The 72089-nt window shown below is 41.1% G+C and overlaps 1 protein-coding gene across 2 annotated transcripts; it reads right to left on the reverse strand.

Annotated features, from left to right (window-relative positions):
• Positions 1-9226: 9226 nt before the first annotated feature.
• Positions 9227-39862, reverse strand: LOC134487410 (acyl-CoA (8-3)-desaturase-like). Of its 2 annotated transcripts, XM_063289199.1 has the most exons (12): positions 39593-39858; positions 29171-29281; positions 27001-27198; positions 26222-26323; positions 24233-24361; positions 21875-21935; positions 19961-20034; positions 16326-16423; positions 14679-14775; positions 13780-13859; positions 13529-13654; positions 9227-10952 (listed from the first exon to the last, which is right to left on the reverse strand). In XM_063289199.1, the coding sequence occupies exons 1-12, from the start codon at positions 39833-39835 to the stop codon at positions 10868-10870; spliced, it is 1404 nt and encodes a 467-aa protein (XP_063145269.1). In that variant the 5' UTR covers positions 39836-39858; the 3' UTR covers positions 9227-10867. The 2 variants fall into 2 exon arrangements, 1 of the variants encoding a protein (XP_063145269.1); XR_010066850.1 differs by lacking the exon at positions 13780-13859 and having other exon boundaries at positions 39593-39862.
• Between the last annotated feature and the right edge of the window lie 32227 nt (positions 39863-72089).

Below are 72089 nucleotides of genomic sequence, written 5' to 3' on the forward strand. Positions count from 1 at the left end.
GGTTGCACATTGGACCAGCCACGCAGGTCTCCGCTTTACAGCGAATCGCCACTGATCTATGTACTGAAACTGATCCCAATGTCCATCTTCACTCACTTTCTGATGGACTTTACTAATAACATTAGAATTGAATGTCCCTTCTTCCGGCCAGCCGACCCCGAAGGTGGGCCACTCATTTTTACAAAAAAATCTTCAGAGTGTCTGGGTCAGCCAGGGGAGCTCCATAATCTCCACTAAAAGCGTCAGAAAAGTTTCTCACCATACACTTTAATGGGGTGTCGGGGGTGCTGTTTCCTCCCCCCATTTTCTTCTTTTTTTTTTTTCTTCTTCTTCTACAATCTTAGGTTCGGGGCAATCTAGTCACCCCCCTTTTCTCCACAAACTTCACCGCCCTTTGGAACTGGTCTCCCAGCAGACACTGGCTCTCTTTAAAGACCACTAACTTCCCGTCCAGTCTCCCAGCAATCGCTGGCTTTCTTTAAAGACTAAGGATGACGGTGTTTGTGTGAAAAGGGTTTCTCGGACCTATCTCTTTCTCCTAGGGTTCCCTCCCTGGGTTCCTCACACACTACAGCCAACCTGTGGCACCAGACTCTCAACGGCTACCACCAGGAACTGCGACTGTTTAACCACCCACACAACCTACACAGACTTCATTGGGCACGCTGGCCCTATCTGTTTCTCTTAGTGTGCCCTCCCTGGGTTCTGCACACACTACAGCCGACCTGTGGCACCGGACTCTCAACGGCTACCACCAGGAACTGCAACTGTTTAACCACCCACACAACCTACATGGACTTCATTAGGCATGCCGGCCCGAGCCCAGGGGGGTGTACGGGCCCCCTCTTCTATCCTCAAGTGGGATAGGCACTCCTATCCTCAAGCAGGATAGGTACCCCTTAGTTTAAGTATATACTCGCCTCAGTTATCTTGGTTCCACGTTCACTCAGCCCATCATTCGCACCACACCGGCCGGCTCTCCATTCAGACTTCTCTTTTCCTTGTCATGAAGGGTCCTTGGAATCAGGAGGAGGTATCCCTGGGACCAAACCGTCGACTCAGTCGAGACCTTCAGGAGAACTCTCCCGCAGCGCCTAGGCGTCGACTCCAGGCGGCGGCTCCGTGCCTTAGGGTTCCTCCCATTCCAGCGAAAAATCGCCCTCGAGCTGTCCCATCTGGGTCGCCAAAATTGTTGTAGGAATGAAGACTAGGACGCTCGGGTCTTCATCCAGGAAAAGAGTTTATTGTGCACAGGTTCAGACAAGCTCAAGCTTCAAGTTCTGAACCCCGAAGGTTCGGGGTCCTACACCTTTTATACCCCCCCCCCCTTAATGATTATACAGCCTAAACTAAGTGTCAACTTCAGAACATATGAAACAACTTTAAAAGCAAGCCGTGTGAAACAAGCCCGGGGGCAGCTGGTGAGCTCCCTTCCCGTCCTTATCTTTTCTCACGTAGCTGCTACAGAATACACAAACATTCTTGTTTCCTATCTGCCCATTTGGTTCTTCCCCACATTCCACACTTGCAACAGATAGCTTACTTGCAATAAACAAAAGCCTGATGAAAGGGCTTTAGTTCTTCTTTGTTGTTTCCTTGACCCTAATTTCCACCTCAATGTGATGCTTATATCTGAGCCACAGTGCTATCTCTTCAGATGGCAAATTTGTTGTATCATGATTAAAATATTTGTTTTTAACCCAAATTACAGATTTGGGAAGTGCGGCAGGGTAAGACACCCTGATGGATGAGGGTGTTACAATCAGGCCAAGTTAAGGGTTTTTTTGTATATTTGCCAGCTCCATGCAAAGACTCGCATAGAAACGTAACAGTAGAAGCTTCTCAGGACTGAAGACATTTGTGAGCAGGCACATCTGCCATACAGAGAAAATATATAAGGGGAAGATCAGTTAGGCAGTGAAGGAAGTTGTTGGTGATGTGCTTGTGGATTGGGGGTATTGTGTCTATTAAGGAGCTATTGAAGGAAAACAGATGCAGCTGGAGGGAGGATTTCTGGAGGAAGGAGGAATCTGCAATTGAGGGGCATCAGAAAGGGAGATATGAGGAGCAGACTGACATGTTTTAAAAGGCTGAAGCCTTTAGAAGGAACAGACCAGGAACCAATGAATAAATCTTGACTATGGTGCTGGAATCCCAAGAAACTCAGAAAATAATTATTTTTCCCTCTTTCTTTCTTTCTTTAGGCTAAAAGCAAGCCCCAAAGTGAAACTGCTCTTTTACTGAGAGCACAATAAAGTAGTGATATGTAACACCTATGTGAAGAAGGAAGGGAGCAAATGAGTCAGATAAGAAACTGTAAAAAGCTCCATATATGTATATAAATATATCAAATAATTTATTAAGATAAGGCCATGGTATAGTAGGAATAAACACAAATTATTTACTTAAAAGCACTGTAACAATGACCACTTTAATTTGTAGAAGTAATTGTGTGTGTATGTGTATAAGTTCTTGTTCATTTTCTATTCCCCAGCAAGGACCTGTATGCCAGTTCATTGTTGTGGCCTCTAAGTCCCATAAATAAATAAACTCTATAAATGAATGAAAAAACAGCTTCGTCTGGCGCAGAGTGGTAGGTGACAGCATTGCTGCCAAAACTCTCCCCACGACCTGAGTTCGATCCCAGCGGAAGCTGGATTCTCGGGCAGCCGGCTCAGGTCGACTCAGCCTTCCATCCTTCCGAGGTCGGTGAAATGAGCACCCAGCTTGCTGGGGAAGGTGACGACTGGGGAAGGCAATGGCAAACCACCCCATTCTATAGTCTGCCAAGAAAACGTCACGAAAGCGGCGTCCCCCCAAAGGGCCAGACATGACTTGGTGCTTACACAGGGGACCTTTCACCTTTCACATAAATGAATGAATTGCAGTTTCCCCAGTCTATTTACCTATGTGCATAATTCATTTCCTCTCCTACTGTCAAAGACAAACTCAGATAACCACAGATTTTTTCCACAATGCCCAACAATGAAAAGGAGAAGGATGAACCAGGTTAATGTAACATAACAGTTATTTGTTTGAGTAAATTGCACCTATAGTGTTTCTCTTTCTTGTTATTCAAGTGTTATTCATCTTTTTAATCTGTCAATGTGTTTGTCACTTCCCACCTAGTTCCCACAAAAGTTATGTAAATATAATGTTGCAATAAATAGAGTGGGATTGCTATGCTAAGAGTGTGGACATTTGCATATCTCTGTGTGTGTTACCTGTAGCTTCAGATACCTGAGTTCTTAGTGGGCAAAATACAGTGCAAATCTTCTTCTGAGAAGTGCTGTTTGAAGGGTATCCCAGCATGTTTGACTATGAATAATATATCAGAAACCATTGATCATTAATTCAGTTTAGGAACTTAATAGTTCCTTCAGTTATATTACCCTTATGCTGAAAGCTACCGTCAACAAATGGAACAGTTGTGGCTTAACTGGGTATATATCCCTTCTCTTAGTTCCCCAAAATTATCAACTTTTAGCAGATGTTGTCTCAGATCTGTCAAATGTTGGTAGGGGCTAGAGTGACTCTATTCATCTCCATCCAGACTTGAGAAGATTGCAGCATCTACAGGTAGTCCCTGTTTACTGACCATTTGTAGTTACAATGGTGATGAAAAAGTAACTTTGCGACCAATCCTTGTATTTACAGCCTTTGCAGGTCTGTAAAGCAAAGGGAAGCTGAAGTAAGATTGTAAGTGGTCACTAAATAAGGCCTATCTGTAGAGTGATTTCTGCAGTCCACTCTTACTCTGTCTAGAGATACCTAAAAGGATTAGCTATTTCTGGTCATGTCTGAAGCCCTGAATTCATTTCTAGTTCTCTCTATGAACTGGACGTGGGGCTTTATGTGTGCTAGGTATTTATTCTGTCCATTAAAAGATTTTAAAATATGGCGCTATTTAGGATGTGCCATAAAAATCAGAGCCTTACAGTAACTCTCTGTGAACCCTGAACTCAGAGTAGATTGGGGCATTTAGGTAAAATCAAACTCAAGGCAGAATGAGTGGCTCTGTCAGGCTTCAAGTAGCAGGCAAGACTGGAATCATCTATGGAAGTTCACAAGAAACCAGGACCTTTTAATAGTTTTTACTAAAGAAAAATCAGAAAGCTATAATAAATGTATTTATTTATTAGATTTATATACAGTACTGCCTTCCAGTGACCCTAATATTTCAAGAACAAGTTGTATTTCTATTCTCATACCCTTTTGCCCCTCCTGCTCACCTTAAGTAATGGGCTGCCTAACCCCCTCTATCTGTTCTTGGTTTTGGTAAAAATCAGATGTGATACTGTTTTCCTCTGGCTGTGTGAGAAATAACTTTTACTGGCTCTAACCTGCCCCGTTCCCAGCTTAGAATCATCACTGAAATTATCTGATACATGGTTTGGGAACACCACTATGCACCAAAAAGTCTAGGTAATGCCTTTGGAATTATCCTGATCCACATCCTTTCTCACTTACTTGAAATTATGCCATTCTTTCAGGAAGGGGAACTCATCTACAAATATTGTCAAATAGACAGATAGTTGTTTGTGTTTTGCTTTCCTTTATTAAATATAGAACAAAAATGCAAAAATCAATGTCACTACAGTTGTGAATAACTGATATAGCTTAAATTAATTGAACAAAAACCAAGAAGCCAAATCTCTCTATTTCATAATCATTTTTTTAGTTTCTGGGTCAAGAGAGACAATCTGCATGATTTTTGGCTTCAGCTTCAGCTTTCAGAATTTAAATAAAATTGATAAACATTTTAATTAATGATCGTAAGATTCAAATTAGCTCCAAATTATATCATTTGGAAAACAGCTTGATTCCCCTTGGACCAATATGAAGGCAACCTATTGAATTTAGTGTCCATGTTAAAACTGACTGCAGGTTTAACTGTTCTGGCATTAGTACCTTTAGAAAGAGCCAGAAACCAAATAAAAGGAAGCATTTATCTAACAATTCCTGCATCTTCTATTGCCCTTACACAATCTTCCCAGATCTTGGGAAAAGGCATCTCTGCAAGTCCAGTGCCTTTGGAGTTACTAGTTGGCATAAATGCAGCTGTTACCATGCCTGTGTTCCTAAACATATTTCCTAGACATTGTGGTGGGATTTGCTTTCTAGTAATCATGCATAGAGCTCAGCAGTGCATAGATCATTTGCTGAATTGGGCTTAGTCTCAGCAGGTTGCAACCCCTGGCTGACCTTGTTCTAGGTTCAAAAACAAAGCAGTGTCAGGCCTGATTAGTATTTGGGGGGGGGGGGGGGGTATCACGGAATATCAAGGCTATAGGCTGGATAGAGAAATATGGAAAAATCTTGCAAGAAAACAGTGCAAACCAACTGTGCATTATTGCCAAGAAAACTATTTGAAATCATGAAATCCATGAAATCAGCAGGATTTGAGCTCAACTTGAAAGAGTCTACATTCATCTTTAGCGCAGGAGGCAAATGTGTTACTAAACATTCACCATCAAGCAAGTTGGAGGACACAGAGGAAATGGAATGAAAGCTGTCTTTAGTAGCCAAAGCCTGAAGGACTGGATCCTGTTTAGCCTGCTGGGGGAAAGAGGCAGAATCAGAATACAGGTACAGATACTTGAACATAACATAGCTATTGTGATGAGCTGGATGAAATTCACTATATTGAAGGTTTTATGGACTAGTAGCTTCTCAGCCTGGGAATCTGACACATAACTTGCTCTGGAGGATGTTGCACTTCCATGGAAAAAGAAGGCATGCATGTTAGGAATATTCTTTGATTTATTCTTCTCATTGGAGGCTCGGTAACTTTGGTGGCTTGAAGTGGTTTTGGTTAGCTTCAATTGAAATATTTAATAGACAGAAAACTTGACTACATAGTCCATGCTCTGGTAACTTCCTGTTTGGGATATTGCAATGAAGTCTGTATGGAATTGGCCTTGAGATTTATTTATGCATTATTTTTAAAAATGTGTATTCAGAATCAAGTTTTCATAGGGTGCAGCTTACAATAAAGTACATTAAAATAATGATATAAACATTTTGAATAGTAATTGAAGTATGCAGTGAAATAAACAACAAAAGCAGCATCCAGAGTAGGTTAAAAACTATGTAGGATATAAATTTTAAATGAACATTTCCCTTTCGAATTTGGATTGCTGCTTACTAATAAATAAGCACTTGTAGGCACTCCTTAAATAAAATGTATCTTGTCTTCAGAGCCCAGGAAAAGACATTGCTTCTCTAAAAAAGTTTCAACAAGTGCTATGTGTGCATTCTTATGCTCCTGAGTAGTCACTCATGGCACCTGAAGCTGGAGTTCTGATGATCTTAGTGTAGGAATAGGAAAATATATCAAGAAGCATTGGATGTTTTCATTCGAAGCTGGGAAGAACTTTATAGTTTACTACCAGCACCTCAGACTAAGTCCTGACATGAACTGGTATAACCCTGCATGTATAATGCCCAGTTCCAGTCAGTACTCATGAAACTGATTTTTTGTATTAACTGTAGTTTCTAAACCATCTTTAAAGGCAGCCCCACATATAGTACAATGCAGTACTTTAAATAAGAAGTTGCAATGCCATAAATTTCAGTAGCAAGGCTATCTATATCCAGCTATGGCCAGAGTTGGCACACTTCAGTTATTTAAGAATGTTTCACACCCCAGAAGTCATAAATATATTTAGGGTCAGAGGTGGATCTGGAAGCCACCTCCCTCTAAGATACAAACGTAACCTTCAGAGGGCTGCATCTCCTTCCCAAACAGGTTAAACAACCATTCTCTACATCAGATAATCATGCACTAGCAACACCTCTAGTCTTGACTGAGTTTCAGTTTCTTGGCCTTGATCCCATCTATTATTGCAGGCAGACAGTGATTAAGCACTACCCTGAATTTGATGAAGAGGCAAGATAAAATTGTGTGCCATCGGCATAGTGATGACTCTGCTCTAAAACTCTGAATGATCTCATGCAGTAGTATCATGTAGCTGTTAAAACTAGATGGGGGATGGTTGGTAGGCCTTTGGGTTCAAAGAAGACACACTGTTGTGCAGTCCAGGTGGATGGCCTATTGAATAGGTTGGAAAAGTGTCCAGCCCAGTGCTTTTTCAGTCCTTCCTGGTTTTTGATCAGGCTCAGCCCATCAGATGATAGCAAGGGGGAGCATCCTGATTTAGAAGGACCATAAACCGACTTTACGGCACTGAAGGACTCTCTGGTGGCATGCATGTCTGCACAGCATTCTACCTGCTCAGCCTTTCTCTACCACCTCTTGTCCTGCATTTCTTGCAGTTCTGTCTGCACTTGCTTAAACTTGCCTTTCTTTTGAGACAGGTGATGGATTGTTCTGCCAGTTTGCATAGCCCTTTCTCTGGGCCTGGAGGGCTGCTGAAATGGTCTTGTGGTTTTCATCAAACCAGTCTTGATGTGCCCAGGTTTTCAGTCTGAATACAGTTGTTTCAGTCTTCGTGATGACATCTTTAAACTGTGTCCACTTTTCAGAACAGGTTCCTACAAGTGGTAAATTGCTGGAGAGTTTTTCATTAAGTACATCTTGGAAGCGTTGGACTTGGCTTGGGTTTTGCAGTCTGCCAATGCTGAATGACTTTCTGACAGTCTTTGGTTGTTTACAATGTAAAGGGGCTATGTGCAGGTTGAGGACCTACCGGATCAGCCTGTGACCTGTCCAGCACTCAGTACGTCACATGGCATGGGTGATGGTGACTTCTTTGAGGTCGCTCTGACATACTATGACATAGTCAAGTAGGTGCCAGTGTTTGGACGTGGGATGCATCCAGGTAGTTTTGTACTTGTTTGCAAGTCTGAACATCATGTTAGTGATGCAAGCAAAAGTCCCTCAGCATCACCTTCTGGAGAAAGCCTATAAAGTTGCTATGAGCAAAATACAATATGAGCAAAACAAGGACAAATCTGTTCACCTACACTTAATTCAGACCTGCCCAGAAAAATGTGATATTAAAAGCCACTGAAACGTCCAGGAGAATCAATAAGGTTGTGTTCCTCTGTTTCTGAATGACAGAGAGTTTCAGTATTAAAACCAGGCATAAATCCTGATTGAAATGGATTTAGAAAATCTATTTCATCAAGAGTATCTAGATTTGCCATCACTTGCTTTAGCATCTTAACCAAGCACAAGAGGCTTAGTTATTTATGTATTATCTGTGTTTTGTTTTTCTCTTGTGTTCAAATGGCTGTTGTTTTGTTGATTGTATCCTGCTTCAAGATTTATGATACAACACAATAAGGCATATTTTAAAAAAATGAATAAATCAGAATTGTGAGGAACTGGGACTATTTTTTGTAAGGAACATGCATGGGTTAGAAAAGTGAATTCTCCTTCCTTGCATATGAATCAACACCAGTTCTTCCTATCCATTGCCTGAAAATATCAGTTAGAGGGAGTGGGCCTTGCTCTCAGTTTATATACCGTGGCTTGCCATGCTTGTGTTGGTAGGGAGAACAAGGAGAGAACAGCACCTCCACCAACATAAGCAGGGCAAGCCACGGTATATAAACTGAGAGCAAGGCCCACTCCCTCTTTGCACTGAAGATGTTGCCTAGTCTGGCGATGAAACGTCTGCAAGAAAACAACACGGCTCAGAGAGCACCAAGGACTCCACAGTTCAACCCTGAGCTACAAATATTTGCTTCAAATCTCAACATGCTTTGACAGATAGCCAAGATAAATCAGAGTAGGCCATGGTGCATGGATTGGATTTAGGAGAATAAACCAAGGTCTGATTATTGGGGAGACCTGGGACTAATATAAAGCAACAGCTTATTAAATGAATAGGCATTTGCCTTTAAGTTGTCACAATACTCTTTCTCCCGGAATCTTCTTGCAATAAAATCTTGCAAGATTAAGATGGCAAACCCTCTGGAAATTACATCAATAAAAACCTCTCTGTCTGCACTTCCTTGCTTGTCCTACATGTTCAATAGTAGATTTAAAAATCTGAAAAGAGATAATGCTTAAAACTGTCAATAGCAGTTCTCTAACTCTTTGCTGACCTCTTGTGTTCACTATGAGGATTTGATGAGAAAAAAGAGCTAAACTGCTACTGCAATTCTAAAAATAAACCTCATATTTTTAAACTCTTAAAAAAGAGTCATTTAGATTAAAAAACACAGATCAGATTTCAAAAATGTTACATGGCATTTTTGCAAATGAAGGGTCATATTTCAAAAGCATCCAGTTTTGCTAACATTGCAGAGTTTGTTTCATTTGATTTTCAAATTATTATTATTATTATTGACATTAATACACAATGCATGCAAACTACATCAGTACATATATTTCCATGTATTCTGATATCTTGGTGGTATAATGCATTGTGCAGAATTCTAAATAACAAATTATGAATAACTTAAGAGTGTTTAAAGAAGAACTAAGTAAAGGTAAAGGTAAAGGTAAAGGTAAAGGTTTCCCTTGACGTAAAGTCCAGTCGAATCCAACTCTAGGGGGCAGTGCTCATCTCCGTTTCTAAGCCTTGGAGCCGGCGTTGTCATAGACACTTCCGGGTCATGTGGCCAGCATGACGACTCGGAACGCCGTTACCTTCCCGCCGAAGCGGTACCTATTGATCTACTCACATTTGCATGTTTTCGAACTGCTAGGTGAGCAGGAGCTGGGATTAACAACGGGAGCTCACCCCGCTGCGCGGTTTCGGATTGCCATCTTATCTAGGAGTAAGCTTCATTGAATTGTGCTACTTTTGCATAAATGCACAGGATTCTGCTTTCAACTCTTTCCTGTTGCCCATTTTAATAACTGTATTATTTAATTTCAAAAAAGTGTTCCAGATGGATACACAAAATACAAATTCTCTGTCTCTGGTCTCTTAGTGGTTTACTCTTAATCCAAAGTGAATTATTCACCCTGCTACTACTTTTCAGATTAGCTTGATTTCAGGTTTTTCTTACTTCCAATATACCATTTATTCTCATTCTGGATGGACATTAAAAAAAAACACACCCACAAACAAGCCTGTGTTTATAACGAGCCTTACACCACCAGGATTATACCTTGTATCTGCTGCTGGACATGCCCCTGGCCATATCATGAGGCCGGCTTGAAGCCGTTCTGGCATGTCAGCATGCTGTAAACACTGAAAAATGCCACTTCCTCTGCGCTCTCATAAAACCAGGTTCTTTTTCTGTTTGTCATTTCAGCACTGACTTGATCACGCATTTCTCCTGTGCTCTGGGTTTCCATCGGCAAGACTGCCTGCCATACCCCCTGTTTCTCAGCTTGTATTTCCATCACCCTGCCCAGCACAGGGAGAAGCCCCTAGAATGGAGAATCACAGAGAAATACAGGCATGCATGGACATCTTAGCGAGATACATAATTTGTTTGGTGGTTTTTCTCTTTTTTATTAACGAGGGAGGAGGAAACAGTACTATTTCTACTAGTATTGGAAGCTCTGGGTGAGATAGGCATTAGGTAAATAATATGGAATCTCCAAATGGTGAAGACGAAGTGGGAGAAATGTGGATTGGTTTCCTAGCATCTGAGGTATGTTTTACACCTGCTAATGTGGCCTAATCTCATTCCCTAATCTAGGATCCACTGTAAAAGCTATTAAGTTTATTTTCATGACCCTTGCGAAAGGGGTATTAACTGTAACAACAGCAGCAACAACAACAACAAAGCAATTCTATGAAAATTTTTGAGATGCGCCCAAGATCCAGAAGCAGAAAAGAGAAGATGTGCTGCTTGCAGTGCTTATATTCATTAGGAAACATGCAAAAAGTCTCTCCAGCAGTCTGTTTCATACACAAATTACTTTAGGTTTCCAATGCCAGAAGCCTATGCCAGGTCCTTCTCAGATCCACCATGTCTCTTCACCTTTCTTCCCTTATTGAAGGCAGATTTTAGGATTTTGTATTTTCTGTTCATGATGATATGCTTTGAACCAGATTTCACCCGCAACCTTCAAGGAACTGAAAAGAACAGAAAATAAGATCCTGCTTCGTTGCTATGAAAGTAGAGTCCTATTCAGAAAGAGCCTGCATCTGATTCGAGCAGGAGTGAATTCAGAGCCAGTGCAATAAATTGAGAACAGGGTGAACAGCACAAAGGTCTCTGAGTAATTGCTATTTCTCCTTTTAGGCGTGCAGCCCACAACAGTCCCAAGTGTGCCCTGAATCAGATTAAAATGCAATTGGGTAATATTTTAGAAAGTAAAATAAAAATACAACAAAACAGATAACATCACATTTTAAAACTAAATAATACAGGTAGTCCTCATTTAGCAACTGCCCTGGATAGCAACCAGTTGCAAATACGATGGTAATAAACAGTAGCAAACAGTAGTAAAAAATCATTTTCTGACCAATGTCCACACTTATGCCCAAATTTCTTCACCTGGCAACAATGCACGCCGGAGTGAGAGTAAAACTGGCATTGCTGTGCGAGAGAATTTTATCTGAATGAGATGGCAGCAACCAGCAATCTTAGCAGTATCTCTCTCTCTCTCTGTCACATGGTTCACTTAGCGACCATCTTGCTTAGCAACCATTTTGTTTAGCGACCATTTTGCTGCAACCAATTTCGGTTGCTAAACAAGGACTATCCGTGATAAATTTAGTCACCGATCATCAAAACTCTGGCCTCGCAATTTGTGAGAAGTCCTGCAGAAGCTCACTGGCTCAGCTGAATTGCAGCAGCAAAGATTGCTTGGTGGTGCCATGGCACTGGATGAGCAGGAGCACCACGTGACCAGAGTTCCCCCTCAGTGTCAGCTGCAGCAGCACCAAGCGCCAGGGGCTGCTGCAGTTAAGTCGAGGCAGCGAGCTTGTGCCTTTTCCCCAGATGGCAGGTCTGCTTCAGACCTCAGAGCTTCCAGGGCACGAAGGAACACCTCTCTTCAGAACAGGTTGAATAACTTCTCTCCTCCCTCCAAAAGAAGTTTAATTCCTTCCTCACTCCAAAACAGGTTTAATTTCCATCCTCCCTCCCTCCAAAAGAGGGTGAATTCATTTCTTTCCCTGCTTCCAAAAAGGTTTAATAAATATTCGTTGAGTTTCAGGCTGCACAAGGTCCATCATCATTGTTAACTTGATAAAAATTTCAAGTTTTAAATTAATAATAATTAAACTTTAAATAAGTTCAGAATACACCCAGAGAAGAAGGAAGAATGGGGGGGGGGATGAAAGAGAGGGGGCAATTCAAATGCTTTTTGTATAATGCTTTTCTTTATTTTTATTGCATTTATCGGTGACTAGTGAGATGTTTGGTGCAGAGGTTATGGTGTGAAATTAGAAACCAGGAGATGGTGAATTCTAGCCCTGCCTTGGGCACAATGCCAGCTGGGTGACCCTGGGCCTGTCACTTTTCTCACCCCTAGGGAGAAAGAACTGCCAAGTCACTTCTGAAAAATGCTGCCAAGAAAAGGGCAGGGGGCACTTTTCAGGAGTCCAGAATGCCTTCTTGAAAGGCACAACTTTCAAGCAGATATGTGACATACTATTATACTTCCTACTTTCTGCACTTTAACTAAGAAATATGTAGATATTTTAACATGTCACTATTACATGTATTTGCAATTTACTCATATTCTTGAACTGTGGCACACAAATTTGTACTTGGTTTGGGAAAAGCCCCACAAAACTTTTTTTCCACACGTGGAACGTGAGAAATTAGAGGGAACAGTTGCAGGGAGTTGATAAGTGGGAGTAGATGAGGAGGGGGTTTGCACAATCATTTTGGGGTGGGCTGGGAGGAAGCTCAGAGTGAGGAGGGGAGAAATGTGTGTGTGTATACTGTATACACACAAATATGTATAAATACACATATCTATTGAAACAATTCATCAAATTCGTAATAATAATATCTTTGCTACTTAGTAGTTATATCTAGTTTCCATCTGATTGTTGTGTTGGGGTGTGTGTGTGTGTGTGTGTATAAATAAAACATGTGGCTTTCTAAGTCAATATGCGACCCACAGGGATTCTTATGTACTCCATTTCTATTTGAGTGTGACACCACTGGTCTATCTTACATCCCTGAGATTTCTTGATGACTCCTATCCAAATACTACCAACCTGGACCCTGCTTATTATCTTTTTTTAAGATCACACAAGTATTGCTGGGTGCTGCCGCCTGCGGCAGGCTCTTTGATATTAACTGATAAGTAAGTCTCTAGTAATAACTAATGTTATGAAAGGAAAATGGGATAGAGCACATGCTCAGTGACTGGCATCTCTCTCTTTCTGCTTGGTTATTTCTTAAAGGATCTACACCTAAAATCTTTGTCCTCGTTAATACTATGTTTCTTTTCATACCAGGTCCCTTTTGAAGCCTCTACCCAACGGACTGAGTGTTTAGTTGCCATTTTCACACCCAGAAATATGTCTATATCATGGCATGTTCTCCTTTCCCATACCCTCAAGAGCAAAACAGTGCAGATTCTTTGTTTGATTTGCTATTCAGCTGGTCTTAGTATATTAGATATCTCCTAGATCCCCATTTTTCAACTCCTCTTCTGACCTGATACTCTTTGCAGTCTGAGACTTACCGCACAATGTCAGCAAAGCCAGTGAAGAGGGGCTTTGACTGATATTCAATATCATGTTTGGCACACATGGCCTTCACCAAAGGAGCCACCTTCCAAAAGTTGTGTCGAGGCATTGTAGGGAAGAGACTACAGGCAGAAAGAAAGGCAAAGAAGCTGTGATCCCTCTGCTGTCTTTTTCTCTTACTCAGACTATGGAACAGTTTCTCACTGATGCCTTAAAGTCTCTCTTACTGCCCTAAATCTGTACTCACTGGTGCTCAATCTGAAAATTCAGGTGCCCTGTTACCCAGTCATTGAAAAAAGATTGATTCACATTGCATGTTGCCTGAAGCTGGGAGAAAAGAGAAAGAGAGCTGTTAGTCCGGACATACTGTGAATGATGGAAGAACAATTATCAAGCAAATGTCCATGATTTATATTCATGTATGTTTGTGTATAATTTGTATTTTTAGAAAAAATATATTGTTTTTCGGAAAGCTTCAATCATATTGCTTAAATATTCATTCAGTATCAAATCTGATATTCTCCATTGTACAGTTTTGAAAACGTGGAGAATTAAAATGGAATTCTAGAAATATGTTTATTTTTCATTTTCTGAAACATTTCTTTTCAACGGTTACTTTCAAATTCTCTCCCTATGTATTCCAGACTGAACCAAGTTGTCCGATAAGATTGGAACTCACAGGCCTCCTTTTCTAAAAAGAATCTGCTGATCCTGGTGAAAACCTGATGCTGGGAATGGAAAACTGGCCAGTGTAGAAAAATGATTTCTGCACTGGCCAGTTTCTCTTTCAGCTAGTGCTATTATCTTAAAATGAGGCCAAAGGATATTTGTTCTGCTCATCTCATTTCCATTTTTATAAAGTCCAAGCAAAAGCGAGGGCAATCATAATCTATTAGAAAAGGCATGGTGTTTCTAAACACAGTTCAAAACTTTCCATTACATAAGAAAAGCACTGTCAAAAAAATAACAGGTAAAAATAACTTACAAAAATGAATTCAGCTTTCTCACATGCAAATTATAGTTTGACACTGTCAAACTATAGATAATTATGGATCTTTGAATTACTGTGCATATCACAAAATTACACAAACCGGGTAGAGTTTAATCGTCCGTGGCCCTCAATTTTATCTGTGGGATCTCTCTTACCTGTGTAGAGAACCAGTCCTTGTTTTTATCACGATCAATGTGCATAGGAATATGACTCATCTGTGTTATCCATATAAATAGGATACCCTCAAGAATACTGAGAGACAGAAATGAGGCAAAGTCAAGAAATGAAACCATATTTCCACAAATCAACCATTAAGTAAAAGAGTGGGACAATTTATTGGTTTGCTTACTAGGTTTAGAATGCAAGTCATTCACAAGATATAATCATGCCTTTCTGAGAAAACCAGTATCCGTCATCTGAAACCCCCCCCCAACTACAGTGAGATCCAAACTAAGCTCTGCTTTCATCCAGGCCCCCCCCCCAATCTTTCTGAGTCAATGGACATACTTGGAATGCTGACCCATACCATGGAAACTGACACAGAATGGCTGCTAGAGAGTGGCTTGGCTATGTCTTAGATAGATATATAATGGCAAATGGGTGACATTTCACCCACTTAGAGGAAGGCAAATTGGCGAGGTTGTCCTTGCTACTTCCTCCAGCCCCTCAGGATGCTCTTTGTCACTCTCAAATGGCATTTGCCTACTTTTACAGGCAGATGGACAATATTCAGAGAAAATCATCTACCATTTGCTTTCTTGGAAAGCCAATGTGGCCTAAGGCGTGCTTGTGAATAAACAGTGAGCTAGCATGCACACATTCTGTTTTAAATTAAAATAATTGGTATGGAAAGAAGTGCATTTGGAGTGGCATCAGACAATGGCACTGTGTGAAGCAGCACCACTGGGCTTTGTGGAACATTCTTGACTCCAATCATTATGGTGATACCCTTTGAGACAGCAGCTTGATGCTGAAAAATGGGACATTTCAGCCTGACACATTGCAAAGAGGTGGACCACTTTATTCCACCTGGCTACTTCACTTTGGTGAAAATATATTTTCGTCCCTGCACTTCATCTGCAGAGAGAATGCCAGAGGACTGTGAAGCAGGCAATTCAATATAGCACCTAGAATTCAGGACTGCTTCCCTTTATGGAGCTGCATCAAAGTGGTACTTCATCTAAGGTTCAGTCAAACTGAAGGACCTCTTTGATGCTTTGGCCCCATGAGGGTGCCAAGGTTAAGATCGTCCCATCTGGAATTTTACGTTTTATATTTCATATTGTATATTTCGTATTTGTATTTGTATTTTTAGGTATTTATATGGAACTGTTTTAGTGATTTGCTATTGTTATTTTTGTAAGTCACCTAGAGTCGTCGTGTGCAAGATGGGCGGCAAAGAAATTTAATAAATAAATAAATAAAATATACATGATGGCTGATTCACATATGCAAACTGTAACGTGGTGCATGCTGCTGTCAGTAAGTGGTGAATGCATGTGCACCAGTCCTCAGCAGGAAGGAAATTAGTATGTGTGTCCTAAATATAATGTCATGGAATTTTGGATAAATCCAGAACAGCCTTCCCCAGCCTAGGAACCCCCCAGGTGTACAGACTTGAACTCCCCGAATTCCCCAGGCAGCATAGCCATTACTGGCAATGGTAGAGTTGAAGCCCACACATATGGAGGTGGGCAAGGTTGTAGAAGGTTGATCTAGAGAATGGCCAGTCTGTAATTACAGACTGTCTCTATGAAGGAACGGTGAAAAACAAAGAAAACAGGAAATATGATGAGCAGTACCTCAGAAGAAGGAGGAGTCCCACAACACCCTTGAATCCCAATATGGGGGTGAAGGCAATAAAGGTTCGGACAAAATATGCCATACACCATGCTAATTCCTATGGAAGAGAAGAAAAGGAATGGACATTAGAATAGCACCTTCCCTTGCTCCAAGTAGGCACCCTTCTCAAACCAGGATCAACAAAATTTCCTCATTCCTTATAATGTATTGCGTGTGTGGGCAACCCATGGTCAGTAACCAGAATGCAGACTTCTGAGCACCTGAGGAGCACCTGAGGAGTTGCAGAACCCAACACCACCAAAATGACCAATCAGGATCAGGCACAAACAATGAACCAATCAGAGATCAGTCCTCACCAACCTGCACCAATTGGAAGCCAGCTCAGCTAAGGCCAATCAGAAGTCTGGGCACCTGGCTATAAAGACAGGAGCCCAGTCAGTCCCTGCTCAGTTGCCTGTGATCTGCATAATGGACCACCTTGTCTCTGAAGATGCCAGCCACGGTTGCCAGTGAAACATCAGGAAAACTTTTGTCTAGACCACAGTCACTAAACCCTGAAGCCCAATACTGCACAACAGATGACAACTGTGAAAGCCTACGCTAGTATAGAGTTGCAGAAAGTTCGTCCAATTTTCCCCACCCTCATCCCCCACAAGAGGGAATAACATGAATGGTTGGCCAGTGGAAAAAAGATCACCAGTTTCGGATTGCCATTAGTAGCAGGAAAACCACATTCTGCTCCCTGAGAGCCAGGTGGCTGGTCAGACGTTAGGGAGATGGAAATGTGTGAATAGATGTGCAGAAAGGTGTGAGGCCTGTGTCTATAGGTGTATGCATATAGAAGAGAGAGAGAGACAATGATGTGCAGTTGTGCATGAGAGAGAGACAGAGAGCTGTGTGTGCTACTGTTGTTTGTAAATAGAGATATATGCTTATATATACTTGTAACTTGTGTAGCTCTTACTATGTACAGTCATAATCTTTCCACTTCTGAGGGGAAGATGTTTCCCCTTTAGTCGTTTTAGGATGAAAACATTTTAAAATCAAAATATTTTTATCGATTAGAAAAATGCAATTGTTTCCTCCCATCTCCTATTTAATACTGCACAGATTATGATTGCCAGTCACAGAATCCTTCAAATTACAATTTTATTGTTCAGTCACAGGCTCCATTCATGGAATCTTACAGAGATCCAGATATACATCTTCTCAAAAATCTGCTTTGTTTATCGCCCACTTTGACAAAGTGGTTTTCCAGCCCGGCTGCTCTTTTAATGGATCAAAAGAAATTCGTAGAAAAATTCACTGGACAGGATAGGATATGATTGCTTTTTTAAAATGTGCAACGTTATGATGATTCGCATCATTCCAGAAAATGATGAAGAAGGAGAGAGGCTTCTTTGCATGTTGCTATAAGGGCTGGTTTTTAAAAATTAATCAGGGGGGACAAACTTTTTGTGTAGTGGGGAACAATACAACAGACCTTGAGTGGTTGTTAAGTACCAATGCTTGTGTGCTTGTAGGTCTGTGTGAGCTCACTAAATAAGTACATTATTTTCAGTGGTTGACACCTCATGTGGTGTCAGGTGAGAACACAGAGATTTTGCTAGCTTTGCTTACCCCACAAAATTTCAGCCATTTTAATTAGGGTGCTTGTCAACAGTGCATGGCGGATCCTCACTTTAAACAAGGTTAGAAAAGTCTCTTCTGCCATATTCTCCATTAGAAAAAATAAGCCCGACCCCATTTCCAATCCTTGTAGATGTTTTTAAAAGAGAAAGATGAACCATAACTTCATTTATGTTTGTGTTCAACCCACCATAAATCATTCCTGAATCAAAGCCCTGAGTTATTCCTTCAGAAAACTGGGTCAGAATTCTTTTATATTCTTAGTCCAACTGATGTCACTGTCCATTTGTATGCCTCCAACTTTTCCCATCATGTCTTCTATCTCTTTGTTTTGCCAAACAACAATCCATGAAGATGGAAAAAACTGCCATCCTCATAAAAGGCCTTTTGATGAGTAGCAATAGGAACTGTCTGTTGGTATATTGTTTTCTGCTACAGAAATTAAGGTTACTATGGTAACAAATCATTCTGGCTGGGTGAAGAGGTTGAATTTAATTGTCCTCAGTTTAGGTGTTAATAGTTGCATTGCCTGAGGGGAAGGCAGCTTGCAGGACTTTTGTTTTAGTTTTCTTTTAGCCTTGCAGCCAGTAAGCAGCTCTCTGAGAGAACTCTCTCCTCTCTCTGAGCGTGTGTGAATGCACAAGCCTGTAAATATGTTCTTGTGCTTTCTGTAAATCAATTTATTTTTATAGAAATGCCTGGTGTGTGATTTGTCTGATCTCTCCTGGGCCAAATGCTTTCCAGCACTCTGCAAGACTGTCAGTCTCAAAGCACTTTAGAATTGGATAGCAATGGCATTCCTATTAACAATTCCACCATGCCAATTTTTTGTTGTTTATTTGTTTAGTCGCTTCCGACTCTTCGTGACTTCATGGACCAGCCCATGCCAGAGCTTCCTGTCAGTTGTCAACCCCCCTCCCAGCTCCCCCAGGGACGAGTCCGTCACCTCTAGAATATCATCCATCCACCTTGCCCTTGGTCGGCCCCTCTTCCTTTTGCCCTCCACTCTCCCTAGCATCAGCATCTTCTCCAGGGTGTCCTGTCTTCTCATTATGTGGCCAAAGTATTTCAGTTTTGCCTTGAATATCATTCCCTCAAGTGAGCAGTCTGGCTTTATTTCCTGGAGGATGGACTGGTTTGATCTTCTGGCAGTCCAAGGCTCTCTCAGAATTTTCCTCCAACACCACAGTTCAAAAGCATCGATCTTCCTTCTCTCAGCCTTCCTTATGGTCCAGCTCTCGCAGCCATATGTTACTACGGGGAACACCATTGCTTTAACTATGCGGACCTTTGTTGTCAGTGTGATGTCTCTGCTCTTAACTATTTTATCGAGATTTCTCATTGCTCTTCTCCCAAGGATTAAGCGTCTTCTGATTTCCTGACTGCAGTCAGCATCTGCAGTAATCTTTGCACCTAGAAATACAAAGTGTTTCACTGCTTCTACATTTTCTCCCTCTATTTGCCAGTTATCAATCAAGCTGGTTGCCATAATCTTGGTTTTTTTGAGGTTTAGCTGCAAGCCAGCTTTTGCACTTTCTTCTTTCACCTTCATCATAAGGCTCTTCAGTTCCTCTTCGCTTTCAGCCATCAAAGTGGTATCATCTGCATATCTGAGATTGTTAATGTTTCTTCCAGCGACTTTAACTCCAGCCTTGGATTCCTCAAGCCCAGCATGTCACATGATGTGTTCTGCGTACAAGTTGAATAGGTAGGGTGAGAGTATACAGCCCTGCCGTACTCCTTTCCCAGTGTTAAACCAGTGGTCTGTTCTTACTGTTGCTACTTGGTCGTTATACAGATTCTTCAGGAGGCATACAAGATGACTTGGTATCCCCATACCACTAAGAACTTGCCACAATTATGTTGCCAATTTTTTATGTGCTCCTAAAAATGGTCTATCCTTTTCATACCCTCTTAAGTAAGTAAAATTCTAAACCTAGAAACTTACCATACGGGGGAAAGGCTCAGCATTTTAATATTTGGTATGGATTATTTGTATACTCACCCTCCAGAGTTTGCGTTGGAGTATAAAGTAGAATGAGTAAGCTTGAAAAACTAGGGTTACAATTAGTGGCAATGCTGTAGAAGGAAACAAGATGATATAGCTATTAATTGTTCTTTCTAAACACAAAGGGATATAGAGACAGGAAGCATCAACCACACCCCCCAGACGGTTTGTATTTAACATTTTGGAAACATTGTAGTTGTGCTTGGGAAGCCCACTGTCCTAACAGTCAGGAATCACGCTGAGACGAGGAGTAGGTCTCTAGTGTTTATTACTGCTACATAAGACAGAAAATTCTAACAAACTGAAGAAGCATGGGAAAGCCCAGACAGATAAACCCCAAAAGTCAAGGCGGGTCTGTTCTGTGTCTCTTTGAATGGCTGCTTAACTCCTCAGTACTACACATGCGTTTTCCCCTTTGGATAGAGGCCCCCTCCTGCTCGCCATCAGTACTCATGACACCCACCATCAAAAATAAATCAAACCCCAAAACTTCTACATGGCAGACACTGCCTGAATTGTGCCACTCAGACTTTGTGTTGGCTCTATTAGGACCAATTGCTTGACTAAAATACACCTGAATGAGTTAGAAGAAGCTCTCTTATTCCTGGCAGTAAGTGGGCAACAACCATCTTAATCTACTCATGTTCATTTAGAAGGAAGTCCTGGAAAATCCAGCGAGGCCTACTTTCAAGAGTTTATTTATTCATTTATAAGACACACGGCTGCCCATCTTGTAAAGCACAACTCTGGGCGACCTACAATCATAATAAAAGCAAAAAGAAGAAAACACTCTTGGATGGGAGTGTGACTGCTTCTGAAGGCCATCTGCTGGGAGACTAGTGGGCTCTCTGTGCAGTTGGTTGGCCACTGTGAGAACAGACCGCTGGACTTGAGGGGCCAGCAGGCACCACTTACGTTCTTATGTATCAAGTGGTTTCAAGAAGAAAAGCAACTGCTGGTGAAGAGGGTGGGCTGTCTTTTCCATTACTTTCCTGTCCCTCTTCCCCTGGCAATTTTCTTCTGGTCTGATTTGATTATGGGTGGTCCTCAGCCCTGCCTATAGAGCACGAAACAATTGAGCAATCGCAGGAGAAAAGTGCAGTCCCTCTCCTGCTTGCCATTTCTCTCTCTGCGCTGTTCAAGCACAGCCTGCTTTTGAAGATGTGGACTTAGAATCAGGACACCTCCATCCACTTTAAATATGTCTGTTAAACTCATGGGAATCTGTTCTGAGAAAGAAAAAGAGAAAATTCTCTGCAATGTTCTGATATGTTACTACTACAGTTGTTGCCATGCTCTTGATCTTCCCCTCCTTTTCTTTGTATTATTACTAATAGTACAGTTGTTTAACTATTAATCATCACTGTGCTGGGTATTATGTAGAATGCAAATACAGGTAGTCCTCACTTAACGACCACAATTAGGACTGGTCTTCCAGTTGCTAAGTGAAGCAGTCATTAAGCAAATCTGACCTAATTTTATGACCTTTATTGCGGAATTTGTTAAGTGAATCATAGCGAGCATTAAGCGAATCATGTGGTCGTTAAGTGAATCACACAGTTCCCCATTGATTTTGCTTGCCAGAAGCTAGCTGGGAAGGTCAAAAATGGCGATCACATGACCACAGGACGCTGCAACGGTTGTAAGTGTGAGAACTGGTTATATAAGTCAGTTTTTAGCACTGTCGTAAGTCTGAACCATCACTAAATGAATGGTTGTTAAGCGAGGACTACCTGTATAATTTGTTAAGCCTCCAAAGAGGTCATGGCAGAAAAGTTAAAGTCCAAAGGTGAACCAGAGCTTTCTCATGAAGGGTTGTTGGTTTCTTTTGCACAAGAGAAAGTTAATTCACAGCTTAACAGGAGGTATTTGTTGTCATTCAGAAAGATAGGAAAAAAATTAGATACTCACTGAAGAAAAAATACTTGTGCTGGTAGTTATAAGGCATGTATTTCTTCTTCTGCAAACCCAGCTGTAAAAGAAACAAAATCATGAAAAACAAATATCTTTCACTAGATAATTATATTTTGTCAGGACTCCATTTCTATAAACACCCTTTCCTGCTATTCCGTGAAATAAGTTCTTGGGCAAGAAAAAGGCAAGAAAAGTGAGATGCATCAGGCTGTCGCTATAATAGTTGCAGTTGCAGCAGTTATAGTAGATTGCAGCCTTTGTTTTTAAAGGTTCCAGATACAAGAACACATGGCGGGTGAGGTAGCTTTTGAGCTAAGCCCAGCAATACAACTACGGAAAGAGTGTCCTTAAACTTAGATCTGCTAGCCAGGAGAGGAAGAGGTGCCTTTTGCTAGCAGACACACAAGATAAACTTTCACTAATGTTTCCATTGGTAGGAGGCCCCAAAGGAAAGCATTACAGCTGGCCCTGGATCCGCTGGGTTCCAAGGCCTCCATTGTCCCAATATGAGCTCTTCAGCTAAGTTATCCTATCGCTGGCACAACTGACATGCTCGTTGGTTTCAGGAAGGGGGAATGATCAACAACACAAAAGGGTGTCCAAAATCTCAGCTAAAGAGGCAGCTCCTTCATCCCGAGATTTTTACCGACTGCCACATCCTCATCCACCGGAGATGAAACTTTTTCTGTTTCCGCTTGTGAGGCATAGTTAATTCTACATTTTCTTTGTTTTAAAAAAGAGCCGAGGCAGAATATGCTTATCAAATCTGAAACACTCCAGTGAGATAATTCCCCTGATAGTCAGTCCAATTCATAATGTTAACCAGAGGAGGAGCAAAGGGGAGTGAAAAGGTAGGTGCTTAGCCGCCATGGCACCCTCCATCTTCGGCCCTACCTGAGCTGCCAGGGTTTTGGGCAGGGGAGACAATCTGCTACTTTGCTTCCCCAGAAAACCCACTGAGGATTGCACGAATGGCCATGGGTGCTTGTTGCTTTCCCCAGAATCCTTTTGCAAAGTCGCAACACATGTGCAAAAGGGGCAGGGCTAGCATTGCAATGCTGCTTTCACTATTCTGCCCCCCCCAGCCCCACAAAGCTACTGCTGACTACACTGTAAATTTCAAGTTAACTATACCAGATTTAACTATAGCTAACAGCTGCAATGAGACAGCCAGTCTGGTGTAGGGGTGAAGGCACCAGGCTAGAAAGCAAGGGACCATGAGTTCTAGTTCTGCCTTAGGCCTGAAGCCAACTGGGTGAGCTTGGGCCAGTCACTCTCAGCCTTGGAAAGGGGCAATGGCAAACCACTTCCAAAAAACCTTGCCAAGAAAACTGCAGGGACTAGTCCAGGCAGTTGCCAGGAGTTGAGACTGACTCGAAGGCACTAATTAAAAAAACAAACACAAAAAAACAGCTCAACACACATCTACAGCAGGTGGCAGCCTCTGGCAACCTTGGCTGATCTCTTTAGAAGTGCTGAACAGCATCAGGCATCAACTTAATTCAACCCAAGAAAGCCTTTACCTCTTTAGCAGCCTTGACTCATGTTGTCCTCTGTTTATTTCAATATATTGGATAAAGTTGCCATATTTCAGATCAATTACTTATTTTATCAACTTGAATGTGCCTGAAATGCATTTGATTTATGCACTTGGATCAGCACAACTCATTTAGTTCATCCAAGTGAGGAGGTTATTATCAGTAATGGTAAATTAATAAGAGTAAATAATATTCACTAGTAATCATCCCTAAATGGTTTACTAATCATTATAGATAGTAAATTGATGGGGGGGGGGGTTGTTGATATTTTTCAAGTGTTCATTCAGACTCTGAACTGCAGTTCCTGGATTGGATGTAAAGGAAGAACAGAACTGGTTGCCATCAGCACACTAAGATACCTCCCTGTGAACTGCCGTCTCTGTCGCTATTCTGAGATAGCAGCCACCACCTAGCCCTTTAGCCTCTAATAGCAGCCATCAGAGAGATGCAAAACAGGCATTTGGGAATGTGAGTGAATCTTAAAGCAAGCCTGCATGGGACTGCATGTGAAGACAGCCAGAAACAACTTTCAGAATAGCCCATGAGACTCATAAAGGTGGTGCCCATGTTTGATTCTCGTGGAGATACACTTCTGTTATGGGCACCTTGGCTGAACATTTTGCCCAGCCCTACTAACGTACTGTCTCGACTAGATCTGTTTTATCAGACACTGCCTAAAAAAAAATCCAGATTAATTGTGTCCAACTCTAAACACTCACCATCAGTCCTTAAAGCAGTTTCTGTTCTGAACTCTGATCTGAAGGGAGAGTGGCCTGGGTTCAGTAAAATCTGTGTCACCTAAGCAGGTGCTTCTTACCTCCAAAGAGAGAGGCTCCCCTAACGAAAAAGCGGTGGGATGAAATGAAATATCTGGGTCCTTCTGGAAACAGTTGGGTTTCGCATGATGCTGGGAATGGTGCAAAGACCACCAATTAGCTGAAAGGCCCTGCAGAGGAAGGATGAAAAAAAGCAGTCAGGCTCTTTTAAAAAGTTCTTTGACTATTTACTGTGGCGCTATCCTGCTTTGAAGAGGTGATAGAGAGGAGATCCCACTGAACCTTTGAATCAGATTTTCAGATCAGTTTGAGGGGTTGAATCAACTGACTCTGAATTATCTTGGAGAGGTTCAAAGGCCATTAAAGATTCAGTGCACTTTCTAGCTTTGAAGCACCTCGAGCACTATTGCAACTTTCATTCCATATATGGACAAAGCTGGGGAGACACTGAGTGTTGTAATGGTTCTCTGATATTCACACGAATAGCTGGCAAATGAGTTCTGCCACCTTTTCAAACCCTGACTGTTAGAGCATTGGGATGGGCATGGCTCTGCTGATTGTGTCTCACCCTTCTCCTGTTTAGAGAGATTCACTTGGAGGGAGGAAGAAAGAGCAAAATAGAGGCCTAGGTTTATTCTGCGCTCGCTCGCTCTCTCTCTCTCTTTAATAAGCCTTGCTCTTTCTTGCCTCCACACCATTTTATCCTTATCCTTCTTTCACTCCAAATCTATTTGACTCACCTTTTGTATAGTCCCAGTTAGCGTCTGTGTCCAGGCTTTCTTCCTTTCCCCTTCCTTCCCCCATTCTCTCTCAAAATAAAAGAAAAGACTGTCTTCCGTTCTTTCTTTCTTTCTTTCTTTCTTTCTTTCTTTCTTTCTTTCTTTCTTTCTTTCTTCTGCTTGTTTATCTCTATCTTGTGCTTAACGTATCTTGACTGGATCTGAGAGAGTGTGCTTGCTGTTGGAATACTAGGTGCTTACTGTGTGTATATACAGACTGATTTTTATACCATAGTGTATAATATATGCAGTAGTAGTAACAAACATTTTTCAGCCTTTTTAAAAAACCTGTCACAGTAGCACAGAACCTGCTTTTTCTAGAGAGGTCCATACCAACTCGTCTGTCAATCCTATTATTTCTGCCTTAAAAGCAGTAGAAGGGGAATGTTTCAAAATTTATAACAGTGACCTCTTTCAACCTATTCGCCTGAAACTTTGCAGTGTAGACATCCTCAAAAGTGTCTACTAGCTCTGTCATTTTCATTCCATTCTGCCCCCTCCCAATGAAACAGCTATAGGCATTTTGATGCTTTCCCATTCAAGTCTAAAGCACAACTTCTTATCAATTCTTGATATGCCTTCTCTGCAGTGGCGCCCGCCCTTTGGAACATCTTGCCCCCGGAATTGAGATGGGTTTCCTCGTTCCCGGCCTTCCGGAAGAATCTGAAGACCTGGTTCTGCCGCCTTGCTTGGGATGGGAAAGGTAACAGCTCCACCTGGGGATGGTTGGCACCATAGCACCCCCTACTGATTAGGATTCCAGCTCCTCTTGGGTTTTATATCTATTTATTCTGTTTATATTCTTAGATTGTAATTTTAGGTTTATACATTTTTATTATATTTTATTGTAAACCTATTATAAACCTAAACTTATTATATAAATTAAATATATATAAATAAATAAATTGATTTGACTTGGATCTTGATCTCAGTATACAAATCAAGTCTTGCCACCTTCAGATCTTAAATTTGGATTGGCTCTTGGTTAATTTGCACATTCCATTGAAATCCCATTCCTGGTATGCAGTTAATAATGAGATAGATGAACAATAGCTTGATTTAATATAAGAGAGCTTTCTAGGTTCTTGGAGTGGGCATGGGAAAATGAGAATCCCACTTGCCACCTCTGTTAGAAATAACACAACACATTTGATATTTACTGATGAAACTTTTTCAAGTATATTTACAATATCCCATATTCCCTTCCCTTTGATTCTATGGAACCCTCTCAGAATAATATACCTTACTTACCTTTAGATGGCACATCACAAATTCGTGAAGAAGGTGGTTCCATTTTGGACTGCTGAAGACCGAAAGATGTCCCAAATCATGTTGTAGCCAACCTGCTTGAGACTAAAAAGAGAGGGTGATCCACAATAGAACGGCCACCTTTTGTGTCACTCCAGAGCTACTAGACTGGAGCTTCCCCAGCATATCCAGTGCTACTGTATTTGTAATAGCTATACAAGAATTGCTAGGATAGATAAAAATAAAAGTACATTCACTCTAGGATTTTTTATTCTGTCAAGAGGCAGCCACCCAGAGAAACTTTCCAAAGAGGACTGTCATACGTTCTTCCTTACCAGGAACTGCACAAGAAAACAGTTCTACAACATAGCCATTGATACAACTATCTTCCACAAATTTATCTGATATTTTGTGATAGACGGTAGGAAGACATGGTTGCCTTTTAATGCTCTATTCCAGTTCCATTACTTACTGTCCTTCAGAATGGGAGTTTTGAGATCTAAGATGAACGTGGCATCCAGTATCCTTCTTTTCTATGGAACCATTTGTTGGGCAAAGTAGAGGCGGCTTTTTCTCTAACTGAATTGTGTTTAGTTTTCCTCAACCCTTGTTCCTCCAAAAAATTCAGAGCAATCCTCTGAAGGTCCCATGACAGCTGAATATGTGATATTTTTCTTATAGAGAAATTATTTTCTTTTAATTTGGTCGATAGGCTTTTTCCCATTGGATCCCTATCTAATGGGAAATGTAATTTTGCCTAAAAAGAAACTCAAGAAAATTACCTGAGCAAAGGTCAGCAACACTGTGGCAAGAAGAAAAGGCATTACAGATGTCCCAAAATACCACAAGACAAACCAGCCAGCAGCATCCAGCAGTAAAATATGCAGAAGGGTCAGGAAAAAGAAGACTTGGTCTGCCTTGAAGAGTCCCATCTTTTTAACAGTGGACAGCAACTCCCGAAAATCTTCTACTAACAATTTCTGTGGAAGAAACCAACTTTGCAGGAGTTTTGACTCTAAGGATACAACATAGCTAACCTGTGGCATCAACAGTTAACATCAAGAACACCTGGTGGAATTGCCCTCCAAACTACCTTTTTCCTCCCAACATTTTACAGGGGAAGGAAGCTGGAAACCATGTGACCCCAAAATTTGATAAATACTCTTAACAGTATTAAGCATGGAAGAAAGCAAATGAAAAATTGTTTGTTGTTGTTTATTCGTTTAGTCGCTTCCGACTCTTCGTGACTTCATGGACCAGCCCACGCCAGAGCTTCCTGTCGGTCGTCAACACCCCCAGCTCCCCCAGGGACGAGTCCGTCACCTCTAGAATATCATCCATCCACCTTGCCCTTGGTCGGCCCCTCTCCCTTTTGCCCTCCACTCTCCCTAGCATCAGCATCTTCTCCAGGGTGTCCTGTCTTCTCATTATGTGGCCAGAGTATTTCAGTTTTGCCTTTAATATCATTCCCTCAAGTGAGCAGTCTGGCTTTATTTCCTGGAGGATGGACTGGTTTGATCTTCTTGCAGTCCAAGGCACTCTCAGAATTTTCCTCCAACACCACAGTTCAAAAGCATCGATCTTCCTTCATTCAGTCTTCCTTATGGTCCAACTCTCGCAGCCATATGTTACTACGGGGAACACCATTGCTTTAACTATGCGGACCTTTGTTGTCAGTGTGATGTCTCTGCTCTTAGAAAAATTGTTGCATACATAAATTATAATATTTTTCTTAGTGACTCCTAGACAGCTTACAACCCATGTTTGGGACACACGGAATCATCATTCAGTGTCTTTCTGGATTCAATAATCTTGGCAAATAGCACTAATGGAGAAACTGACCAAGAGAGAGAGAGAGAGAGAGAAAGAGAGAAAATAGCTGGTATAACTGAACATGATTTTCTGACAGTTTGGTATAGCTTTATTGAGTGTGCACAAGGTGGCACCAATTTATATACTCCTCCAATGCACATACTAATCTATGGTCAGATAGCTATTAGTTTAAACAGAACCACTGAGCGTTGTGTTATTCAGTACTATTTTTATTCATATATTTAATGTATTTAATGTATTTGTACATTAAATTCATTTATATAATGCATTTGTAATGTATTCCAAATGCATTGAGTAGTACGCACTTAAATGTAGTATTTTATTACTGTTATGAAATATTTAATAAATATTTAATAAATATTAATTATGAATTGGTGTTAATATTAAATGTTATTTAATATTAAATATTATTTCTTATTATTAAATGTTTATGGATCTATTATTGGTAGATAGTGCCATCTATCTATCTACCCATCTTATTCATTTAATTTAATCAATTTATATAGCAGTCCACTCAATGACTTACGTCATCGTACATCATTAAATACCCCTTGCCCAGAAGTCCCACCGCAGGTCATCCACAAGCACGATCAGTGCCTTCTCAGTGCTGTCCCCAGGCCTGAAACCTGACTGAAAAGGATCCAGGTAATCCATTTCCTCCAGCGCCCTCTGAAGCTGCACCGCAACCACCTTCCTAACAACCTTGAGAAGACAGGCTGGGATGGATTAGGTGGAGGCTGAGGGGCAGCATGGAAGAACTGAAGAATGGGCTGGGTTACATTTAGGGAGGATCAAGTGGGGCTTCATGGCAATCAGGTGAAGAATGGATGGGAATGGAGTGGCAGATACCAAGATCACTTCATAATTAAAAGTCTGGTGAAAGAGATGGGCCTTTACTGTTTTTCTGAATGTTGAGAGATTGGGGGGAAGGGGGATGCAGAAAGAGTGAGGAGCACCTTCGCAAAAGCTTCTCTTGCTGACCTTACAGTGGATCAGTTTTAATGGCAAAGGCAATCACTGAGTCAAGCCCTATCATGTTTAAGGCTTTGAAGGTTAATACCATAAGCCACTACTGTATCTCAGTTTGATTTTTATTTGGAGATTTGATAAGAAACTTACATTTTTGCTAGGTTCAAAGCTGGGCTGATCAAGTGCCAATTCCCCAATCAAAAGTGGTGCCATATGCTTCCTTACTAGAGTCTTGTCAACATGAAATGCTGTGAAAGGATCCTAAAGCCAAAACATAAATAAGAAAGAAAAGATAATGAAATATTACAATAGGGAATCACCTTAAAGGCAATCTGAAAGAAAAATGTTTAAGATGGTTAATTAATCTGATTCTTGCCTTTCTTCTGTCCAATTCAAGGCAGCACAGACATAATTCCTAGGAGGTATTTGACCCAGGGAGAAATTATTTTCCTTCAAGGAAACAATTAAAACTAAGGCCACTTGAATGCAGCTGCTTTGCCCTCCCATCCTGGATCTGGCTGTCATGGTTCCTGTTCCAATGTTCCTGGAAAACATCGTAACGGGTTCCCATGCCATGGGGCTGACACGAGTTGCTGTACGGGAGGGGGCTGCTCCTGTTCCTTGTACCAGGCTGCGATGCGAGGAGTGAAGAATGAGGAATGCATGTTTGGGTTATCTCGCCTTGTCAAGGACGTTTCCCGCAGACCGGCAGGAACCGTTAGGGGCACCTGCAGGGCATGGAATTGTGTTGACTTTGGGGGAAGGGACTGGGAGCCATTTGGGGTTTTATTGGGAGACATCCCATGCTTTTACTATTATCAGCTTTGCTTGTGATCCTGCATACTATTCATTATTAAATCAGATATCCATGAAAGCCTTGTGTGAGTCTGATAGAGATTTTGAATAGGCAATCATTACACTGGCAAGTAATCACACCATTTGTCAGTCCCACTAGATGGATCAGACCAAGAAATCAACTCCACAGGAAGGCTAGAACTACTTTGATTGAGATTGGCTATAATAACAGAATCTTGCAATCTGATTGTGCTATCCCTCCTTCCCCACCTTATGCTCCAGTGAATTAGAGAGGTGTCTGCCTGAGCTGCTTCCAAATGTTATCTCATCGCTCTGGACTGAAAAAAATGCTTCAGCCCTTTTTGCTTAGGTAATAGCACTTGCATATTTCTATCACAATCACTGTCTTCATAGTGATTTCCCTGAGCTGAGAAGGAGGGAGAAAAGAAGCTTGTGGGCTTCTCAGTGTTTCAGGAGATTGCTGCTGCTGGTTGGCCATGGGTAGATTTTTTTTGGTAAGGCTATCATTTAACATCCTTTCAATGGTTGCAGGGGAGAAGAACTGTGACTCCTTTTTTGCTGGTATGTCAGTTGTTGTTTGGGTAACCATTTAGGGGGGTATTGAGTTCTCATAAGCAGAGGTGCTCAGAAGCATTTTTTTAAAAAAAATTGGGAGAGATGTTTTTCTCTCCGTTTTCCATGCTGATTTTGAAAAGGATTTTGTGACAGTAGAAATCACAGCCTGTGAGCAATGATCTCAGCTTGTTCCTGTGGAGAAGAGTAACAATGGATACCATACAGCTTTCATCCTCATTTCATCTTGCCCATATTTTTCTCTGCCTTTTCCTCTCTATTCTTTAATATGTTGGGCTTTTCTGCAACAGTTTTTCCTGCCTTTGTTTTGTCAGAAACAAGTCCTTGAGAGTGCCTTGACCAGAGTACCTTTTAAAAAAATGAATAAAAATGAACAATTAAGTCAAGAAATCCTTTGAGTTCTTTAACTTCATTACAGTATTTCAAATACTGTATTCATTTGCTCTAAGATGGAAAAAATGGTCTGTGCTGATGAGAGATACCACTTAATTCAGGGTTCCCCAAAGTGGTCAATATTGACCCCCAAGGGGGCTATCCAAGGGGTTGCTGCTGTTGTTGTTATAAGTAGTACTGTTAACATTTATTAAATTATTTTCATATAATACATGTTTGGGGCTTGATGAACAATCTGAAACTTCATGAAGGGGTTGACGAGCTGAAGAGTTTGGGGACCCCGACTTAACTACAAATCCAGAAAAAAGCCTGGTAATGAGATTACACTTCTGTGTCATCCCCTGAGGTTTAACTGTGGAGTACCTGTATGTATCATTTCATGTGTCATTGTCTGAGCAGCTAGTTTTGTCATGGTCCTCAGCTTCTGACAAAGGGATTAAACTGTTCTAAAACGGTGGATTTAGTAGATGTACTGTACGCATGGAATCTAGGCCACTTACTATCTCTTTGGATGCTGGTTCCTTGATTCATAGGCTGGCAAAGGCTATCTTAAAATCACAGAAGCCACAGCTGACCCCTTTGTTAAATGCTTCTGTATTTAACTTACATGTATCATTCCTTGCCCAGTTCTCCTATATTGTGATGACTTACAATGTACGTTATAAGCAGTACATCGTGATACAATAGCAAATGTCTACTGGAATGAATGGTTGTAAATCACAGCATCACAACTTCTGATCTTCTTTTCCAGAACTTCTTTTCGACTTCTACGCTTAGGCGACATTCCTACATTCATTCACTTGTTGAGAAAGCCCCACTTGGATGCAACGGGACTTGCTTCTGGGATGATACTGAGAGGTTTGCACTATTATTTAAGGAATCACATTTGGCTCTGAAGGGTTATAATTAATTCTAAACTATAATTATTCAGAAAATGATTTTGGCTTCAAGCAAAGTCTGGAGCAGCAGATGACAGAAAAATTGCAGTGTCTTGCAGAAAACATCAAAGCAAAATTTATAAATCACATATTTTAATTGTTTAATATTTTCTTTCAGGAAAGTGGTATTTATAGATAGCTTTTATCAGCAACAAATAAGCCAGTTTTACTGCTCCACCCTGCAGATAGAATTCCTGCTTTTCTGCTCTCATTTCAATTTATTTATAGGTGGAATGTGCAAGATTTCCTTAGTTCTGCATAAACTGTTTGGTTGTTTAATTTTAAAGTTGGGAAAAATCTATTCTTTGCTTCTTTTTAAAGACGTTTTTAGTACATATAATCTTTTGTGTTTCATACATGTATATTTACATACACATCCATTTTCAATGAAGAAGCTTATTGATATAAAAATTTAACCTAGAGAATGTAAAACTTACAAAAATGCAATATGTAGACCAATTAAACAAAAGACACTAAAATGTCAGCCATTCATTCAAATTCATTGTAAGAAAATTCATTTAAAACAGAAGGTAACAGAGAGAAAGGCAGGTTAAGCTGCTTTGAAACTGGGTTTTAAAAAGGTGATAAAACAATTACAGACAATACAATGATCAGGCAAAGATGACGTTCTACATTCTTATTCCTCTCTATAATACAGCCTTAGGTTCTAAATTTTGCTTGATCATCATAATAGGAAATATCTAAGTAATTATACATGTAGTAAAGAAACCTGTAATTCTATGCGCATTTATTCCAACAGTATTGGAATAAAATGTATTTAATATGAATAGGATTGGGTTTTATTAATCATGGTTTTAATTAGTTAAATGTAAATTGTATATATATATATAGAAACGGAGATGAGCACCGCCCCCTAGAGTCGGACACGACTGGACTTTATGTCAAGGGAAACCTTTACCTTTACCTAAATTGTATATAATAGACAACCTTTCACTTTTATCCTTAACTGTCCAGAAAATTAGTTATCTTTTCATGAAAAATAAAACCTTGCCAAAATGTAGACCAACACTGAGTATTACCAGTGGAAGGAAATGCCCTTTGGCTGCTATAAAATTCAACAGAAGATCAGAAATGGAAGATTGATTGTTATATATGAGGTTGCTCCTGCTTTTTTTCTTCTTTATTCCTTTAAAGAATGGAGGCAGGGCAAACAGGGAAAAAATTCTGTATTTTATTTTGCAGTTCCCCAGATTTAGCCATATTAAGGATATCTCTATCCAGACATCCAGGAACCTGACAGTTAATATAGATCTATATTCAGTTGAAAAGAGGTCCTAGCTGGGTAGCAGGATCACTCTGTCTTCTCCCAACAGAGCTGGATATTCTTTCTGAAGCTGCAGGGAGCAGCTGTCAATCAGTGTTGATGAGCGGGGAAGCTGTAGCCATCCATATGTTGATAACACCAACTTTCAGTATCCCTCAATTCTGGCCACACTGGGTGGATCCTGGAAGTTGTAGAATTCAGGAAGGCTTTAAATTGCCCACCCCTAATGTAGAATATTCCGAACTAGTTAGAGTAATAGTGAGATTTGTCATGGCAGCTTGCAAGGGGTGTGCAAATAAAGTCGTTTGCTGCCTTCACACAGCATGACTTGCAATGGAATCAATGATGGATGATGATGTGAATTTGGCTGTATATGAAAGAGAGCAGATTTTTTTTTATTTGAATGTCGAAGAGAGCAAAATAATTTTCACAGTCAAGTCTGTAGATACCAGGCATCCTAAAAGCAGTTTTCCAGGACAAGTATTTTCTCTTGTCAGCCTAGAAAAGCTGTTGCTTCAAGTTCAACACCGTAAGAAGTTTTTTTTAAAAAAAAATAATAACCAGCTTTCTCACCTTAAGAATGGTGACACTGTCATGAAGCAACTTAGATTTGGCTATTAAGGACAGAGTTGTTTTGACACAAGAGAAAGAAGAGGAGTTTTGAAATGGTGCTGTTGCCGCACCCAGTTTGGATTGCAAAAACCAAAAAACAAGCCTCTTCCCTCATGCAGAGAAGGGATAAAAAAGTCAGCATAGTGACTCTGGCTGTGTGATCAAAGTCCCAGCCTTTTTTACACGCACTGTGATGCAAGTAAAAAAGGGCAGGGCTTTGATTATGCTGGCACAGCTGCCATCTTGATTCTTTTGACACCCTCCATGGATGCCCCTCTTCCTCAGCCCCCTAAAAGAAAGAGAGAACATTTTTCAAGGAATATTTCAGCTGCTTGTCTCCCACAAAATTCTCTTCATGCAGAAGATTTTCACCTCCAAATATTTCACTGCTGCCTTGTTAAAAGGAAAGATGACCGAAGTTGCAAAAATTGTATTATGTACAGATGACTCATACAAATTGCAGAATGATCAATAACCCATTTACAGGCTTACTTCCAGTTGCACCATAATTGTTAAAGATTAACTTGCAATTAAAATGATAACTTTGAGGGAAAAAAGCATTGCAAAATCATATTCATGAGGCTGAGTCCTCATCCTGCTGCAAGGTACATGAACCAGATTTCTGGACATTGCTGGTTTCTGTCACAACACTTTTCACAACTGTGTTTTTACCTAGCTAGCAATCTATTCTTAGTCTGTACTGTTCCACATTGATGCACTATTTCTCCTTCCTTCCTCACTGTTCTGAGCTTGTATATCAAAGGGCCTTGAAGACTTGGCTCTTCACCTAGGCCTTTGGTAAGCATGATTGAAGCCCCCTTTTCTTCTTTTTCTATATTCCCATCTGGGTTTATTATTGCTGCCACCTTTGTTCTTTTTGTTTTGTGTTGTTTTCTTCTTTTAAATGTTTTTAACAATTTGTAAATCACCCAGAATTGCTGGGAGTCAGCCAGTATATACATTTCATACATTATTATTAATTATTGTTATTATCAGTCCTTGAGTTTTGCTGCTTCTAGGTGCAGAAACTTTGTGACTGTTTCTATATATCCTTCTCACAGACTTCTATCTATCTATCTATCTATCTATCTATCTATCTATCTATCTATCTATCTCTCATCTCTCATCTCTCATCTATTAAAATAAGTAATATAACTCAGGAACAGAAATATACTAGCTGATCCTTATCTGCTTATTTTCTGCATGCAGGGTTGGTTTCTTCTCTTCTCTTCTCTTCTCTTCTCTTCTCTTCTCTTCTCTTCTCTTCTCTTCTCTTCTCTTCTTTTGATGTGTTTTGTTTTGTGATCTCTCACTTGCAGTCTATATTAATAGAGGCCAGATACTGGTTTTCCCAACTGACCAAAAAGATGTCATTAGTCATATTTGAATCTTCAGATAATCATATCGTATCCAATTTCTCTCCTTGCAAGAAGCAAGAGGGAGAGGATTCTTACTGCATGACTGTATTGGGTTCCTGTCAAAGTTGTTTATGATTAATTAAAAGCTTTCAAATTAATTTACTATCTAATCACTACAGTAAAAGGGTTACAATTTAAGAATTATACTTAAATATAGTTGGAAGGGTTTTGTTGTAGTAGTTTTGGCCTTCACTTTTGCTTCTGGTGAAGCTATGAGTAACTTGCAGTGTTATACAGAAAATTCTAAGAAAAGTGAATCTATAGATCATGGGTTTTAATTGTTTTTTTCCCTAAAAGATGTTTATTTTGCATAGCTTTTGTCAGCAATACACTGTGTGTGTATCTGTGTGTTTGTATGAGAGACTGAGTACTGGTTTCATTGCTCCATTTTGTATGTAGGATTCCAGTTTTATATCTCTCACTTCAATTTAATTTAAACAATGGGGTTTGCAAGATTTGCTGCTTATGCATAATCTGTTTGGCTCTGTTTCTTCAGAGCTGGGAAAAATGATAGACTCACAACATCATAGATTTATCAGGGACTATGTAGGTCATCATGTCAAACCTCTCTTATTGTGTGGGAATCTTCCTTAATAGAAGGCTGTCCTGTGTCTGCCTGAAGACCTCCAAAAAGGAAGCCCACACGTTTCCTCAATCAATGGTTCCATTCTCAGATAACATTTACTGTATTGTTTCCCCAACATTAAGCTGGAATCAGCCTGTTTACTCGGTCCCACTTAGTCTTTTCTTCTCTAGGCTGAACAGTTCCCTCCATCCTTCTCATAATACTTTCAGTTCCCTCAATATCCACATCACTCTTTGTTGCTCCTGTTCCAACTTTCTGGATCTTTCTTAAAGTGCAGCTTCCAAAACTGGACCTGGTACCTGAGTTCAGTTTAATCAGAGCAGAATAAATTGAACGTTTTGTAATTTGGAAACTATATTTCTACTGATGCTGCCTAGAATTGCATTTGCCTTTTTAGCAGCCATTTTACTTTGCTGATTGATATTCAGTAGGTGATTGTCTACAATTCCTTTTCACATGTATTATCTACCAGTGGATACCTTGGCTTCCCAGATGCCTGGGGCGTTCCTGGTAGGGTTCCCTGTTCCTCACCCCCCGTCATCCAATTGCCTGGCGATTCCTCTGCCTTCTTAACCACTTTGGATTTTACCGCTTTTCCTGTCACTGGGCTGGAACCCGAGGTCTCCGACAGGTCCTCCGATTCCGGAGTGGGGGTCCTTTCCCTTCTCTTTCCCATGGAATCCGGTTCCCCCGCGCTTGAATCTTCACTGTCTCCCGAGAAAGGAGTAGGCTCAGTCATCACTAACTTTATTTCCTCACAGATACTCTGGAAGGATGTTAGTGGTAAAAGTTTTAAGATTCTCAGCTTTATGTAATGATTGCCTATCCTGATATACTCAGACTCACAAGCAGATACTTAATGATATCTGATTTATTGGTAGAATAGCATGCAAATACAGAGAAAGCTGAGAATGACTAAAAGCGCGCCAAATACAAACTAAAAACCCTCGGCTCCAAACGTAATCCCTCCCCTCGCCCGGCCATAGCAACCACCCCCCTCCCAGGTGCTGTTAACCGTTTTCCACACATCCTGGGAAAGCAACCTTGAACGCATGAGATAACCCAAACACATTCCAACCCAGCAGCCAACACATTCCAACCCAGGAGCCAACAGATAACAACTCCCCGAAGAGGAATCCTCCTCCCTCCTGAGATCAAACATGTATCAGGGAAATGACATGCGAAACGTTACGATGTACCAGGAACATTGGAACAGTGAACATGACAGTATTTGATTTCTGTTTTCTAAGTGAAAAAGTTGGCATTTGTTTCTATTAAATTTCATTCTATTCTTTTCACTCAACTTCTCTAATGTTTCAAAATCATTATGATTTTATTTCTATTTTCTAGAATATAATTATCAGTTTTGCAATATCTGTGTATTTGATAAGCATTCCCACCACCTGTTCATCCACATCATTAATAAAAATGATAAATTTTAGAATGGTTTTGAAGCAGGTTCTGGATCAATCAAATAGATACACTTGTGTTATAGGATTTTTTGCCAAATGTTTGCCTATAGCACTTCCAAATCTACTAAGAAAACTGTATAATAATAATAATAATAATAATAATAATAATTATTATTATTATTATTATTATTATTTAAGAAGAGTTGTTCTTGATGATACCTATTGCATTGGCTTCAAGGTCTTATCTATTGATCATTTTGCAACCTAAACTCTTTCTAGGTGTTGCTGTCAGACTGACTGATCTGTAGTTCCGTGGGTCCTCCCCACCTGCTATTCCCATGAAGATCATGATATTGGCCTTCCTCCAGTCATCTGGTATTTCATCCATTCTCCAGGATTTCTCAAAGTCAAAAGACATTGAGTCATGTCATGGTTTGGTGCACAGGTACTTGCAGAACTGTTTACTCCAGTCAGAATTGGCCTGACCTATTAGGTCATCTCTGGAGAAGCTACTCCTGGTTCTCCACTAGAAGCAGCAGTACCAGTTCTGTGGAAGAATTTCCTGGTAGAGATCAGAGTGGTCACTGATGGCATTCAGGAGGAAAACTGAATTGTTCCAGAGAGCATTCTATTCTGTCTTGGCCAAATTTTATTCCTGATTGTTTTTTAGTTTGGTTTATTTATTTATTTATTTATTTTGTGATCATGTTGGTTTCTGTTTTAATTGTTTTCTTTTAATATTTACTGTGGATGTTTTAAAGTTGTTTATACATGTAAACTTTCAAGAGTATCTTTGGATAGTAGCATGATATAATTGCAATCAATCAATCAATCAATCAATCAGTCTGGCCCTGGAGATTCAATTTCAATGTGTTCCTTTCAGTGAAACTAGAATCTTGCTCCTTTAACCTGCTCTTCTGAATTGCCCAGTGGAACAAATATCTTCTTCTCTGAGAAGTCTGAGCCAAAATATGGGTTGAGAAAATATCTTTTCTTTATCTTATTTCATATCTGTTATCTCCTTTACTGAGCAACTAATATACTGTTTCTTTCCTTTTTAATTTATTTTGAATATATTCTTTTAGAACTAATGTGTATGCTTTGTCATATCCTCTGGTCATTCCCTTCTGGTTGGATATTATTACAGGGATCATCCAATGCAGATTAGAGCCCTGCATGGAAAAAGAGATGCCAAATGTTCAAGCTGGCTTTAGAAAAGCCTGAGGAACATGAGACATTATTACTGATGCATGATTGATAATTGAGAAAGAATACCAAAAAGAAGTCAGTATGTATTTCATTGATTATAGAAAGGCTTTTGATTTTGTCAATCATATCAAGCTGTGGAATATGCTTACAAAAAGGCTGTATACTCTCCCCTTATTTATTCAACCTATGTGCTAAATATATATTAAGGGAAGCTGGATTGGAAGAAGATGAGTGTAGTTGTAAAGTTGGAAGAAGAAACATCAATAATCTGTGCTGTGCTGATGACACTACTCTGATAGCTGAAAATGCAGAGGATCTTCAAGCTCTAGTAAGAAACACGAAGGAGTAAAGTGAAAAAAATGGGACTAAAATTAAATATAAAGAAGATCAAACTAATGACAACAGGTTGAACAACCAGCCTTAGGCAATGACATTGACAATTTATTTATTTATTTATTTATTTATCTATCTATCTATCTAATTTATCCCCACCCATCTCCTCCCGTTGGAGGCCAATGAAGACATTGAAGTGGTAGATAGCTTCTGGCTTTTAGGATCAACCATAAACAGTAAATGAACAAGCAGTCAAGAAATACACCACTGACTAGCACTTGGTAGGGCAACCATGAAGGCCTTGGAAAATATATTCAAATGCCATGATGTATCTCCACCTACAAAGCTCAGAATCATGCAAGCCATGTGAAAGTTGGATTTTGAAGAAGTGGAAGAGTATTGATACTTTTGAACTCTAGTGTTGGAGAAGACTCCTGAGAATACCACAGACAGTCAAGGAATCAAACTGATGGATCATCAAACAAATCAACCCAGAGTTCTCACTTGAGGCACAAATGACCAAGCTAAAGTTATCCTACTCTGGACACATTATGCGAAGACCCAGCTCTTGGAGAAGGTTCTAATGCTGGGAAAAGTGGAAGGAAAGAGAAGAGGATGACCAGCAGCAAGCTGGATAGATTTAGTTACAGTGGTGACGGGTGCACCACTGGAAGATCTGAAAGACCAGGTTGGGGACAGATTGTCATGGAGACAACCTATGATTAAATTAGATTAGATTAGATTAGTGTATGATCAGAAAGAAGGAACTGAAGACAGAGTCTGGTTTCCAGAACGGAAGGAAGAAATCCCTGTCTGGTATCATAGATCGACTTACCCTTACACATATTTTAGCACAAGGTAAATGAAAGAAGCTAAGAAAGAAGGGGTAGCAACGGCAAGAAAAAGGAATCCAGCGTTGACTTGAGTGAAGGCTTCGCAGCTGCAAGGCAGCTGGGACCACCCGAGCCTTCGCCTCGCCACCTGCCGCGCGCCTTACCGTGGCGTCCTGCCCTGCGTAGCAGCAGATGACCCGGGAGCCCCCTGGGTGCCTCCTGTAGAACTGGCTGATGTCATAGACTTTCCTGTCAATCACCAGCCAGCGCTCCCGTGGCTGGTCTCTCTGGCCAGTGCGCAGCCCAATCTCCTCCCAGGTGAACCGCCGCGGCGGGCAGGAAAGGCCGGCAGCGGGACCGGCCTCCCTCCTCCGCCCGCTCCCGGTTCCTTCTTGCTGGGAGCCCATCGCGCCCCCGACTGAGCCTTCGTGGAACCTGGCACTGTCCTTTTCAGCACCACCGGGAGGGCGGACCGGGCGGGTCCGCGCGAGGGAGGCCCCCTTTCTCCGCCTCCGATTGGCCGACGGGGCTTCACCGGCGCTGCTCTCGTGGCAGGGACTGCAGCATCGATCAAGCCAACGCGGCCGAGCCTCAGCTGTTCGGCTTCCCGAGTACGGAGGAGGAGCCGGTGGCTGGACGGCGCGGCAGCCCTTTTGCAGCAAGCGACACAACTCCTTTGGTTGGCTCCGTAAAGATCCTGTTTCCTCGAGAGCAAACCGATGAGGATTAAGGATCCTTAGGTTGATTTCAAGCAGGGCAGGTAAATTGGGAAACGAGTTCTGGAGTCTCTCCGTGGACCCTCCATTCCGACGGATTTCACTAAGAAGCGAGACCTACCGACTCCTTTAGCCCCGCAGTCACGGGAGGCAAGTTAAGCTCTTCCCGAATGTCCTCGTCATTTACTTTGCATGTTCCGATCACCGATGGAGGATGCACACACTTCTTAGGAAAGCATTTGAAAAGTCCGGGTGGGAGAAGAGTGACAGAACTAACCCTGCAATCCGAACCCTGGTGGTGGTGGTGGTGGTGGTGGTGTGTGTGTGTGTGTGGGTTGAAAGCTTGCCTTCCCCAACTGATAGTGATGGGACGGAAATCAGTTGTGCCAGTATGCATTCATTTTGGAGAACAGACTGACTCTTGGCTCAAAAGGTTCAGAGCTGGTTCATCTCTGTCTGCCTCCTCTCCTTCCCTAGAATACCACAGGTTGAGAATTTCTACCTGCTATACCAAAGGGAGACCTGCATCGGAGTGGCATAGCTCACATCTTATCAGGAGCTTCTTCTTCATGGAGGACTGACAGAGACAGATCACTGATAAACCATATCCTCATCTCACAGTTGCTCAAGCACCTAAGCTCAGACCAGATCTGTATGTGTCTTGGGAAATGTTTATTTCAGGGGTCATGTATTGTATACTCTAGGGCCTTGCAGTCTTCTATCGCTTTTATTTTTATTCTGATAGAATGATTGCATTGCAACAGGCCAGGAAAATGGCTTTGGAAGCCTAGAAACAACCCTTTCCAGAACAATTGAGTGGAAGTTGTGGGCCACTGCTGGGTCTCAGCAAATGGGACTTGAAAGATATGTTTTGCTAAACTGTAAGAGAAAATGCTGAAGGACCCAGGAAAATTTACTGTAGTCCAAATACAATTAATGGGTATGGTGATAGAATTTTATATATTTAATAGATTTGGGAAGCTCTGGCGTGGGCTGGTCCATGAAGTCACGAAGAGTCAGAAGCGACTAAACGAATAAACAACAATAGATTTTTAGAAGGGCAACCTAAAATTTTAAAAATCCTTTCAGCAATAAGGCAGTGAGAAGGAGGGGAGGAGATGGGTGGTGATAGAAATTTGAACAATAAATAAATAAAAATAAAATAAAACAATGAATGAAGTTAAAGCAAAAATGGGCTACTCTGAAGGGCATGGTTTGAGGCATGGGGATGATTTGTGAGTTTTCTTAGCTGTGTAATTATAACATGCTTATTTTAGGGATGATATTACAATTTCCCATCTGAAGATGATGGGAACTGTGCTAGTAGTTTTCAATAATCATGATCAGAAAGGCTCTGAGGGTGGCAAAGAGGACTCTTAAGGGTCCCTTAAGGGCTGTTTGTGGCCCTGAAGCCACTGGTTGTCCATCCTGATTTAAAGGACTACAGACTAAAGTGTACTAGATAGTTGGACATTTTGATTTTATGTACACACTTTTGTAAGTTTGTTTGTTTATTTATTTATTTCTCAAATTTTTGCTACAGCCCATCTCCCCCCAAAGAGGGACTCTGAGCAGTTTACAATAAGTTAATCAATTAAGCACTAAAAACAGTAATCATAAATGAAACATAAAATATAATACAATACAATATAAAAATAAAAATAAAAAATAAAAATAAAAATCCAGATGGTTACAAAAGATCGTAAATATGAGATTAAGTTAATGACCGATGTCATGAGTAAGGATGGTGAGCAGGGGGCTCCCATCCAGACTGTCAAGCGCATGCGTAGCACTGAGGAACTGTTCAGCCATTCAAAGAGACACAGATCGGGACCGCCTTAACCCTTGGGGGTTATATGTCTGGGTTTTTCCCACGCTTCTTCAGTTTGTTAGGATTCTTGTTAAGTACTAGTAATAAATATTAGAGACCAGTTCATTGTCTCAGTGTGTTTCCTGGTAGTTAGGACATCCACAGTGACCACAGGATGTGTGGGAGGGATGGAAAAGAAACCCACTAAACTGTTCAAGCAACTTAGCAATGGAAGATGTAAATGGTGATAGTGGCAAGAATCTATTTGGCACAACATTGGAAAAGAGAAACCTTGCCTTCAATGCAGAATTGGGATATTAAAATTTAGGAAAATGTGGCAATGGAAAATGATATACATCCACAATAGAAGTCTAACCAAATTCAAGCAGGTTCCCTTATATACAACATATCACACAGTGAGGCAAGCTAAGACACTTAGAATGTGGTTTTTGAAGAAAAAGAGAAACTGTTTTAAATAATAATAACAAAAATTTAAATGATATAAACAGAAATGAGTAATAATGTACAAAGTGAAGTATTTTTAAAAATCTAATTAGCAATTAGGGAGCCGGTTTGGTGTAATGGTAAGGTACCAGGCTAGAAACTGGGAGACTGTGAGTTCTAGTCCTGCCTTAGGCACAAAGCCAGCTGGGTGACTTTGGGCCAGTCACTTTCTCTCAGCCCTAGGAAGAAGGCAATGGAAAACCACTACTCAAAAACCTGGCAAGAAAACTTCAGGGACTTATCCAGGCAGTCCCTGAGAGTCAGACATGACTGAACAGATTTTTTTTTTAAAGCAATTAGTGGCTGGGGTTGAAAAAAAGGGGGGGGAGAGGAGAAATAAAGAGAAGGGGGCTACCAGAAAGCCCTTTATATCTCTCTATATATATTTTGTTGTTTATTCATTCAGTCACTTCCGACTCTTTGTGACTTCATAGACCAGCCCACGCCAGAGCTTCCTGTCGGTCGTCAACACCCCCAGCTCCCCCAGGAATGAGTCCGTCACCTCTAGAATATCATCTATCCATCTTGCCCTTGGTCGGCCCCTCTTCCTTTTGCCTTCCACTCTCCCTAGCATCAGCAACTTCTTCAGGGTGTCCTGTCTTCTCATTATGTCGCCAAAGTATTTCAGTTTTGCCTTGAATATCATTCCCTCAAGTGAGCAGTCTGGCTTTATTTCCTGGAGGATGGACTGGTTTGATCTTCTGGCAGTCCAAGGCACTCTCAGAATTTTCCTCCAACACCACAGTTCAAAAGGATCGATCTTCCTTCTCTCAACCTTCTTTATAGTCCAGCTCTCGCAGCCATATGTTACTACTGGGAATAACATTGCTTTAACTATGCAGACCTTTGTTGTCAGTGTGATGTCTCTGCTCTTAACTATTTTACCAAGATTTGTCATTGCTCTTCTCCCAAGGATTAAGCGTCTGCTGATTTCCTGACTGCAGTCAGCATCTGTAGTAATCTTCGCACCTAGAAATACAAAGTCTTTCACTGCTTCTACGTTTTCTCCCTCTATTTGCCAGTTATCAGTCAAGCTGGTTGCCATAATCTTGGTTTTTTTGAGGTTTCGCTGCAAGCCAGCTTTTGCACTTTCTTCTTTCACCTTCATCATAAGGCTCCTCAGTGCCTCTTCGCTTTCAGCCATCAAAGTGGTATCATCTGCATATCTGAGATTGTTAATGTTTCTTCCAGCGATTTTAACTCCAGTCTTGGATTCCTCAAGCCCAGCATGTCGCATGATGTGTTCTGCGTACAAGTTGAATAGGTAGGGTGAGAGTATACAGCCCTGCCGTACTCCTTTCCCAATCTTAAACCAGTCCGTTGTTCCATGGTCTGTTCTTACTGTTGCTACTTGGTCATTATACAGATTCTTCAGGAGGCAGACAAGATGACTTGGTATCCCCATACCACTAAGAACTTGCCACAATTTGTTATGGTCCACACAGTCAAAGGCTTTAGAATAGGCAGTAAAACAGAAATAAATGTTTTTCTGAAACTCCCTGGCTTTTTCCATGATCCAGCGGATATTGGCAATTTGGTCCCTCGTTCCTCTGCCTTTTCTAAACCCAGTTTGTACATCTGGCAATTCTCACTCCATGAATTGCTGAAGTCTACCTTGCAGGATCTTGAGCATTACCTTACTGGCATGTGAAATGAGTGCCACTGTTCGATAGTTTGAACATTCTTTAGTGTTTCCCTTTTTTGGTATGGGGATATAAGTTGATTTTTTCCAATCTGATGGCCATTCTTATGTTTTACAAATTTGCTGGCATATAGCATGCATTACCTTGACAGCATCATCTTGCAAGATTTTGAACAGTTCAGCTGGGATGCCATCGTCTCCTGCTGCCTTATTATTAGCAAAGCTTCTTAAGGCCCATTCAACCTCACTTTTCAGGATGTCTGGCTCGAGCTCACTGACCACACCATCAAAGCTATCCCTGATATTGTTATCCTTCCTATACAGGTCTTCCGTGTATTCTTGCCACCTTTTCTTGATTTTCTTCTGTTAGGTCCTTGCCATCTTTGTTTTTGATCATACCCATTTTTGCCTGGAATTTACCTTCGATGCTTCTAATTTTCTGGAAGAGGTCTCTTGTCCTTCCTATTCTATTGTCTTCTTCCACTTCCACGCATTGCTTGTTTAAAAATAATTCCTTATCTCTTCTAGCTAACCTCTGGAATTTTGCATTTAATTGGGCATATCTCCCCCTATCGCTGTTGCCTTTTGCTTTCCTTCTTTCTTGGGCTACTTCTAGTGTCTCAGCAGACAGCCACATTGCCTTCTTGGTTTTCTCTTTCTTTGGGATGTATGTTCTTGCCGCCTCCTGAACAGTGTTGCGAACTTCTGTCCATAGTTCTTCTGGGACCCTATCTACTAAGTCCAGTCCCTTAAATCTATTCTTCACCTCCACTGCATATTCCTTAGGAATATTAGTGAGCTCATATCTAGCTGATCTGTGGGTCTTCCCTAATCTCTTTAGTCTGATCCTAAATTGTGCAAGAAGAAGTTCGTGATCTGAACTACAGTCAGCTTCAGGTCTTGTTTTTACCAAGTTTATAGATGTCTGCCACCTTTGGCTGCAAAGGATGTAGTCAATCTGATTTCAGTGTTGTCCATCTGGTGAAGTCCATGTATAAAGCCGTCTCTTAGGTTGTTGGAAGAGAGTGTTTGTTATGCAGAGTGAGTTGTCTTGGCAAAATTCTATTAGCCTATGTGTCATGATCACCGTTGCGATGCTTGTGACATTGCAACGGCTCGCATGACAATACAGGGAAATGGGTCCCTGGTGGATTAAGGCAAAGGCAACTATGAAACACAAAGGAAAGCAACAGGTGCAGGAAACTAAGTAACAACCGAGACCAGCGGCGCGGAAGACAGCGATACAAAATTTCCAACAAGCAATTGACTAAACAACAAGAGAGGCGCGCCCGAGCTGTCAAAGGATTAAGAGCCTGATCGCCCGGCAATGAACCATTACCGTTCAGGAAGGCGATCGAGGCAATGCCCGGGGCGCAGGGGGGCTTAACGACCTCTCACCTGACAGGGACGAAACCGGTGGGACTCGTGGGACGCACCTGGAATAAGGTGGGGTGGAGCGCTGACCGGCGCAGGCTATTTAAATCCTGTTCCAGTGCACTCCCCTCACTCTCAGCTTTTTAAAGGCATGCACTCTGTTCCTCAATAAAGCCAGAACCTAAGCCTACGTTAGTGTCTGTGTCTTTACTGGATCGCAGGCAGAGCCTGACATAATGTCCTGCTTCATTTTGTTCTCCCAGGCCATGCTTACCTGTAATTCCAGGTGTCATCTGACTGCCCACCTTAGCATTCCAGTCTCCTGTGATGAAAATGTCTCTTTTAGGTGTATTGTCCAGTAGGTGCTGCAGATCTTCATAGAACTGCTCTACTTCAGCTTCTTCAGCATCTGTGGTTTGGGCGTATAATTGGATCACTGTGATGTTAGATGGCTTGCCCTGAATTCAAATTGAGATCATTCAATCGTTTTTTGGATTGTATCCAAGCACTGCTTTAGCCACTTTACTATTAATTATGAAGGCTACTCCATTTCTTCTGTGGTCCTCTTGTCCACAGTACTAGATCTGGTGGTCATCTGATGTGAAGTGGCCCATTCCAGTCCATTTCAGTTCACTGATGCCCAAAATGTCTAGCTTTAATCTTGACATCTCACCAATAACCACATCCAATTTGCCCTGGCTCATAGTTCTTACATTCCAGGTTCCAATGGTGTGTTGATCCTTAGAACATTGGATTCGCCATTCACCACCAGCACCATCGGCCACTAGCCATCCTTTCGGCTTTGAGCTAGCTGCGTCATCACGTCTGGGGCTAGTTGAACTTTGTTCCTCCCTAGTAGCATTTTGACCATCTTCCGACCTGGGAGTCTCATCTTCCGATGGTATAACAATATATCTCTGGTTGTACTGATCCATTGAGTTTTCACGGCAAAAATACTGGGGTGGGTTGCCATTACCTTCCCCAAGGATCGCATTTAGTCTGAACTCTCTGTCATGACCTTCTCGTCTTGGGTGGCCCTTCACGGTTTAGCTCATGGCATCATTGAGGTGCTCAAGCTCCAGCACCACGACAAGATAACGATCCTTTGCTGAAGATATATATAGATATATACACACACACATATTCTTTTGCTTGAAATTTTATTTAACCAATAAAAAAGGAGAGAGGTTAAAAAAACCAAAGAGTTCAATAGATTTTTAGAGTACATTCTCTTCAACAAGCAACAATATTTCAGAAATGACCATGTTGCATTTATGTTGTTGGAGATTCAGTGAAACTAACACTTCATTAAAATACATTGTTCCATTTCAGTGAGAAGCAATTATATGTATTAACTCACCTTGATATTTGTCTCAATCAAATGGAAGTTGACTTTTGGACAGAGAAAAAGAACACGTAGTCAAACTACTTATTGATCAGTAATGGAAACACAAATATATGGCTTAAACTATTTAGCAGTTTGCAGAGTTAATTTAAATCAATTGCAGATGACTGTAATGAACTATGGCTTCAATTTATTGAGACAGATAGATGCAAATATACAGTACATTTTGTATGTGTCTATTTTTTTCTTCTTTTATAATGTTATGTATTCTTTTTCTTCAGTGTTTGTATTTAGTTAATTAAAAAAGATTTAAAAAGAAGTATAAGCAAGTGTTGGCATCTTGTTTGTTGCTGATTTTCAATAAATAATAAATAAACATCTGTTGAGACTCAGCATGTGGGAAAAGAAGAAATTCCTCTTCTAAAAAAAGCATGTTTGGGAGGGGAAATTACTACTTCAACTATTGGTTGATGTCACTTCTTGCTGATATCTTCTGAAAGAGAACTTATCATTGCCGGCACATATAAAGCCTAAGAAAGATGCCTTCTAACATCCTAGGAAGTGCAGGGCTTCAAAAGGAAACATTCACACATTTTGGTAAAGCTCTTTTTAAGCCTAATTTAAATGCATTTTGATTATCTTTTGGTGCAATCCTAAATGTTTCAGTTCAGAAGGACATCCTATTTAATTTGATGGTGCTTCCACTCAGATACATCAGAGCAGTGTTGCAGCCTTACAGTATGTATCCATGATAATAAACTTTAACACTGAAAGTTGACTTCAGTTTATTTTCTTGTATCAGCTTGACCTGGGACTGGGAGAAATAACTGAACAGCAGTCAAAACAGGTCACGAAAACAATTCTAGCCATTGTTTCACAATTTAATGATGCTTGGCAATTTGTTGGCTAATAATGTCACTTCACAGAATATTTTCACACAAGACCCTTGAAGTGTTTACTTCTTTTTTTCTGGGCCTTGGTCTTTTGTTACAATCTAGATATGGTATGGATGGATATGTCCCTTTTCTTGCTCATTGTTTTAATATTAATAACATGTGATAGCATTTCCCTTTATAACATGGAACATTAAAGGGCCAGGATCTCCTGTTAAATATTGGCACATATTAGCTAAGTCAAAAAAGATGGGACCTGGAAATTCTTTAGTGCAGGAGACTCATATTCTTCTTCAAAACAAGTGGCTTTCACAGAAAGCTTGAGTGGAGTAGGTTTATATAAGTGGCAATGCTGAGTGTGCAAGAGATATAATTTTAAGTAATCAGTTTTCTAAGATGATTATCCCAGATGAAATATTAGAAGTGGAAGGTTGTTTTTAAATAGATATAGCCAAATTAGATAATTAACATCTAGTGTTCCTATGGTCCAGCCACAGATTCTCCAGAAGAAGTAGAGAAATGTTTCCAATGCATGTATAGTAAGTGGACTGTAAAATAATTATAAGTGATTTGAATCTAATTTGTGGTCCTTTTTTAGATTATAACATTCCACCATCCAAATTATATTCCTAGAATTTGAATATTTTGCTAAATTAATATCTGAATTCATCTTAGTGGATATTTGGCACTCTGTTAACCTTTTCCAACAAGAAATACTTTTCTTTCTTTCACACTTAGAGTTGTGTTTAGATTATTTCCTGTTATCTCATTGTTTGATATCTAAAATTAAAGTATGTGAAATAGTTGCTATTACAATTTCATGCTACTGTAAAGTTTATTCCTTTATTTGATTAAAAATACATTCTTTGAATGTCTCTTTTTCAATGATAATGGTTTTATTAAATAGACCAGTGTTTCTCAACCTTGGCAATGTTAAGATGCGTGGTCCTCAACTTGAAGTTGCCAAGGTTGAGAAACACTGACATAGATGAAAGGATTTGAAGTTAGGGTTAGGTGTTTTGTTCTGGTTCTGGTTTGGCTTAACAGGGAGTCAGCCACATGACTGCCTTTGGTATGGGATGCTACTAAAGGATTTATCTGAGCCCCAAATATCTTATACACTGTTTATAAAAAGAAGCAATAATAATTTTTAAAGAGAAAATCAAAGATTTATTACTACTTTATCATCCCATCTATCCTTTAATTGATACTGATCTTTGGTCTCTGCTGAATAATGAACTTAACGGCTTTACACTTTCCAAACAGATTTTTAATCATATTATACAAGGAAGATGTAATATTAACTCAATTTCTATGAAAAGCTTGCTTGCTTGCTTATTTATTTATTTGGTGCTTTAAGACAGTGTTAACTCTTGGTAACTGCCTGGACAAGTCCCTGCAGTTTTCTTGGCAAGATTTCAGAAATGGTTTCCCATTGCCTGCTTCCTAGGGCTGAGAGAGAGTGACTGGCCTAAGGTCACCCAGCTGACTTTCATGCCTAAGGTAGGACTAGAACTCACAGTCTCCCGGTTTCTAGCCTGGTGCATTAACCATTACACCAGACTGACTCTCTATATGAAAAGCTTAACCTATGGAATAATCTCAGTTGAAAAAAATAGCATCTGGTAGTTATTTGGGAGAGATAAACTAGGCTTCCTACAATATTATTACTTTGAATCAAGTCAGATTGTAAAAAAAACTTTTTAGAAACATTTGCAGAATTGCAAAAAACACCTTAGGGTGTTTTTTGGCATTTTATTCCAACTGAGCATTAGGTATTTGGCTTATAGGAAGTTGGAGGAAGTTGATTAAATTAGTTATGTATAGAATGTCTAGAATAATAAGCTTGAATGTTTTGTCTTGGTAAATCAAAGGGAAGTCACTTAAATATATGAAATTAGTTTTCCGTGTTCTTAAATTGAGGTCAATGCAGTTAAAATGCTTGCTTTGTGTATATTGGACACTTCAGAAAATGTTTCATACAGAAGGTTATAATTGCCTTGCAGTTGGAGATGCAACTAATAGGTTAAAATATTATCCCGTATGGTTTGAACTTGTCCTATTTTCATCACATTTTGGGCTGACATCAGAAGGATTGTTAATATGAGTTTGGATCAATTGCTGTATATTAAAGATAAACAAGTTATTCTTAACTATACATCCAGTATATGGAATCTATCAAGAATTGTGGATTTGCAGGACATAATGGTTGGTTAAAAGAATGATCATACAGCACTGGCAGGAGAAATCTACACACGATTTTCAAAAATGGATTGTTGACATACTTGTCTGTCAACATTTAAATCAGGATATTTTTTTTTACAAAGGGGCAAGGAAGAAGACATTTTAACAATACGGTCAAAGTTTTTGGAATTTTTCTATTTATAACATAATTTGCCTCCCTGCCACTTTTTATTTTACTTTATTTTTTTCTTTTGCCACGCAACTATCCTTAGGAAATTATTTGGCTTCCCATTAAGATAACTAAACATAACAGCAGCAAAGATGTTAACTATGTATCATCAGGAATTAAAATAATCTGCAAAATAATTGATAGATATGAAACATTGCATTTAGCACAATCTAATCCATTAAGATTTTAAAGATGCAATCAAAATATTGCTGCATATTTAAAAGACTGAGGTAACAAGTTATAAGCCTATATATGAATAATGCTGGAGGGTGTCAACAGGAGAGGCATGTTCAAATTTGAAGAATGGGAAGGAAGATATAAATAATAAATAAAGGATTCAAAGGCACTGAATATGTTTCAAAGAATGTGGGAGGACATACCCCACTGTTGCTAATATTTACATGCCTGCCTGGCCTGTTACATAATATATACATGTTCATACACATTCATTCAGTTGTATTACAAACTCCATCTCCTCAGTCTCATACAAGCCTATTCCAAAATAAGCCATAATAAGCTTAATAGCAGGTGTCCCCCAACTTCTCAAGGTCAGTGAGCACATTTGGAAGTTGAAAAAGTATCATAAGCAGCATCACAAAGCAGATGTTATGTAGGGATGGTGGGGTTGACAAAATGGCTGCCCTAGCATGTTCAAGAACACCTGTTTCATAGAAGTGCAGATTTATGAACAAAATGACAACAAACTGGATATAATGGAATGAAGTACCAAAGCATTTCTGATCCTTTGAAATCACAATAGTCTTCATTTTTCAGGTTTATTTCCAGGCTGCCCTCCAGTGTTCTCTTATACACTGATATCTCTCTTGCAAACAGACATACCTAGATCCTTGCCCAATCTTCTCCCCCAAGTAGCTCACTCTGCAGGATGCCCTAATGCAGGTAAGGCCAGTGTGAATTCTCCCAACCTCTATTATATGTCCCTGATACCATGCAGCAGAAATTCGGTGGTAAACTGCCCAACAATGACTGCACTATTTCCTGTTGATTTTCAGTGAGAAATAAAACAATATTGGGTAGGCTTAATACATTTATAAAGTGATGTAACTGTCGCCTGCCTCAAATGCAGCTGAAAAAAGTTTTAAAAATTAGGAACATTTTCACATAACTGCTGTCACGCAGTGCAGTATTGGCCTCTGAAAAAATAATGTTTGAAGTGCAAACCTGCCAAAAAGTTACTAACTCCAGTATTCCTATCTGTAAATCCCCTTAGTTGCCTCCAGTTATGTTTACCTTTGTCTCTTCATTTTATTCTCCCTCACCACTAGAAGTCCCCACCCCCATAAGCACATGGAGTCTTTTTCTTCCTCTTCCTCCTCCTTCTCACAGTACAGACATATTGTCCTAACAGTCAGGAACCACGCTGAGATGAGGAATAGGTCTCTAGTGTTTATTACTGCTACATTAGACAGAAAATCCTAACAAACTGAAGAAGCGTGGGAAAACCCAGACAGATAGTCAAGGCAGGTCTGTTCTGTGTCTCTTTGAATGGCTGCTTAACTCCTCAGTACTACGCATGCATTTTCCCCCCTGGATAGGGGCCCCCTCCTGCTCACCATCAGTGCTCATGACATCACCCTCCCCTCCAGATTTACATTCCATTTCAGCTCCCTCCTCTCTAGAGTTCCTTCCTCCCTCCAAAGTCTCATGATAGTCCATCTCCCCCTCCAAGCTCCCATGGGAACTGGGCAATGGTGGAAATTCTTCAAAGGAAAACTCCTCCAAGGACGAATCAGTGCTGCTCTCCAGGTCTGATAACGCTTCTGGCCCAGGTGGCTGCTGCTGGAAAATAGCTAGATAATTAGAAGATTCTTCCCCCCTCTCCCTTGGGAAATGCAAGCCAGAGGTGGAGGACTGCGGCTCCCCCTCCTCCTCTCACTCTGGCCTCAGAGCCTCTGGTGGGGGTGGAGGTTGCCAACTTACGAACTCTTCTGCTTGGGATTCCTCTGCTTGCTCAGTCAAGTGAGGAATCTCTGGTAGAGTGCGAGGCTTGGGTTTGTAAGGGAAAAGCTGATGGAATCGTTGAACCAGCGCTGGTGCATGCACATCTCTGGCATTTTCCCACGTGTGCTCTTCCTCAGGGTACCCTTTCCAGTCTATTAAATATTGGATGCCCCTTCCCCTCCTCCTAGAGTCCAGAATCTCCTTGACTTTGTATTCCTCCTCCCCCTCCACAATTACTGGAGGTGGGGGGGCAGTTGCAATCGTAAGGCACTTGGGGGAGGGTCTTTGGCTAGCAAGGCTCTGTGAAACACTGGATGGACTTTCATGGATGCTGGCAGCTGTAAACAATAAGCCACTGGATTTATCTGCTGTACCACAGTGAAAGGGCCCACAAACTTAGAGTCCAACTTCTTGGAGGGCCTGGTAGAGGTCAAAAACTTGGTAGAGAGCCATACTTTGTCTCCTACCACAATCGCTGGCCCCTCTTGTCTGTGAGCATCTGCAGCTGTCTTGTAAGCACTCTTTGCCCTGTTCAGCTGCTCCTTTTACAACTCCTGTGCAGCTTGTTGCTCTTTAGGAAAATCAGCTGTGGCTGGAACAGTTCCCTGCTGGGAGGAGGTGGGCAACACCCGAGGGTTAACCCCGTAGAGTGCTTGGACAGGAGACATCTTGGTAGAGGATTGCACAGAGTTGTTATAAGTAAATTCTGCCATGGGGAGCAGGGCTGGCCAATTGTCTTGCTAATAAGTGGTGTAACACCTGAGATACTGCTGTAACCATTGGTTAATTTTCTCAGCTTGCCCATTACTAGCAGGATGATGCAATGATGATAGGTGGATCTGGACCCCTAATGACTGGAAAAGGGCCCTCCAGAACCTGGAAGTGAACTGAGGGCCTCTGCAACTCACCAAGTGATTTATCATGCCTCTATATCTAAAAACATGGTCCATAAACAACTGCGCTGTGGCTTGTGCAGATGGGAAGCCCTTGCAAGGAATAAAATGCGCCATTTTAGTGAAAAGGTCCACTACCACTAGTATGGAAGTCAGCCCCTGGACCAGGGGTAAATCAGTGATGAAATCCATGGAAACTGCATCCCAAGGCCCACTGGGGGTGGGTAGGGGTTGCAAGAGTCCTGCGGGCTTCCCTGGGAGAGGCGTGGCTCATCTACAGGTATGACAAGAAGCAACGTAACCCTTTATGTCTGCAGTCATCTTAGGCCACCAGTAGTCTCTCAGAGCTCTATGGAGAGTTTTGAAAACGCCTCCGTGGCCTGCTGTTTGATGGTCATGGCAAAGTCTCAGTACTTCTTCCCTCAATGAGGAGGGAATGTATAATCGCCCACTATGCCAGAGGATTCCTGCTTCCACATTAAATGGGGAGGCAGTGTCTTGCGGGCCCCTCTGGAGGTCATCCATCCTGGCCCTGGCATATGGGTCCTGTTGTTGCTGAGCTCTGACTCTTGTAAATAGGTCCTCTGCTTGTCTGCCTGCTGCTAAAATCTCTGTCTGGTGCCCCCTCATAGACTGATCAAAGTTGTGAGGTTGTAATATAGTAGCCTGGACCTCCTGGTGAGTAGTGGGGGTTGCCTGAATGGATTGAGACTAGGCATCTGCCAAATGGTTCTGTGCCCCGGGAACATAAGAAATAACAAAATTGAAACGGGAGAAAAACTGGCTCCATCTGATTTGGCGTGGGGTGAAGGATGTGGTGTTTTGTAGAAGCTGTAAATTCTTGTGATCAGTGCAAACTTTCACAGGAAAGGTTGCACCTTCTAGCCAGTGCCTCCACTCTTGAAATGCTGCTTTAATTGCCAGCAACTCCTTGTTAAAAACATCATAGTTTCTCTCTGCCGGTGAGAGCGTGCAAGAGAAAAATGCACAAGGAAGCAGTGTCTTCCTTTCTTTGTCAGTATATTGCAATAAAACAGCAGCGATAGCAAAATCTGAAGCATCTGAATGCATTATGAATTGCTTTGTGGGATCAGGATGCTTTAAAAGCGTCTGGGATGCAAAGAGTTGCTTAAATTCTTGGAAGGCTGCTTGCTCCCTCTCCCCCCAAATGAATTTTGATCCTTTCTTCAAAAGCTGTGTGAGGGGTTTGGCCCTGTCACTAAATTTATTTATAAATTTTCTATAAAAATTGGAGAATCCTAGAAATTTTTGTACATCTTTCACATTTCAGGGGGGTTGCCAAGAGAGAATTGCCTGGACCTTTGAAGGATCCATGGATATGCCTTCTGTTGATATTCTATAGCCCAGGAAATGTAATTCAGTTAAATCAAAGGCACACTTCTCTAGCTTGGCGAACAGCTTGTTCTCTCTCAGTCTTTGTAAGACATTACGTACATGGGTTACATGAGTTGTAGCATCCTCAGAGAATATTAATATGTCATCTAGATAAATGACCAGATACTTATCTAGTAAATCAGAGAAAATTTGATTCAAAAATCGGGAAAATATGGCTCCTGCATTAGTCAAGCCAAAGGGCAAAACAAGGTATTCAAATTTACCAAACCTGGTATTGAAGGCAGTCAGATATTCATGCCCCTCTTTCATCCGGATCAGATTGTACGCATTCCTGAGGTCCAACCTAGTAAAAATGTGTGCTTTCTGTAAGCGATCCAGCAGATCAGATATTAAGGGGAGTGGGTAATTTTCCTTGACTGTGACCTTATTGAGGGAGCTGAAATCATGCACCACTCTCATGGGTGCCTCCTGAGCTGCTGGTGCCAATGGGTCAGCCTTCTTTGGTACGAAGAATGTAGGAGCAGATGCTGGGGAAGTAGATGGTCGGATGAAACCCTTTTGGGGATTAGAATCCAAGTAAACTTTTAAGGTGGCTAGTTCCTTGGGGGACATGGGATATTGTTTCCTTGCTGGAATTGTGGCTCCTGGTATCAACTCAATGGTGCAATCACAGTCCCTATGGGGGGGTAGCGCTGTGGCCTCTTGTTCGCTGAAAACGTCTGCAAAATCTGCATACTTGGCTGGCAACTGGACCCCCCCTGCTTCCGTGACTGCGTTGGTTGCTGGAGAGCGGAGAGCGGCTTGAATCTTGTGGTGCTGGCATTCCTTAGCTGGGAAGGAGACTGCTCCCATAGTCCAGTCCAACAATGAGTTGTGGATCTTCAGCCAAGGTGTGCCCAGGACTATAGGCACATTAAGTGATGCAGTAACATAAAGTTGGATCCACTCAGTGTGGTCTCCCGTTGTTAGTTGCAAAGGTTCTGTGAAACTTCGAATCAGTCCTGCCTTGAGGGGCTGGCCGTCAATGGTCTCAACTTCTATGGGACGTGGCAATTCCATGGTCGGGATGTTCAGGTCTTGTACAGTCTGTACATCAATAAAATTGGTGGAAGCTCCAGAATCCATGAGGGCCTCTAGCTTGACCTGGTGCTCTGGGTTTACGTGCATTATGACTGGTAAGTAGTAAAAGGATTGCCTGGAATCCTCAGAATGAGCCCTTCTTAACTGATTGTTGGTCTCCCTGCTGAGCTCTGTGGAGGGAGACAGACGGAGTTTTCCTGGTTGGAAGTAGAGGTGGAGGTGGCTCTTGGTTCTGCTGCTTGCCCTGGGGCTCTTACGGAATTTGCTTGGCTTCTCGCTGGGCAAGCTCTCACCATGTGCCCTGGGACTCTGCAGTAGAAACAGAGGGCTCTCTCTCTCCTTCTCTGTCTCTCAGCCTCAGAAGTAAGCCTCCTGCTTGCCCCAATCTGCATTGGCTCCTCTGGTCCTGAGTAGAGAGATGCTGCAGAGAGAGCTGAAAATCCTGGAAGCGCTCTGAGGCCCCTGCCTCTCCCCGGCTGCATCTGTCTGAGCTCTTCTAGTCTGGCGACTATGACCACAGACAGCTGATATAAACCTTCTAGGGTAGCTGGTGTTCCTTGGCGCACTAATTCATTTTTAATTTCCTCATCCAGCCCCTGTTTGAATTGGTCTTTCAAGGCACTCTCATTCCAGTCCAGATCTCCTGCTAACAGCTTGAAATCAGCAATGTAAATTCCCACCCTCTTGTTGCCTTGCTTGAGCTTCCGAATTTCCCAGGTGGCAGTGACCTCTCTGATCAGGTTGTCAAAGTGTGCTCAGAACCCTGCCAGAAAATTCTGGTAGTCATTGAGAATTGGGTCGTTGTTCTCCACCATGGGAATAGCCGATTTGGCTGCTGGGCCCTTTAGCAGACTTAAAATGAAGGTGACTCTGGTTCGGTCTGTTGGAAACTCTGCCGGTCTGCTGTTGAAAAACATTGCGCACTGTGTGAGAAAGGTTCTCAACTGTCCTGCTTCTCCTCCAAACTTCTCTGGTAAACTGCCCTGGGATCTCAAGACTACTGGCGGAGCTGCTGCTGCTGCTGCTGGCACTGGTTGTGGGTTAATCGGAGCTGGTTGTTGTAACTGCTGTAGCATAGCTGCTTGTAATGTGTTGATCTGGAGATCTACTTGTTGTTGGTGTTGTTTCAGGGCTGCTGCAAGTTGTTGGATGGCTTGCTGAATTTCCTGGTTTTCTGAAGACATTTTCCCAAATGTCTCTCCTTATTTCTTTTTTTGTTCCTCCCTCTTTCAATGGCAGTAGGAGTTTGTTAGGATTGATGTCCTAACAGTCAGGAACCATGCTGAGACGAGGAATAGGTCTCTAGTGTTTATTACTGCTACATAAGACAGAAAATCCTAACAAACTGAAGAAGTGTGAGAAAAACCCAGACAGATAAACCCCAAAAGTCAAGGCGGGTCTGTTCTGTGTCTCTTTGAATGGCTGCTCAACTCCTCACTATTATGCATGCATTTTCCCCGCTGGATGGGGGCCCGCTCCTGCTCACCATCAGTGCTCATGACACATATTTTGTCTACATATAGACTCAACATGACTGTTTCAAAGCAAATAATTGCCATCCTGCCACATATCTTTACCATCTGAATCTGCATAGCACCCAGGAGAATAAGACCTTAACTAATGAGTACCCATCTTGCTGGGGAAGGTGACGACTGGGGAAGGCAATGGCAAACCACCCTGATATCATCTACCAAGAAAACGTTGCAAAAGCGGCATCAAAAGGGTCAGACATGACTCGGTGCTTGCACAGGGGACCTTTCACCTTTCACACCACATGATCATGACTTAACAACAGCAATTTGTCTCTTTATCTCCCATCTGGAGCCCAGGACTGAGATAATTTTAAGTCATAATTAGCTGTAAAGTTATATCAGTAATATTCCACCCCTCCCCCCACTCTACCCTCATCCAAGGACAACATGAAAGTGAGTAACATTTATTGTACTTTGACTTTGAAGACAAAGTCAGGTGCTCAATAGAGGGTGTGATCTTGGGCTGGCAACCCACACTATGCCTTTTGTCATGTCCCCCATTGCGATGTATACATACATCACAATGGGGAACATGCCTTTCCAGAGAAGGGAAGGAAGGAGGAAAGAATCAGTGCTAATCCTATAAGCACTGATAGACAAATACAAATAAAGGACAAAGGAGCCATACCTTTGCCCTGACCCGAGAAGCCATCATCCTATCTCCGTGACATCTCTGCATTACCCCAGGGGACACACCTGCACCGGACACAGGAAGAGGACAGAAGTAATCAGCGCTAATCCCCCTGATCGCCCATCGAGGCTCCGGAATCGCACCCTGATCGCCCATCAAGACTCCGGATCAGGACTTTGGGACAATGGTGGGTGGGGAAGGATCAGGTCCACACCGCGGGTATTTACTGGCTACCTTGCACGCCATGTGCTCATTCCCGTCTTTCTCCATGTATGCATTCTATTCCTAATAAACCAGAAATCCTTAGCCTGGCTAGTGAGTCTGTGTTTCTTGGAATAAGGCAACCATCACACCTTTCTTATCTTACTAAAAACTATTATGTGAAACTAATAATTAATTAACTAAATTAATTATTAACTAAAGCTATGATGGGAGGCAGAGGTCAATATCAATGGGCCCATCCGATTGATAGCAATTATGTTAGATGGGAAGTTGTGACTTGGAATGTGAGAGAAATAAATAACAATGAGCATGAATCAGCAAATTAAATGAAAGAAAGAAAAACCAATGTTTATATTCTGGGAAACTAAGAGAAAGGGGAAGGAAGTAATAATCTGAATAAAGGTTTTTTTGATCTTCCAGAATGGAGTTGATGAATGAAGGTTATCCGATCTGGAGAGGAGTTAATGCAGGTGAGTGAAGGTGTAAGTTTAATTATGAATGAATATAATGAATGAATATACATGAGTTTTGGGAAAATGTGGCAACTTTTTAAATGAATATGATCTAAAGGAAAAATTTCTGCTAGCTGATATGAGTAGATGGATGGGAACAGCATAAGAGACCATGGAAAAAATAATGGCCCATTCAAGACCTGAATGAGAATGGTGATTGCATTGCATTGTTTGACTTCTCCAAGCTTGAGTTGGGGCTTCAGTGCCTTACAATGGAACATCATCAGTGCTGGAGTTTTGGAGAAGTGAAATTTGTTGATTGACAGGGGATATATATCTTTCTGCTTTGCACCTGTTTCAATGAGATGGTTCTGTGCATTGATGTTGTTTTATAAGTGTTTTATTCTTTATTTTTTTAATTATTAAAATAGTCATAAACTTAAAAAAAGGTGAAAGATTGAGAAGAGAATGCAGATTACAAATATCCAGTAAAAAAGTTTACTCATGTCTATGACTAAACATATCTAGAGTACAGTCTGCTTGAATTCCTCCATATCTCATGCAGTAGATTATGGCGCCCTCTAGGTATTAACCAGAGAAAGTTGATGATATGAGAGAGTGAAAGTTGTTTACATGAAGTGGGAGTGAAGAGCAGACAACAGTGAACAGGAAGGGAAGGGAAAGTGAACCGGAAACTGAAGGTTCAGATAAGCCAATTCAACATGTAGGAGAATAGTAATTTCTTCAAATCCAGTTCAAAAGTAGTAACAGGGAGACAATTATTTATTCTCAATCTTCCTTAATATTTAAATGGGAAATAAGCCAAAACTTAAAAAGAATTTTTAAAAATTAACCCCAAAAATAATAAGCACCAAGAGACCCCGCTTCTTCTTGTTGTAAAAAGCCTCTCTTAGGGTACATAAACTTAAAAAAAATAAATTGGGTAATTTAGAAATGGGGTGGCTGGTCTTAATGTCCCTTTAAGGATAAAGCACAGCTTGGAAATGGTGACATCCCAGCCTCCCGGTAGCTTTTACCAGATGAGCACAAACACTGCTTATGATCCTCTGGCTGCAAGTCGCCATTCCGGAGGACAGATGGGATGATTCCAAGTGTTTTCTTTGTCTGAGAAAATGTTCCTGGGCTTCAGGGAAAACCTGCCTGAGCCTGAAAAAACTGCCGTGTTGTCAGTTCTGCCTGTGGAGCCTGCAGGCACAGCTGTTCAGACCACCATGTCACCACTGGAAGTCCTCAGCTCAAATATTCTTCACAGCAGCCCTGTAGATGTTTCTGAGGCCTGCTCCTTCCCAGCAACGAATGGGCTGCCAACAGCTATCAGCTGACTTAGTAAGGGCAGGAAAATAATGATGTTTCATTGTGCTTATCATCACAACATGATCCCAAATATGGGTTGTTACTCATGTTTGATCATATTTGCTCTTTGTCTTCTTCCAATGGTACTCCAGGTTTCTCTTCTGTCACTTCATTTCCCAGAACTTCTTCAAGAACCAAGGTGCACCCCATGATCATGCACAGGGAGAGGGTGCATAGGAACAATGCAGTCTAAGGCCAACATTCATTCCAGGCTATGGCTAAGGCCCCAAATGAATTGCACACCAGATCTTCAAAGAAAATCCCAAGTTCCCTCTGGAACCCCAAATAATCCATAAGTTGCCTAGGGTGGACTGATCTAATAGACCCTATTTCCCCATGAGGAGGGTGGCACCAACAAGATAAAGGAGAGAAGAGTAATCCTCCACTATTTTATTTGGGGAAGGACAGAGGGTTTATTTGTGCTCATTTGCCATGTTCCCTATATTTTTGTGTTTCATTCATGTCACTCCCCCTTCTCCTTGTAGTGAGCTTCTTGCCTAGCACGTAATCAGTTTCCATTTTTCTGTTCTATAAGTTCCAGCTTGTACATCATCATAATAGGGTGTGGCTTTCTCTTCTCTGGGGATATTTCTGCCCTGGTGTCTTCCCATAAGTTTCTTTATTTCACATTACTTTTAATTTGGGAGATGTCCAACTGGATTATGGGGAAGGGATAGACAAACTAGCCTAGAGAAGCCCAAGCAAAATCCCAAAGACCAATTTGCCCCATTGAGGCTGCAAAGCCCTGACTGGCAGAATAGATGTTTTTCATGCTGACTACTGAGAAGCAGAATGAGGATGACAACAAAACCAGAGGAGAAATCCTGTCATGTCTATCACACTTACAAATAAGGATAAGGCCACCAGAGACTTAGAATAGATGCAAAAGTGACAGAATAGGGATTGACAATGAGGACAACAAATGTTATGCTACTATTGTTTTGTGCTGATTCAAGGATGGGTGGAGATCCCAGGACAAGAAGCAATGGGCTCTAGGACAAGAAGCAATTGGTGGAAGCTTGTCAGAGGGAGATCCAACTTGGAAATAAGGAGGAATTTCCTGACAGTGAGAACTATTAAGCAGTGGAACAGCTTGCCTCCTGGAGTTGGGGGCGCTCCATTGCTGATGGTTTTCAAGAAAAGATTGGACAACCATTTGTCTGGGATGGTATAAGGATTTCTGCCTTGGGCAGGGGGTTGGGCTAGAAGACCTCCAAGGTCCCTTCCAACCCTATGATTCTTCTATGATTCTTCTATGTTTCTTCTATGATTCTTCTGTGATTCTGTGATGGGGAAAGCCTTAAGAATGGCAGACAACAGAAGAGTAGTGTTATTTATTTAGCAAATTTATATAGCTGCCCATCTAACAGAAAGTGATTCTGGGTGGCTTACAAACATGGTAACAATTAAAACCATATAACAATTCAAGAAACAAGAAACGAAGATAAAAAAGACATGAAAAGCCACAAGATAGCAGGAGAATAACAGTCATTTAATCTCATACAACCACCTTGCAGGCTCGCCATGAGATCCCTAAGGTTTAAGACACTTATCAACGATTCCCAAGAATCAAATTTGAGTCTTGGTGACCATATGGACACATCCATGAAGTTTTCTTAGCACCAATGCTTTCTCCTGGGATATTTTTTTAAACTTTCCAAAGTAGCCTATAACACTGTCTATATCCAATTGCCTCCCATGCCAATACTAACCAGGTCTGCCTATGCTTTTTGAAGCCTCCAGGCAAGGCAAAAAATATTGTCCACACCCATGCAGACTATATGGAACGATTAATAAATCATCACTGCACAGTCAATAAACAAAGCAGTACTTTGATTTATATAAAGTACTTGAGCTTTGCATTTAGGTGAACAGAAGCTGATTCAGGCAGAATTGGATTCAGCTAATGCATATACAGTATTTGTTTTTTATTTAAATTAGCTAGAGAACTATAGATTTTAAAGCTTCAGAGTTTACAGCTCCCCTGTGGTTTGATTATTAAACATTCCAATAGAAGAGAATATTTGTAGCTCAGGGTTGAACTGTGGAGTCCTTGGTACTCTCTGAGCTTGGTTGTTTGCTTGCTGATGTTTTGTTGCCTGACTAGGCAACATCTTCAGTGCTAGAAGGGAGTGGGGTTTGATCTTTGTTTTTATACAGTAGCTTGCCCTGACAGTGTTAGTGGGGTGTTGTTCTCTCCTTGGTAGTTCCTTGATTAAGCTGTTGTTTACTGCTTGATTGTTTGTCTGAGTTGGTAGTTCCTTGATTAGGGTATTGTTTACTGCTTTATTGTTCATCTGGTGTTAATCCTGGTGTTAATCTTTGCTTATCTGGGTGTTGATTTTTGGCAAGGAGGTGTTCTGGTCTTTTGTTTCCTTTTTAGCTTTTTTATTGTCTGTTTTGAATGGTATGTAAATGTTATTTACCTCTATGTGTCTGTTGATGCCTGACTTGTCTGAGTGCCAAGCTTCCAGGAGTTTCCAGCAGTTTTGGATGTTTGAAACATCTGCAAGCAAACAACCAAGCTCAGAGAGCACCAAGGTCCACACTATTAAATGTTCTTCCAGCCACATGAAAATTGCTCATAGCTAAAAGGCTCTGACACAGCTAAGAGAACTTAGCAAGTAGGACTGGGCTGGACAAACATTCAGATTGCCAAATTTATTTTGTTTTTATTGCAACACACAAGAACCAGAACCAGTAATCAGAGCCTAGTGCTAATGACATGCCCTTAAGACTGAAGAATTCTGAGCCCAGGAATTTCTGATTACTAGAAATGGATAGAGCTCACGATCGTTCCAACCAAATCTATTCCTAGTTAATAATCCTTTTATTGTAGAATATAATTCCTATCTTTCTCTAGGGAGTTCAAGATAGTGTACATGGTAGTCTCCCCTAATTTTATTCCAAGATTTGTTCTGCCCCGCTGCATAATGTATGGCTGAAGAGGAATGATTCTGTGACTGTAACTGTTAATCAATCTTTGCTGCTCTAGTTTATTAGTACAGACAAGTTCACTCCTAATATAAAGAGCACTAAAATATGGTCAGAAAAAGATATGCAGGTCCAAGGATAATTTCAAGAAGCAGACAAATGGCATAACAAGGCTCAGAGCCAAATTAAGTGCTAATATCTGAGGTTGACAATGAGGCCACCTCTGGGGCACCAGGACAGTTGCTAGATCACCAAGGAATGAGTCACTGCCAATAAAATAAAGCACATTACAAAATCTTGAAATCTTGGGAGATGTTGTGTGAGTCATGATTTCAGCTATTGCTTTTGTACTCAGAGAGGTGAGGGCATGATGCCTGGGCCTTAGTATAAAAATTGCATGATGGCTTCTGAAGCCAGAAAAAGTTGCTGACTCCTGACTTATTTTTAGATGGAGGCTAGTGATGGCATAATCCTTACCATTCAATAGAAAGCAAAAATTTATTTATTTATTTAATTAAATTTATATCACTGCCCATCTCCACTGACGGGGGACTCTAGGTGGTTTATAATAAAATAGAGGTAAAAACATATCCACCTATGTCATAGTTAAAAATATAAATAAGAAAATAAATATAAAATCCAAGCAGAGGTGGAACCATAATCAATAAGGGGTGCTATGATGCCAGCCACCCCCAGGTGGAACTATTGCTCTCCCCATCCCAAGCAAGGTGGCAGAACCAGGTCTTCAATTTCTTTCGGAAGTCTGGGAGCGAGAACTGAACCCTGCAGCACCCCACAATGAGGGGGTCGAGGGTCGGATCTCTCCTCTCCTATCACCACTGATTGGGAATGGCCCTGGAGAAAGGAGGTGAACCAGCACAAAACTACACCACCCACCCCAATCCCCTGAGCCATCCCAAAAGGATACCATGGTTGATAGTATTGAAGGCCGCTGAGAGATCCAAGAGAGCCAGGATGGATGCATTCCCTCCATCCTGCTCCCACCAGAGATCATCCATAAGTGCAACCAATGCGGTCTCCGTCCCATATCCTGGCCTGAAACCTGACTGAAAGGGGTCCAGATAATCCATTTCCTCCAGAATTCTCTGGAGCTGCAATGCAACCACTTTCTCAACCACCTTTCCCAAAAAGGGAAGGTGGGAGACAGGGTGAAAGTTGCCGTATATTAGGGTCCAGGGATGGCTTTTTGAGGAGGGGGTATACCAGCGCCTCCTTAAAGGCAGCCAGAAATACCCTCTGCCTCAAGGATGCATTAACCATTGCCTGGACCCAACCACAAGTCACCTCCTCGGATGATTTTATCAGCCAGGAGGGGCATGGGTCAAGCTGACATGTGGTTGCATTAACAGTCCGGAGGATCCTGTCCACTTCCTCAGGCCCAACAGGATCAAACTGTTCCCAGATAACAGGGCAAGTACATTCTCCTGGCATCTCCCCAGACTCCGCTTCACGCTTAGAGTCCAACTTAGAATGGATCTGAGCGATTTTATCCTGCAGATGCTTTGAAAACTCTTCCAAACGGCCCTGTAAATGGGTCCCTGAATCTACCTGACCCAGAAGAGATCGAGCAATCTTAAACAGGGCCGTCAGGTGGCATTCTGCAGATGCAATAAGAGCGGAGAAATACATTTAGCCGCTCTTACCGCCACAAGATAGACCTTAATAGTGGCTCTAGCTCATGTTTGGTCAGATTCAGTCTTCGTCTTCCTCCAGCAGCGCTCCAGACATCTCTTAACCCCCTTCAAAACTCTCAACTCCTCTGTAAACCACGGGGAGTGATGGGTCAAATGAGGCAAGAGAGGTTGCACAGGCGTGATCCTGTCCAAGGCAGCGGCCATGGCCCTAGTCCAGGCCGTGGCTAGGACCTCCGCTGGACCATGCAGCAGGTCCTCGGGAATAAAAAATACTTTGTTTCCTGGCTTGGAGCTTGCTTAGTCATTTCCAGGAAGATCTATTGGTACCCTAAATGCATGTTTGAAAGGGGGCAAGAATGGACAGAATCACTGGTGCTGGACTCAGTACCATTAAGGCCAAGGCAGCTTAAGGCCAAGGCAGACCATGGAGAAGCAGAGAGAAGCAGGGACTTTTGGCTAGATTAAGAGACATAGGAAAGTCACATGTCCATCTCTTTCAGTGTGGACTGCACTAGATGGCAATGGCTTTCCATGGTTTTGGACAGCATTCTTGCTCAGCCATAGCTGAGAAGGCTGGGGAGTTGAGCTGAGATCTTCTTGGGTAAAACAAATATTCTCTCCTTCAACTCCATATTTGCAGTGCCTCTACCATAATGAGGAAGGAATGTCATGGGTAACATGATTTTGAAGAGTTAGCCTCTTTCTTTCAGATGCCAAAAGTTTAGAGGTAAGAGGTTTCATGGCTGTTTGTGTAGGAGGAGAAAAAAACTTGGGCTAGTCACTATTCCATTCTTAACTCTAATTTATTTCACCCTGAAGTTTAAATGCAGGAGAAGGAACCATTTCCTTGCAAAACGTAACGGATTGGAAAAGAAAGGAAAGTAAACTCCATTACAGCAGAATGAACTTCACTTGAAGCACAAATAGATTTATTGGATAAAGGGGTTTTGTCTTTAAACAGTACAGTCCTAGGGCTGCTCTCATTCCTCATAGCTTTTGTCCATATAACATTTATTTATTTGCTTGTTTGCTTGTTTGTTTATTTATTTATTTTCTATCCTGCCTTTATTATTTTTATAAATAACTCAAGATGGCAAACATACCAAATACTCCTTCCTCCTCCTATTTTCCCCACAACAACAACCCAACATTATTTGGATGCATGCCATTAGTGACACATAATGTCTAGTTTTTTGAGCCAGTTTAATGTAGTGGTTAAGGCTCAGACTAGAAACTGGGAGACCATGAGTTCTAATCCCACCTTAAGCACAAAACCAGCTGAGTGACCTTGAGCCAGTCACTCTCTTTCAGCCGTAGGTAGCAGGCAATGGCAAACATCTTCTGAAATCTTGCCAAGAAAACTGTGAGGACAAGTCCAGGCAGTTGCCAGGAATCAACAATGACTTGAAAGCACTATAAATTGTCTGTCTGTCTGTCTAGTTTGCCCCATAAAAGGATCTGAGATAATTGACAGAAATGATTACCTGGCCAGATCCAAAGGGCTATTTAACTAGTGCCACAGTGCTTCTCTCAGCTGTACCTGAAATAAGCATACCCTCTCTCAAACAACATTTACAAGTCCCTGCATTTTTCAAATCCAGTTTCCGTTACTGGATGCAGAAGAAAATTAAGTTCAAAGTTCCCCCAGCTATGCAGAACTGATTTCATGAATCTTTGTATCAAACCCAACAAACATGAATAGGAGCCACAGTTTTAATTTAAAATTGAGATAATCTTGGTACTGACAGTTCCTTTAAAGAACTTTGGACAAAGATTGATTTAGCAATGAGATATCTGTCACTGCCTATGTGTTTTTTAAAAAATCATACTCCGGAAACACCTCAAACAAATGTTCTCACAACATAAATACTATGCAATGTTTTAGTATGTTGCGAAAAGTAAACTCTTAGTTCAATTGCCTGGCCTGCTCAAAACTTTTCTGAAGACAAGGCCTGATATCCAGTGTCTTGGCTGAAATACCTGGTGCTCTTTTTGAATTTATTCGCAGTTCAGTTCAAAAGAAAAAAAAACTTACTTCTTGCAAAAAATTATATAAATAAGCACCTTTTAGCAATGAGGCAATGGCCAAGGGCCAGTTTGCAACTTGTTTTTAATAAATAGCTCATTCTGAACAGATGGGCTGACAGGTAGAACTGCTTGGTTTGGGGCATGCAAATGAGGAAGGGTGAGGCACTGACTGATGGCAAACTCTATCCACTGCCATGTATCAGTCATATATCAAAGAGAAAAAGAAAAGATGTAGAAGAGTGGTTGAGAAGTCAAGTCGCTGGCTTGTCCGGACATCCCAGCAAGGTGGAGTCCTCTCTTGTAAAAAAATCCCATTGCCACCAGGCTTAACAAACTACCAGCAAAAAGCCTGAGTCTGTGAGGGTTGCAGGATCACTCCCAGTCTTGCCCAATGCAGTGTGCTTCTTGGCACATAGGGGAGTCCCCCCCACCCCCGCCTTCTCAGGCAACTGCCTTGCTTTTTCTTGCATAGCCTTTCTTTGGAGGAAGGAGGCCAAGTATAACAGAAAGTATAACAATGGAACAGAACAGGCTGGAACTGACACTTTCAAAATAAAATTGATGCCAGAAATAAGGGGATGCATCAGAGAGAAATGAGAATAAGTTGGGAATACAACTACCCTAAAGCAACCCAGATCAAGACAAAACAAACCAGAGCATCCATTTGCCATCAGTCAAATAAACCAAATTTACCACTCATGTAGTCATATGGGATAAGCCAGATCTTCCAAAGGAACCTCATTTTATTACCCATTCTGGGCAAAAATCCCTATGTCAGCAAATGGCCCAGAATGCTCCCTTTTCAGGGAGCAGCTGATCAGCTGCTGATCAGTGTCATTAGACATATAGGATTAGAAAGACATGATACAGAAAATACCAAACTTCTATGGAAACCACAATTCTGGTTCAAAACGATTGTAACATGGAAAAATAGCTTAAAATGCACATTTCACATAAATCTAGCTCACCAGGCATGGTGATGTAACAAGAGATAAATCTTCTATGGAAAGCATGCTCCCCCATGCATTCTGAGCAAAAGTTCTACTTGCAGAAAAAAGCCAAGAATGCATCTTTCCCAATCTGCAAAACCAAGCAGACTCTTCATTAATGTACGACCAAAGGTCTTTGAGGAAATTACTGAAGATGTCTATGGGAATTAAATTCCATTACTGAGATTTTTTGCACAGACTGGGTAGCAGTCCATTGTTTCTCTGGAAGTTTTATCTTGTCCATGGAAGATCTACATGACTTGTATTTACATTGACTGGTTAGTTTCATTGGTTTGACTAGCTTGGAGTTGGGGTTCCAGGCATTTCAGCCCTGTCTACAATGGTTATTTCACAGTAGGACTGAAAGAGTTTAAGGTCTTAAACATTATTCTCATGAGTTATGGTGATGTAACAAGACATAAATCTTCTATGGAAAATATGCTCCCCTATGCATTCTGGGCAAAAGTTCTACTTGCAGAAAAAAGCCAAGAATGTATTTTTCCCAGTCTGCAAAACCAAGCAGACTCTTCAGTCATGTACAAAGGTCTTTGAGGAAATTACTGAAAATGTCTATGGGAATTCAGCAGCTCTCAAATATTTTGGTCTCAGGACCCCTTTACATTCTGAAAAATGAATGAGGACCTCAAAGAGTTTTGGTTTATGTGGGGTTATATCTATCAATATTTAGAAATTAAAACTGAGAAATTTTAAAATACTTGACTGCATGGACCCCCTAAAAGGGTCTCAAGGATCCCCAGGGTCCCTAGACCACACACTGAGAACTGCTGCTCTGATACATCTCACTGTTTCTGACATCAGCTTTATTTTAAAAGTGCCTGTTCAAATCAGCTCTGTTCCATTCTACTTTTCACACTATATTCAAAGTTTAGACCTTTTAGATCAGGAGCCAATTATAGCTCTTTCTGGGAAAAAATGGTATGACTCTATCGTGGGTAAGAGGTCTATTGGGCATGTTCCTAGGGAAAGAGATCTTTGTAGGCTACGCAATTCTTTTACCAAAACACCAGAAACCAAAGAATTGTACCAAATTGTAGTTTAGCGACAATCTAAAAGTTGACCAAATCAGCAACAAAAATCCCAATCACTGAATGGCACAAAAATACAGCTACTTGTGGGATATGCTAGGTCTGAATCCAAGAGATCCACCCTAGGGTACAGTCAATCATATATCCAAACTACATGCCCAACCAACCAACCAACCAACCAACCACCTCCTTTTTTGATAGAATTACTAGTTTAGTTGAACACAGGAATGTATAGATATAGTATATCTTGATTTCAGCAAAACATTCAAGCAAGTCTCCCATGAGATTCTACTAGAGAAGATGACAAAATATGGACTGGACTGTGCTACCATTAGCTGAACACACAGCTGACTGAACAATTATACCCAGTAAGTTTGCATCTATGGTTATGTGTCAAGCTGGAGGGAAGGGTTGAGTGGTGTACTACAGGACTCTGATCTAGGCACATGCTGTTCAATGTATTTTATACATGACTTGGATGAGGGATTAGAATATATGTGTGTCAGATTTACAGATGACAACAGTATATAGGACAATATCAAGATTCAGGAGGACCTTGACAAGCTGAAACAATAGGCGAGAATTAATCTCAGCAAGATGAATTTCAACAAGAACAAATGAAAGTCCTTTATATGAATACTGTAGGAAAAAAAATAATGGCATAAGTATAAGTTGATGGAGACCTAGCGGGCTTCAGAAAACATAAAAGGATTTGGGGACCTTGATGGATCACAAACTGAACGTAAGGAAACAGTGTAGTACAGCAGCAAAAAAGGTAGCATCAACAGAAGGATGGTGTTAAGGTCAAGATAAGTAAACATTCCTCTTTATTCTACATTGGTTAGACCAAACATACAATATTCTATCAGTACTGGACATTTTGTTTTAGAAAGGACACAGATAAATTGGAGCATATCTGGAGGTCAGCAATTAATTTCTGGAAGAGAGCCTTTTCTGCTGTGGTTTCTGCCCTTTGGAACATCATCCCCCAGAACTTAGATTGGCTCCAACCCTCCTGAAGACTTGGCTCTGCTGCCGTGCTTGGAGGTCTGGCAATGGTGGGGAGCTGTTACAATAGATGTGCTGAATTGGTGCAAGGATGGATTCTGCTGCTGACCATAGTTATTTTTTGTTTTAAAGTGATTATTCATGGTTTTATATATCTGTATATTGGTTTTTAATTTATTTTTATTGGATTGTTGTTTTTACCTGTTGTGAGCTGCCCAGAATAGCTTAGGTGAGATGGGTGGACATACAAATCAAATCAAATCAATCATATATGGCCTAGAAGAAAAAGTATATGAGAAGGTTTTGAATATTTAACTTGGAGAAGATTGTGGGTAGACATGATGGTGTCTTCAAGTTATCTAAGGAGTTGTAATGTAGAAGACAGGGTAGATTTGCTCAGTGATGTTCCAGAAAATAAGACATAAAATAATGGTTATAAATTATAAGGAAGCATATTCTGATTGGACATCAGAAAGAATATCCTTACAATATGAGCTGTTAAACAATGGATCCATCTTCCTCAGGAGGTGGTGGACTTCCTCCACTGGAAATAATTTAACGAGACCGTGGATCACCCTTTCTTGAGGATATTGAAGTATTGGATTCCTGCACTTCTTCCAACTTTTTTATACTATATTTCTATGAATATGTAAATTATTAAGGTTGTTACCAGCACTGGGTTACTTCAAATGGTGAGTTTTATCAAAGGAATAAACCTCTATCTTTCATACAGTTTGTCTACATCTAATCCCTAGAGCAATGATAAGTACATTTGTATGTCAGGAAAAGCTAATGGGACAAGAACTCAGGATGGTTGAGAGTTTCTGAAAAAGGAGATAAAAGCACAATTTTACAAACCATTCTAAAAAGTGGGGAAATGGGAAACTATGGAAGAAGCAAATATGGTTACATAATAAGGTTAACAAATAACTGAAAACAAAAAAAGAGACATGTAGGAGGTAGAAAGTGGGCCACATCACAAGAACAGAGTTCATACAGCTAACCCAGAATGAGCTGAGGTTGATGAAGGATGATGATGATGATGATGATGATACTTTTTCAATATGCTCAAAATAAAAGGAAGAGAGAAGATCTGGCATAATAGGTGCTCAGTGAAGATGGAAAAATGCTAACAAAAGGACAGACTGAATCAACTTACATTTTGACTCAGTCTTCTGGAACAGATGTCTAAATGTCCCTCCAGTCAAATTTGAAGAGCAAAATGAAGGTCTGGATAATTTTTAGGCATTATCTTTGGGAAATCCTGAGAACTGGTGAAGTGCCAAATGACTGGAAGAGATCAAATGTCCCAAACTTAAAAAAAAAAAAAGGATCCAGGGAGCTACAGGCAAATCACTCTGGCACAGTGATTATCACTAAGCACCTTGAACAATGAAGTAATTACCAAAAATCCGTATGGATTTGTCAGTGACAAGTCTTGTCAGAATAACTTTATCTCATTTTCTGTATGGGCATGCTCCTGGAGAAATGTGGAAAGCTAAAATACTTCGAAATCCTCCTGAGCACTAATGAGCTTGTGATCCAATCCACACAGCTCAGTGAAAGGCAAAACTGCTTCCACAGGGAGCATAATTTGACAGCTTTGTGAATGACAGTTTCAGTAAACTGGTAAGCAGAATGTTTTCAGACAATGAAATAACTAAGAAATCTGTATGTAGATTCCTCTATGGCAGGCACCTGAGCTGCAGTGTTAGTAAAAAAGCATAAGTATCCAAAAGCAATGAAATTTCTGACAAATTAGAGAAAAACTTTCCACAGGGTATAAATGGCAGTTCTGAGAAGGATGATAAATTCTTCTGAGTAATCATCATCTTTGAATATTCTTAATCTTGAATTACGATTTACTTTCCACTTTCCAGATAGACCAATAGTAAGACATACAATGAGTGAAAGGTGAAAGGTCCCCTGTGCAAGCACCTAGTCATGTCTGACCCTCTGGGGGGACACCACTTTCACAACGTTTTCTTGGCAGACTATAGTGGGGTGGTTTGCCATTGCCTTCCCCAGGCGTCACCTTCCCCAGCAAGCTGGGTACTCATTTTACGGACCCCGGAAGGATGGAAGGCTGAGTCGACCTGAGCCGGCTACCCAAGAATCCAGCTTCCGCTGGAATCAAACTCGGGCCGTGGGGAGAGTTTTTGGTTGCAATACTGCCACCTACTACTCTGAGCCACACAAGGCTCTAAGACATACAATACTGAATATATTTTAAAGATTATTGAAAACTATCTCTGATTCAGGACTCAGTCCAGATAAATGCATAGCTTTGTTACAGACAGTGCCTATATAATGACTGGCAAGCAGCACAGTTGGGGTCTATACCTCCTACAGAAGAAACAAAGTAGGAAGAAAATGCATGGTGTTGACTATGTATGCAGTTAGCACATCTAGCAAGAAAAGATGGGGCACAGGCTCTTTACTTTAGTTCATTCTCATTTTTATAATGAGATTTTAATTTATAATTCAAAAAAGTTTTCGAACATACTATACCTCAGTGGTCAACCATGTCTTATGTACTTGAAAAGGTAAAATTCCTAAATATTTGAGATCCATTAAATGCAATTTCATATCATATTATGGTGATGATAATCAGTCTGTTCCACCAAAATCCCACAAAGCAGGAAGAACGGATCAGTCACCTGGAAACCAAGGGAATACATTAACAAATATAGTTGGGTTAAATATATAAATTGCATATTTGGTTTCTGCATGCAGTTATATCTCAATTTAAGAAGTCTAATATGTTGCTTAAGTGTGACTACAGCTGCCTTGACGACACTA

This window comes from Candoia aspera, chromosome 1 (genome assembly GCF_035149785.1).
Source record: "Candoia aspera isolate rCanAsp1 chromosome 1, rCanAsp1.hap2, whole genome shotgun sequence".
NCBI classification, from domain to species: domain Eukaryota; kingdom Metazoa; phylum Chordata; class Lepidosauria; order Squamata; family Boidae; genus Candoia; species Candoia aspera.

What these genes read in the sequence shown, in the direction of transcription:
- LOC134487410 (XM_063289199.1), bottom strand. Translation starts at nt 39,835, where the DNA reads ATGGGCTCCCAGCAAGAAGGAACCGGGAGCGGGCGGAGGAGGGAGGCC. An exon ending in TTGTGATGTGCCATCTAAAG is followed by an intron (nt 24,362 to 26,221) that starts GTAAGTAAGGTA and finishes CTTCCTCTGCAG; the next exon opens with GGCCTTTCAGCTAATTGGTG. An exon ending in GGCTTTGCTGACATTGTGCG is followed by an intron (nt 10,953 to 13,528) that starts GTAAGTCTCAGA and finishes TGTTCTTTTCAG; the next exon opens with TTCCTTGAAGGTTGCGGGTG.